General features: G+C 41.0%; 2 protein-coding genes and 1 pseudogene across 2 annotated transcripts; all 3 read right to left on the bottom strand.

Annotated features, from left to right (window-relative positions):
- Nucleotides 1-3,196: 3,196 nt before the first annotated feature.
- Nucleotides 3,197-9,280, bottom strand: LOC144251133 (uncharacterized). The gene is made up of 5 exons (XM_077794228.1): nucleotides 9,263-9,280; nucleotides 5,595-5,714; nucleotides 5,352-5,407; nucleotides 4,717-4,778; nucleotides 3,197-4,620 (listed from the first exon to the last, which is right to left on the bottom strand). The coding sequence occupies exons 1-5, from the start codon at nucleotides 9,278-9,280 to the stop codon at nucleotides 3,197-3,199; spliced, it is 1,680 nt and encodes a 559-aa protein (XP_077650354.1).
- Nucleotides 9,281-23,268: 13,988 nt separating this feature from the next.
- Nucleotides 23,269-26,935, bottom strand: LOC144251132 (uncharacterized; annotated as a pseudogene).
- On the bottom strand, nucleotides 25,797-66,867 carry LOC144251032 (uncharacterized). The gene is made up of 7 exons (XM_077794158.1): nucleotides 66,755-66,867; nucleotides 55,649-55,775; nucleotides 55,408-55,468; nucleotides 52,501-54,136; nucleotides 41,515-41,594; nucleotides 39,228-39,404; nucleotides 25,797-25,837 (listed from the first exon to the last, which is right to left on the bottom strand). The coding sequence occupies exons 1-4, from the start codon at nucleotides 66,755-66,757 to the stop codon at nucleotides 52,594-52,596; spliced, it is 1,734 nt and encodes a 577-aa protein (XP_077650284.1). The 5' UTR covers nucleotides 66,758-66,867; the 3' UTR covers nucleotides 25,797-25,837; nucleotides 39,228-39,404; nucleotides 41,515-41,594; nucleotides 52,501-52,593.
- Between the last annotated feature and the right edge of the window lie 5,222 nt (nucleotides 66,868-72,089).

Below are 72,089 nucleotides of genomic sequence, written 5' to 3'. Positions count from 1 at the left end.
GGAATGCAGGAGGGGTTGTTTGTACAGAGCAACCAGATGGTCAGGAGACTTTTCTCAACATCCATTTAAAGGTTTTTCCTTTCCACCTACATAAATTTCAGGTTTCAGGGAAACAGAACATAAACTCAACCAAGAAAACAAACTTAACCTTTACATTCTTAACCTTTCATCCTGGCCTGCAGGTCAAAGCCCTGTCAGTGGAAGAAGCTCCTCACACAAGGTCAGGTGCACCCTCTTCCTCAGCAGCAGGTGAAGCTGGGGCCTAATAAGCACCTATGAGTCCCTCCAGCTCTGATGAGATGGGAAACCTGGCAGCCTCTTCTTGGGATCAAAGGAAGGTTATGAAAAGAGCACATGTCCCCATCCCTCAACCCTCACAGCCCTTTCCCAGATCCTCTCATTCTCATGAGCCAGGGAAACCTTTAATCTTCATATCTAGTTGATGCTGCACTTGGACATGATAGAAAATGTGTCTCCAGAGCTTTGAGTTGTTCACTTTAATCCTTTAGCCTGCATAGAAACAGCCCTCTCCACAGCATGTACTGAAGAATGTCACCTGATGGGAGGCTGTAGCTGCATCAATGATGTAGGGCACATGGGGCTAGACACCCAAGGATGTTCCAGGATTAGATTTATTTGCTGCAGGGTTCTGAGGTGTATCACCTCAAATTTTTTGGTTCTCTGCTTGGAATTTCATTGATCTTCATTTACACCCAGTGGGACAGGGATAGAGGTTTATATTTTCTGTAGGTGTATACGTGAAGAATTTTTTTCTTTTAGTTCACAGAAAGTGCTTTGTGCACCAATTGTAAGATTAGTCAGAGGTCTTCCAAGCTTTACCACTAAAGCAGAAGTCTGTATTATAACCCACATTGAGATCTTTGCAAAATCTGCTCCTGCCATTTTGTTGAATGAAAATTAAGGTGAAGGTCTCTCAAGAAGCTAATTTAAGATTCTTTGGTGCAGAAAGGAGTGCCACTATATTAGCACATCAGACTGGGACACTCCTTACTAAGCCTTTCATCATGTAGAGTGCATTAAGTAGGTTTTCTTAACCTTAAACCTTAAACCATCACACAATTTTCCCAGGGCTACTGAGCTACTCCAAACACAGAGAGAAATCAAGCCTGAGTTTTCCAGAATATTCCACCTAAGTATTATTCATGGGGAGAAAAGCTAAGTTGGATGTAGTTTAAAAAATTCACTGGTATAAAAGACATTTAAAAAGGAAGAGACCATCTGCAATTGTGGAGGAAAAACCTGCAGAGCTGCATCTGCTGATGTGATCATCCGTGGAGTCCACACACACAGCACCAGAAAACTCAACACCTGAGCTATGGGAGTGCTCAGTGCAAGAATGCCTGCCTAGCATGCACAAGGCAGGATTGAGTCTCCAGAACTGGGGAAGAAAAGGAAAGCAACTCAAGCATAGGACAAATCATATTTTGAGAAGGTGCCTCTCCAAGTATTATACACAAATGACATTATGTTATGATGCTCTTTAATGTGCTTACATACAGCACAATACATGAGACTTAGAACAAGCACAAGTGACAAGAGTGGGGTCCCAGAGTCATCAACAGCTCAATAAGCAATCAAGGAAAAGAAAGAGGCCAGCTTCAGGTTACACAGACACATCCCCATGTTCCCAGCTGCCAGTCTCACTCCACCTCAAAAAACAACAATTAAAAGGACTGTGGGGAAACTCAGTGGTGGAGCACTCCTGGGTGAAATGTGAACAAAGACAGAGAGGAAAGAAGTTCAGAAAAGACATTTCACCAATCTGTATTTTGGAGTGGAGAGGTGAAAACTAACATACAGAATATGTAATGAAACAATGGACACAAAATATTTAAAATACAGGAAAATGGAAAAAGAGAGATTTAACTGAGAAGAAAAACATGTTGTTTTAAAATCTTCATGCTGATGCAATGCACCTCTCCAACGCAGGGTGCATTTTTGGTACCTCTGAATAGATAAACAAAGAAATGAAGACACAAACCTTTTCACACACCTACAGTTTTTTTCTCAAAATAAATAAATAAAATAAAATATCCTCAATTCTGAACAAGTTCAAATGGATCTGAAAAAAGCAAAGGTCCTACCACATTTCTACATACAGGGCTTTTCTCCAGTGTGGTTTCTTAAATGCTGTTTAAAGGGACCTGGAAAGTTGAAAGTCTTACTACAATTTTGAAAGAGAAAAAGGATCTTCTCAGATGTGAATTCTTTGTCTTTGAAGAAAACTCTGAAAGCTGAATACTGCCTCACATGGCTTATCCTCAGCATTTTCTACAGTATGACTCCTTTCATACAACTGAACAAAACTAGAACAGCTCAACAACTCATATTTCTTTTTTGCATAGGATTTATTCTTTTTATTCCAAAAGAATCTTCTGAGGCCTTAGTAAAAGACGGAGAAAACTAGATTTCCCACACTTCTCACACTCGCAGGGCTTCTCTGTGTGTTTTCATATATGAGAAGAAAAACAGGGCTGGAGGGGAAGCTGACAGGATGTAGCTTTTCTCTGGTATGTATTCTGGTATGTATTCCAGGGCTTTTCTCTGGTATGTATTCTTCCATGTTTATGAAGCTGACGGGATGTAGCAAAGGAGTTGCCACACTGCTTACATTCAGAGGGTTTGTTTATGAATGTGAATGAAATGGCTTTGAGGGCAAGAGGGAAAAATGGAATGATTTGTGATAATTTTATACATTTAAAGAGTTAATCAGTTGGAAGTGGTGGTGTATGCCTTTAATTCCTGAGACTTGAGAGGGTAATTCTGAAGGATCAGTGTTGGAGGCTACCCTCAGCACCTTAGGAAGACCCTAAAAAATGCAGCAAGTCCCTGTCTCAAAATAAAAAGTAACTGGAATGTAGCTAACTGGTAGAGCACAACTGGACTAAATCCCCAGTCTCTCTCTCTCTCTGTCTCTCTAACACACACACACACACACACACACATTTTCAGCAGTGTGAGTACTTTCTTGTCTTTGAGACTGACATGAAATATTGATTTACCAGGATTTACATTCAAAGGATTTTTCTCCAGTAACTTCCTACATGTATATGAGTGAAACAGTAATAACAGAAAAGTTTACCAATTGTTTTCATGCATATGATTTCTCTGCAGTATCTGTTCTTTCACGTGTGTGAAGCAGACAGGATGTGCCAAAAGCTTTTCCACATTGTTGTTATTCATAGCGCTTTTCTCTGGTATGGATTCTTTCATGTCTGTGAAGCGTAGGGGATGCAGCAAAGGCTTTGCCACACTGCTTACATTCATAGGGCTTCTCTCCAGTGTGCATTCTTCCATGAATCTGAAGGTTACTGGATCTAGAAAAGGCTTTGCCACACTGCTTACATTCATAAGGCTTCTCTCCAGTATGAGTTTTTTCATGTGAGTGAAGGTGACTGGATGTAGCAAAGGCTTTGCCACACTGCTTACACTCATAGGGCTTCTCTCCAGTGTGCATTCTTCCATGAATCTGAAGGTAACTGGATGTAGCAAAGGCTTTGCCACACTGCTTACAATCATAGGGCTTCACTCCAGTATGAATTTTCTCATGTAGGTGAAGGGTAGATGACTGAGTGAAGGCTTTCCCACACTGCTTACATTCATAGGGCTTCTCTCCAGTATGAGTTCGTTCATGTATCTGAAGGCCAGAGGCAGTAGTGAAGACTTTTCCACATTGTTGACATTCAGAGCATTTCTCTCTAGTATGTGTTCTTCCATGAATTTGAAGGTTACTCGATGTAGAAAAGGCTTTTCCACACTGCTCACATTTATACGGCTTCTCCCCAGCATGAGTTTTTTCATGTGACTGAAGGTAACTGAATGTAGTAAAGGCTTTGCCACACTGCTTACATTCATAGGGCTTTTCTCCAGTATGTAGTCTTCCATGAATCTGAAGAGATCTGGCTATAGAAAAGGCTTTACCACACTGCTTACATGCATAGGGCTTCTCTCCAGTATGAGTTTTTTCATGTGTGTGAAGGTTACTGGACTGAGTGAAGGCTTTGCCACACTGCTTACATTCATAGGGCTTCTCTCCAGTATGAGTTTTTTCATGTGAGTGAAGGTTACTGAATGTAGCAAAGGCTTTCCCACACTGCTTACATTCATAGGGCTTCTCTCCAGTATGAGTTCGTTCATGTATCTGAAGGCCAGAAGCAATAGCAAAGGCTTTTCCACATTGTTGACATTCATAGGGCTTTTCTCTGGTATGTATTCTTCCATGAATCTGAAGAGAACTGGACGTAGAAAAGGCTTTGCCACACTGCTTACATTCATAGGGCTTCTCTCCAGTATGAATTTTTTCATGTGAGTGAAGGTTACTGAATGTAGCAAAGGCTTTCCCACACTGCTTACATTCATAGGGCTTCTCTCCAGTATGCATTCTCTGATGTATTCTAAGTAAACTGGGAAAAGCAAAGTCTTTCCCACATACCTCACATTGAAAACGTTTACGTTCACTGTGTGTTCTCATGTGTCTTGGAACACCTGTGGGAGAAGACGAGGCTTCACCACATTGCTGATATTCATAGGGTTGCCACCCAGTATGAGTATCTTTATGCCTTTGAATGTCACTGGAATGACGGATGACTTTCCCACGTACTGTACATTTAAAAGGTCCATCTCCAGTTTGTATTAACATTTGTGTGTGAACATTTTTGGGAGAAACCAGAGATTTCTTATATTGTTTAAATTCACATGGCTTCTCTTCACATTCCTCATGCTTGTAGTATTTGTGTTCACAGTAAGATGTGATCTGCCTATGAAGGAATGAAGGTCACATGAAGTTTTTTGCACACATAATGAAGTGACATGGATTTACTCTATTCAAATTTTTCTTTGTTCAATTAAGAATTGGAATCGATTTGAAGGTTTTCCCACACTATTTTGTGCCTTTGAATTTACCATATGACTTCTTTAAGGAAGAAGAAGTGAACAGCACATAATCAATGCTTGATTCATTCACAATTTTCTATGTATTTATAGATCTTTACATTACTACCAACATCAGGTAAAGGCTAGGTTTTCTGACTTGTTCAACTTGCTTAAAAATAAGGAGATTGAAAGCAAACAATCCTTTTCAACACAGCTTCTCTATGGCTATAATCCAAACAGTGGTATTCACATATGCAATTTCATAGTACTTTTTGCATGTCAAATACTTTGAAAAGACAGAATATCTGTTACAGCTAAGTACATACTTCAGGTGAAAAGCACTATAAGAATAAATACTTCTCAAATTATGCATACTTCTTTCGTTGATTTCCTTTAAATATTACATGACAGTTCTCAGACCCAGTCATGGACTCCTCTTATGAGGACAGTTACCTTACATTGCTCCCAGAGTTTTCAATCTCAACTTCAGTAGTCTTGTCTTCCCACTTGTTTCCTAAAATGAGAGAACAGAACAATCTTTATGAATATTTAGGAACTAACAATGCTTTGCCAAATGATACATGCTATTTATGCTGCAATAATTCACCAACTGATTCCCTTTTCACCTTCTACATAAATGACCAAAATAAACATGAGTTCTCTATTTGATTAACTCTAAAAACATCATTATTACCTATAGAAGACAGGTTTCTGAGGACTTCCACCATCACATCTCTGTAAAGGTTCTTCTGGGAAGGATCCAGCAAAGCCCACTCCTCCTGGGTGAAGTTCACAGCCACATCCTTAAAGGTCACTGAGATCTAAAATATCCCACCAAATGTATAGTGGAGGCCAGGAGAGATTGACAGCATGAGAAATCTACACTCAACATGCATGATGTTCACATGATTCCAGGAGGAACCCTAAGGTAAAGGATGAACTTTGGCTTATCATAACATGTTGCTTCATCCATTCTCTTCGTCAAATGTTCAACACTGGTTTAGTAACTAACAAACACCCTACACCAATACAATATTTTGAAAACAGTGGAGAGGATCGGCTGGAGAGAAGGGGTATTCCATACTATGAGTCATGACACATTTAATTGTCACCCTGATTGGATTAAAAGATACAGATGATTAATGAGATTCTGTGTGTGTCCATGAGGGTGTGTCTACAAATGATTGGCATGTGGGATAGTGAGCCAAACTGGCTAACCTTTTTAAGGTAGGCAGCACCATCCAATAGGACTGTGTCTTAGGTGGAACAAAAGTTGAAAGAAGAAGGAAGCAGCAGCAGAGCAAGCTCCTTTCTTCTCCAATAGGTTCTTGATTGCTACTGCAATGGCCTGAGGGTATCAGACTCTGCCTTGTTCACTCTCCCAAAGTGGACTCTGCCAGTGATTTTCCAGGGAGTTTCCAGAACCTTTGGTCTGGACTAGGGCAGCACCATTGATCCCTCTTGTTCTGACGCTTCAGCCTCTTGGACTCTGCAGCAACTACTCCGAAAACTTTCCAGCTGCAGATGGCCACTGTGGACATCCAGCTTTGGGTCAAGTAGGCCAATCTAATAAGTCCCCTTTTATAATCAAACTTCCTCTTGATGCTGTTCCTCTAGAGAACACTGACTAATAAAATGTAAGTCAAAAATTGCTCTGAAAAACAAAGTCTAACTAATAAAGAAGTAAATAAACTACCAAGCCATGAAGTTTTACAAATATATACATAAGAAATAATAGTATATGCCAAATACCATTTTTATAATAATGCAAGAATAAAGCAACGAGTCATACATACAAATTTCAAAACTATGGACAAAAGCAAAGAAACTGATTTTCAATACTATTTCCATCTGGAAATAAATTGGATGATAAATCTTCAAAAGTCATTCCAGGGACTGGGGTTGTGGCTCAGTGGTAGAGCACTCTACTTGCACGTGCAAGACCCTGGGTTCAATCCTCAGCACCACATAAAAAAGAATAACTAAAATAAAGGTATTGTGTCCAACTACAAATAAAAAATAAATATTTTTTTAAAAAGACATTCCAACTGCTGGTGTGGTAGTTTGCACCTGTAAGTTCAGCCACTAGGGAGGTTAAGGCAGAGAAATGGCAAGTTGGAGGCCAGTCTCAGCAACTTAGCAAGACACTCAGAAATTTAGTGGGACTGGTCTTCATCAGATATAAAGGGGGGACTGGGACTGTAACTGAGTGGCAGAGCACGTGGTAGCATGTGTGAGGCACTGGGTATAATCCTCAGCACCACAAAAAAATAAACAAAATAAAGGTATTCTGTCCATCCATAACTATACATATATATATATAAATACATAAGAAGAAGGGCTGAGTACGTGCTCAGTGGTGAATGGGGCTGGGGATGTGGCTCAAGTAGTAGCACACGCGCCTCGCATGCACAGGGCGCTGGGTTCGAGCCTCAGGACCACATAAAAATAAAATAAAGATGTTATAAAAACCGAAAACTAAAACATCAATTTAAAAAAATTACATTGAAGATGGGAGTGATGGTGCACACCTGAATCTCAGAGGTTCAGGAGTCTGAGGCACTAGGCGATGTAGCAAGACTCTGTACCAAAACAAAGAATCTAAATGGGTTGGTTAAGCACCTCTGGGCTCCATTCCTGATACCAAAAAAACCATGAACCTGCCAAGGCCAGACAACGACAGTGAAAAACTGTCATCCTTTGTCCAATTCATCACCTTGTGAAGCACAGATACTAGTTTTCATGAAACCACATTCATAAACTTATCCACCACTATTTTTGTAGAATTGGACTCAAACTCTGCAGCAACAATGCAAGAGAGACTTTCTCTGTATCTTATCTGGGATTTTGGAATCTAGGACTGCAGTTCAATTTGAAATCACTGAAAAGACAAGATTGAATCTTACAAACATTCTATATAAACTCAGGGGTAGCAAATGGTAAATTAGGTAATTAGGTGTGTTCTTTTTTTTTTTTTTTGTACCCCCGAAATAAAACCCAGAGACATTTTACTACAGATCCACATCCCCAGTCATTTTTATATTTTGAGATGTAGTCTCACCAGGTTGCAGAAGGCCCAGCTAAGTTGCTAAGGCTGTCCTCAAATTTGCAACACTCCTGTCCCTGGAACAGGAAGGATCACAGTTGTGCCCCAGTGTACCTGGCTGTAAGTCGGGAATTTTGACAATGAAAATATAACTAGAGGGCTGGGGATGTGGCTCAAGCGGTAGAATGCTCGCCTGGCATGCGTGCAGCCCGGGTTCGATCCTCAGCACCACATACCAACAAAGATGTTGTGTCCGCCAATAACTAAAAAATAAAATATTAAAATTCTCTCTATCTCTCTTGCTCTCTCTTTAAAAAAAAAAAGAAAATATAACTAGACTTTAAAATCCAATTCTTTCTTTCCTCTTAATAATAGTCCACACCATATGGCTCTGAATAAATAAACCTGGGCCTCAGATAAGTGAGCACATCATTTCAAAGTGATACACAGAAAGCTTTGGTGCTGAGGGAGCACACATGTGTCAGGCTCAAGGGGCAGGGAAGGTCCCTGACAGCTGGGACATGCTCCGTCCAGGTCTTGCTCACTGAAAGCCTCCAGGACCACTCTCCCATGAACCTGGACCATGACTCCAGTCTATGAGGCTTTTCAGGTTTGCACAGCTCTGCACTGGGGTGGGTGGTCCTTATGCTCTGGGAGAGGTTTTGCTCCTTCACACTGTGAGAGACTGAAAGGGCAGGAGTCACTGCTGACCTGGCCCCTCAGCACCAGCATCCACAGGCTGACTGTCCAACTTTCTCCAAGTAATGGGAACAGGGCTTGGGGAAAACAAGGTTCCAAGAAGTCAGTGGTCTAGATGAGGCTTGTTCCAGGACATTCCTTAGCCCCAAGACCTCAGTTGAGCCCCCAAGAGGCTGTACCTCACAACTTAGGCTCTCCTCTAAGAGGAGCTGACCCAGGGCCTGAAATTCCTTTTACCATGCAGGGCACAGGACAGCTGTGGGCACATGGTGGCAGCCCCAGGAATGGATAGTGACTGAGAACATAGGACCCTCTGAGGTGTCCAAAGAAAACCTGGCTGAGAAAATCAGATTTGGTGTCTACATCTTAGGAAGATAAAAAAAAAACAGAATTTAGGCAGGTGTGAACTGAAGTTCTCTATGAACTTGCTCTATTTCAATGAACCTTCAGACCACCGGACTTTGGGGAACTAGACCACCATGAGGTATAAGACAGGGTTCTGCATCATGGGCAACAATTATCTTGGCCTCTCTAAAGCTCTTTCAAAGCCAATTACCTTAATTTCTGTATTAGTCCTAAATTCTCCAAACAAATGAACTTCTCAGAACATATTACCAACCTTACCCAACATATAACCACCATCTTCCAAAGCTAACAATGTAATAACGGATCTACAGAAGAAATTTCCCCTTTTTTACTGTAGCCACCCATCTGATGATCCTACCAATGCACTTGGTTAATGTATTCATGCATAACTTCCTTTTCAAATGTTCTTGTCAGGCATGCACAGTGGGGCACAACTATAATCCCAGCAGCTTGAGAGATTGGGTCAGGAGGACTGCTAAATTCAAAGCCAGCCTCAGCAACTTAGTGAAGCCCTAAGGAATGTACTGAGATCATGTCTCAAAATAAAATATAAAAATGGTTGCTGATGTGGTTCAGTGATTAAGTTTCTCTGGGTTCAATCCCTGTTATTAGAAAAGATGTAATTTCTTCCAGAATGGGACACATACATCAATCAGGATAAGGTGAATCCATGTTCCTGAGGATGGTCATTAATATTTGGGTCAAAGTAAACTATTTTCCTCAGGTATGGTGGCCAGTGCCTTTAATTCCAACAGCTCCAGAAGCTGAGACAGGAGGATCCTGTCTGAAAATAAATTTTAAAAGGGCTGGAGATGAATGACAAGAGAATAAATCAGACATTATTATCCTATTTGACTACATGACCCATGTGAATGGACATTAGGTACAACCAGAAAAAGGAGAAGTTACACTCTATTTACATATGATGTGTCAAAATGCATTTTACTGTCATGTAAAAGTAATAAAAGTCAAGAAAAAAATACCTTCTACCAAAAACAAACAAACAAACATACAAAAAAGAGCTGAGGATGTAGCTAAAGATTCAATATCCCTAGTATGAATAATGCACTGCCTTATTTCATTGAAAGCAGCTATTTTACCAGAACACAAGATGTGTCAAGTTACTATTATTTCCCCTAAAGGATGATATTCAGAAACAGAAAAAAAAGGTTATGGGCTAGGGATGTGGCTCAAGAGGTAGCATGCTCGCCTGGCATGCGTGCGGCCAGGGTTCAATCCTCAGCACCACATACAAACAAAGATGTTGTGTCTGCCAAAATAAAAAAAAAAAAAAGCTTATGCTTGCCAGAGATAGTGGCACATGCCTGTAATCCCAGGGACTCAGGAAGCTGAGGCAGGATGATCATAAACTGGAGGACTGTGGCCAAAACAAGTGGTATATGATCTCTTTTTAAAAAACTGGGGGGGGGGTGTCCTGAGGATTTAACTGATAAACCTTCTCTAGTTTTGATCCCCAATATAAAAAGAAAATATTCCTTGCAATACTTCACTAAAGGAAAAGTGAAAGTGAATAGAGTCTGTTCATTTGAAACACAGGAAAAAAATATATTTGAGAGTGATGGGAAGTGGAGAGGAAGATGGCATTTTAGAACGCAGCAGGCAACTGCAAATGAAGGACCTACAGCAGCCTTCAGAGACTCTGAACAGGGAAAAGGAAAGTGGATTTGGGATCCGGCTTCCTACACATTTGGAAGAGTGGGTGCAGGCCAGCAGCAGGGAGGGGAGGGGAGGGGAGGGGAGGGGAGGGGAGGGGAAGCTGGAGACCTGAGCAGCCCATTCAACAATGGAAACCACAGCATGGAGCCCAGGGCCACCTGCCAGCGAGAATTGGGCCTCCTGCTCTGAGCTGACCTCAGGGACCAACCCACCTCTCAGGCCCAGGGAGCAGAAGCCCAGAGACAAACACCATGGAGGACTAGGCCGCACCCTCTGCACCAATTTCAGGCACAAAACACCCAGCTCACCCGGTGGGACCAGGGGATAGAGGCTTTGGGTCAGTCGCCAGGGAGGTGACTTCAAGTTTCTACCATCCAGCCCAACCCCCAGGACCAGGGGACAAAGACCCAGGGCAACCTCCAGAGGGGACTCCGCCAGGCTCTGGAGCTCATTTGGTTTGCGGGGCCCCAAGGCAGGTGCTGACCATGTACCTTCAGCCCTCCTCACATACTCACCATTTTTGTCTTCCTTGGGGACCTGGTGTTCTCTTGAGGAACCCCTGAGCACCAGAGATCTCCGGGACACGGATGCTCAGAATCACCTAGGCCTTCAGGGCAGAGCACATGGGGCCCAGGAAGGAAGAGCGGAGTTGGTGACGAAGAAAAGCCCTCGAGATTTCCAAAGCCCGCCCTTCCCCTCTGTTCACGAATCTGATTGGACAGTTCCACCCCAGAAACACTAATGGGCCTCCTCCAGGAACACCTCTGCCTTATAACTGACAGCTAATGTTATCCAATCACTTCCTAAGATTCCCTAGAGTGACAGATCCTTGGTCCCAGTCCTTTTCAGGTGGAGTGTCTTTGCTGGGTTGGAAAAATATCCCAAATTAGAAGCCTTTGCTTGGAACTTGGTAAGGATGGGATTGAGCTATGGCTCTGGAAGACTGCTTTCCCAGCATGGGGGATGCCCTGGGTGTGAACTCCACCACAGAAACAAAGAACAATTTTTAAAAAGTTACTTAAGGAGGCTGAGGCAGGAGGAGCCCAAGGTTCAGGTCAGGATCTACACTGTTAACTGTGTTTACTGTGACGGGTCCTTGCTTCCCCAAATGCTGAAGTATAACACAGAGAAGCACGTGGAGAGTGGAAAGTGGAAGGCTTAATTAAGGGAGAGCAGAAAAGATTCGCCCCCACCCCCAGGAAGAAGGGGACTGGAAAGGAGAAATCCTTGGAAAACAGAAGTCTTCTCTCTTTTACATCTAATGTCACCTTTTGTCCTCCCACATTCCTGTCCTTTATTTCTGTTTATTGTGCATGTGATGGGGGCTGCAAGTGAAAGAACAAAGGGTGGGAAACTGGTGGACTGGTGGGGCAGGGAGGAGAAACCAGGGCAGGAACAGCCTAGGTGGGGTTGATTAGCATCTCCCTGTTTTACTGGGAGCTACTTCATTAACCCTTATTTAGCACCTGCCCAGGGTCATGGTGAAGTGGCACCCCCTTTCTCCACAGAAAAGCCCTCTTCCCCATGGCTGATTTTAGGACTGTCACCAAAAGAGTCCATTGTAGATAAACTTCCTATTTTCATGTCACCCGTTTTACTTGACCACTGACCGAGAAGATACCAGCACTCCAGGTGCTGGACACCCCCTTACTAGTCATCACAAAGCCATCCAGTACAGTACTTTGAAGAAATGTGCAAAGGAGGTCTCTGGCCTTGAGCTGGGCTTCACAGAGATGCCTACTTTTTAAGATAAGTTACAATTGGGCTCCATGGTAACAGCTGGCAGGGGGAGGAAAGAAAGGGGAGAAGAAGCTCTCCCCTTCTCAGGTGTTGTCCTTGAAGAGTTAACTTGCCCAGAACAGTGAAAGAAAAAGCTGCTTTTATGTGAACTTCTGAGCTCCTCCCCTTACATGCTGGGTATAAAACTCTGAAACTCCCTGAACTTGGGGTTCAGGGAATTGATTGATTACAGCAAAGGCTGCACCCTCTGAACCTGGCTGCAGGCAAGTAAAAGTGTTTCCTGCTATGTTTGGTGCCTTGCCTCATTTGTCCCTACAACAATGGGACATTAATATTTCAATTTCTCAGGTGTTGTTCTGGTTTTCCCAGGCTCAGATTAGACTCCATTTTCTTTATGGTTCCTAATGGACCACATTAACCTAGCTACATAGACTCTTCTCTTTAAACCTGGCTTCACAAACAGGAAAATCCTATCTGAAAATAAAATAAAAGGGTTGGAGTTCAAGCTCAGAGGTCGAGTCCCACAGGGAATATACCACAGAACCTCAAAGAAAAAGATACCTATATACATACAGAGAATCACTTGGTGTGACCTCAGACAACTTAGCAAGACAGTCACAAAATTTTTGAAACAATATTTAAAGATGTCACATATATCACACTTGTGTGATATCTAAAAATAAAAAAAAAAGTTTGACAATTATTTCTGTAATTCTCCTCACCTTCTGCCCCCTGATCATTTGGGGAGATAGCCTGAGCTAAGAAAGTAAGCAATTGGTGTTGGTGATTTGGCCCAGTGTTCTGTCCCCAGCAGAACAGGGGAAAATAAGGAAGTGGAGTCAATCCTCTAAGGCAGCAATGTGCACTGGAAATAAAATGGCTGCTTTGTGCTTAATGTCCATGTTCTACATTCCACTATTAGGGGAGTTGTAGGAAGCAACCTCACTCTGGTGATTCCACACATCAGGTCATCTGTTTACCCCAAAACCAAACAGAAAATGTCATGATGAAAAGCAGGAAAGGAACTTTGATCAGTGGAGCTACACCAGGAAGACCAGGGCACCATGTCCTTAGCCCTCTCTTCAGGGCTGTCTAGGACTCTCAGGTTTTATAGAAAGGGCAGTCAGTCATAGGCATGTGTGTAGAGAGCAAACTGTATGTAGGTTTGGTGTCATCTGTGGCTTCAGGCATCTGTGGGTCTCATAAAATGTCTGTGAGCTCATGGTCACATGCCCCCTTGACACACTTCACCCCATTGCATGTTATGCTCAAATTCAGAACCCCCAAAAAACCACAAGAGGCCAAGATCCATGTAAGCAGCAAAGAGGTATTTATTGTAAGCTAGCTCAGTCCTCCTTGTGCACACAGCAACTGTTGAAGCTGAGAGGCCCAAACCCAGGGTTTGCAGCAGTTTTATGCACTCTTTGGGAAGGCAGGGACTTCACATGCATTATAGCATCTCTTAGCAAATCATCACACACCGCAGGGAAATTATAAAACAACTGGAAAACATGATTAGCACATTCACTGGTGGGAACAATTGGGTAGGGGTGATTGGCTGGAACAAGAGGGGGATTCCTTTGAACTGATTGGTTTAAGCCAAGAGGGTGTTCCTGCTGAGCTCTGGGGTTTCCCAACATGTTATCAACCTCCATAAACTACTGGGAGGGTCATCCAGCATCCCAGGTATTTTCCCTGTCTCATGCTAATAGGTGGCTGCTAGGAGGTTGCTATGGGTCTTCACCTAGCCTGACTAAGTAAGGGACACCTAGCACAGCACATCTCTCCTGTTATTTTCAGATAAACAACTCAGCAGGGTGGGAGGGTCAGTATATGCCTAGGAGTGCTCTGTGGGTCTTTGTAAGGACAAGGGTCACACCACCCCCCTCCTTGTACAGACTTTGCTCTGAGGTAGAGGCTGGTTTTTCATGCACAGGCTGACCTGAATTGATGTCTCAGGTAGGATCCCTTCCTTTGTGTTCTTTCCATGTCAGTGGTTCAGAGGCACCAACATTTTCACGAAAAGCCACAAGCCCACCTGCTCCTGCCTGGAAAGCACCATATCCCTAGCTGCTGACCCAGGACTCTCAGCTTCCTGGGTTTCAACTGATAGTTAAACCAGAAAGAAACAATAAGCCTGCTCAGCTCGGCCCATAAAGCCTGCATATGAAACCCCACTTGGGGCCCATATGGCCTGTGGCGTTGATACAGCTAGTTACTGGGGAGGAGTTCTGCTCCCTCACATGTTGAAGTTTGAACATTAGAGAAGCAAGCCCAGGCAAGCACACAAAGCAGGGTTTATTCAAAAATGAGGAACATGGACTTCTCCCCAGAAGGAAGAAGGGAGCCATCCTGGTATTCCCAGAAGGGAGGTGTTCAATCTTTATTTTGTGAGTCCTGGTCTTCCTTTGTTCTCCATTCCTTTCCCCCTCATCTTTCTCCTTCCTGCCTTGGTGACTAGGCCCAGACATGCTTGGTGAGATGGCAGAAAGGTGACAAACAGGGGGGCTGAAGGGGGAAGGGCAGGATGGAGCAGCCAAGGACACATTAACAACCTTATAGCTCTCTGTAGGGAGGGGCAATTCCTGAGACAGGATATCTTAGCAACAGAATGGAGCAAGGGCAAATTCTTGATGAGGGTGGAGCAAGGGCTCTGAAGGAATTAATATTTCTATCCCTCAGGGGACAGTCTGCAACTTGCCAGACTCACTCAAAATTGACTCCATTTTCCTGTCTATACTGACTGCCTGTCTCATTCTGGCTCCAGTATCTACCCCTTCCTGGAAAGTAAATACAATTGTATTCTTTACTCTTAACTTGGACTTGGATAAGTCTTTCACATCCTGCACAGTAACCCAAAGTCATTCTGCCTACCAATATTACCCATGGACAATGGGGGGGGGGGCTAACATACGCACAGTCATATTCCCAAAAGTGTGGAATTCTGGCCACATACCAGTTGGGGGATGAGAACTCAACTGCAGGGGCTTTGTTCTCCACTCTGTTCTGGGCATTGAATCCATGGCAGGGCCACATTAGGCCTGAGCTATGTCCCCATACTCCTTTTTATTGTTGTACAAAGAAGGTGGGTGGGAGCATAAATGTAATGGATTTGAGTATAAATCTCTGATGAACCCAGCCTAATTCAATCTTAATATTATGAGCCATCTCATCATAAAATTATGAAAAGTTAATTTTTGTTTTAGTATAAATTACTGCAATTTATACTAAATTTCTTGCCTTGCTGGGAATCCCTGCCCAGGGCTTGTACTCACCTATGCCTGGCTTTCCCTGGCCAGACAACAATCCTCTCTAAAACCTTTGTGGTGCCTCATAAATCCTGGCTCCCCCTGACCAAATAACAACATTGTTGAAAACCTCAGTGGTGCCTCATAAATTTTGATGTAGGGATTTTAATTTATTTACTATCCCACATGCCAATCATTTGTAGACACACACAGAATCTCATTAATCATCAGTATCTCTTAATCCAATCAGGATGACAATTAAATGTATCATTACTCATAGTATGGAATACCCCTTCTCTCCAGCCAATAGTCTCCACTGTTTTGAAAATATTGCATTGGTATAGGGTGTTTGTTAGTTACTAAACCAGTGTTGAATATTATTTGACAAAGAGAATGGATGAAGCAACATGTTATGATAAGCCAAAGTTCATCCTTTACCTTAGGGTTCCTCCTGGAATCATGTGAATATCATGCATGTTGAGTATAGGTTTCTCATGCTGTCAATCTCTCCTGGCCTCCACTACACATTTGGTGGGATATTTTAGATCTCAGTGACCTTTAAGGTAATTAGATCTCAGTGACCTTTAAGGTAATTAGGAGTTTTCTGTTTTCTCTTTCTTTTCTTCTTCTTCTTTTTTTTTTTTTTTTTGGTTTGGTACTCCTGAGATTAAACCCAGAGATATTATATTACTGAGCCACATCCCCAGTCATTTTTATATTTTATTTTGAGATGCAGTCTCACCAGGTTGCATAAGGCCCAGCTAAGTTGCTAAGGCTGTCCTCAAATTTGCAACACTCCTGTCTCAGCCTCTGGAGCAGGAAGGATCACAGGTGTGCCCCACTGTTCCTGGCTGTATGTTGTGGACTTTAACAATGGAAATATAACTAGACTTTAAAATCCACTTCTTTCTTGCCTCCTCAATAATAGTCAATCCCATTTGGCTCTGAATAAATAAACCTGGGCCTCAATTGATATTTAATGTTGGTATGAATTTAGATAATTAGTAAAAGAAAAAAATTGAGAAAAGTAAATTATTTTTAAATATAATTTCAAATAAACCTGAAAAAAGATCAGATTGATAACCTCATGTATTATGATGCTTCAGTAACTTAGTTATTAGCAAGTAAAAACACACTATTTACAACCAAATAATACTACAATAATATCTATCATTTTCTTTTTCTGTAGGACTGTCAATGACTCACCTACCATGAGATGGACATAATTATTCTGATTTAAAATTTTGGAAAAAGAGAGAAGAGAGATAATGAATGACACATAAATCAGATATGTTTTCTTGAGTGTCAAAAAAGCCACCACAGCATCTGCTTTATTACCTGTGTTCCAGTCTTCTAACATTGTAACACCTATCTATAACGTTATATTAATAAAACAGTAAACATAATATAAACAGAGTCTGTTTATATTAATAAAACCTCACATGGAAGCAGCCTTAACCATCATGAATTTGTTTCAATAATGGAAAGATATTTTTTCTTATGTAAAAATACATCAAATTGAGATCAATGGTCCAATTTCATTTTTATCCATTGAATCAGCTGAAAGTACCTTTCCAGAAGCCCATGTCACAATGTTTTCACTTGCTTCGCTTTTCTTATATTCCCTCCAAATCATGAAGTCTTCATTTCAGCAGCACTTACAATATCAAGAAATATGCTCTCCAAGAAAAAAAAAATCTGTTCCAACCCGCTGTCCCATTTGGTCAACTCAATTATGGCTGAATGAAATTTGTGTTTACCTCAGACTACAAGTAAAAACAAATTATAAATCACAGCAAGTAACAGATGACACAAACACAGTTCTAAATGGGGGCATGTTCCAGGGAGCAGAATACATCCAGGGAGCCCTGCAGTCTTCCCCTGGGTGGGCACAGGACAGGTCAATGGAGGTCTTTAAATCACACTATCACAGCAGATCAGAACCCAGGTTCTCTGCTGGAGGCCCTCTCTCCTACTGGCAGGGTACCCAGGGTGTGGGCAGAGTATACCAGGGTTCCATATGACAGGGGGAGTAGTCCACCCTGTGGCACACACCAGGTTGACCCTGGGGCCCAGTGTACCAAGACTCTACAGCAGGAGGAGATGCCAAACATGCACCATACAACATGTTGACCTGTGCAGAGTGGGGTCTGGCAGGAGTCCATGAGGCTAAGAGGGGATGTGTTTCCTGGTGCCCACCAAGGCCATCAAGAAAGAGGAATGTGAGTATGGATAACTGAGGGGACTCTGAGCTCAGGCAGTGCAGGGAAGAAGGTGACAGTGAAGAGCGGATCCAGGCACAACTGGGTGGTCATGGCCCAGGAAGTTCATCAGACCCAGGAGTAACTGGGCATCCATAAAAGGGCCTCCTGCTCCACAGTCATTAATAGACCCCAGGACCAGCAATGTCCAAGCCTCCTGGGCACAATGACCCCAGCAGAGCACAGCAAGAACACCCAGAAGTTTATATCAACATGCAAAACCCCTTGCAGTACAGGGCAAGCACTGGAAAGATGGACCCTGGAAATTTACTGGCTGTAGGGTCAAGAGGGGTATTGCCTTCATGAAGGCTGACCACCTCCAGGGTCCTACACCCACTGTGGACTTCAAATGGGTCATGACTGCTGGTAAGGAAGCTCTAAAGTGTCTGAGAGCCTTGAAACTAGTACTCCTGAATCCCATCAGAGACCCTGCTGTTAATGTCAAAAGAAAAATTCCAGGCTACCATGTGAAATTTTTTGCCAGTTGAGGCTCTCTTAGTGATGTGGGGCATACGAGGCTGGATGCCTGGGGAAGACTCAGGAAGCAGAGTCATTGACAGCAGGGCTCAGAAGGGTATCACCTAAGATTTTCTGTACCTTGATGTTGGAATTTTATTATCTTTACACCCGGGGTGGGGAGGGGGTGGAGGTTTATTCATTTTTATTTATTTATTTTTTGTAGGAGTCTACATAAAAATTTTTTTGGTTGTTCAAGAAAGTGAATTTTTAATCATTTTTGAGATTATTCACGTCTTCCAAGCTTTACTAGAAAAGAAGCAGTCATACAATTACATCTTTTTTTTTTAAGAAAGAGTGAGAGAGAGGGAGAGAGTGGGAGAGAGAGAGAATTTTAAAATTTATTTTTTAGTTCTCGGAGGACACAACATCTTTGTTGGTATGTGGTGCTGAGGATCGAACCCGGGCCGCACGCATGCCAGGCGAGCGCGCTACCGCTTGAGCCACATCCCCAGCCCCATATATAATTACATATTCATTCTAACGCATATTGAGTTCTTTGCAAATCTTTTTTCTGATATTTGTTTTAAAGAACATTATGGTGAGGGTCTCTGGAGAAGCTTACTTAAGATTCTTAGGTGCAGAAGGGGGCATCAATACATTAGGACATTCGACTGGGGCCCTCCTTACCTAGTTTTGATCACAGGCTGTGTATGAAGAAAATCATCACACGATGTTCCCAGGGCTACTGAGGTTCCCTGAACACAGAGAGAAGTCCAGCCTGGGTTTTCCGGCATATTCCACCTAAGTATTAATCATGGTGATAAAAGCTAAATTGGATGTCAGTGGTTAAAATTCCCTGCTGTTAAAGATGTTTAAGAAAGGGACCAGATGAAAACATGGAGGAAAACCTGCAGCGCTGCATCTACTGACGTGGTCATCAGTGGGTCCACACACACAGCAGCAGCAAACTCACCACCTGAGCAAAGGGAAGTGCTCACTGCTAGAGCACCTGTCTAGCAGGCACAAGGCAAGATTGGGTCCCTGGTGCCAGGGAATGAGAAGAAATAGAAAGCAACTCAATTAAGTACACGGCAAAGTATATTTTGAGAAGGTGCCTCTCCTAACAATACATACAAATTACAACTTTTATAATGCCCTTTAATGTGCCTACATACAACACAACACATGAGACTTAGAACAAACACAAGTGACAGAGTGGTGGTCCCACAGTCATCAACAGGACAATAAGGCACCAAGGAAAAGAAAGAGGCCAGTTGCAGGGCACAAAGGGTCACATCTCTATGGTCCCAGCATCTAGGAGGCTGAGGCAGGGTGACCACAAGTTTGAGGCCAGCGTCACCCCATCTCAAAAAATAACAATAAAAGAGCTAGGGGGGAAGTTCAGTAGTGGAGAACTCCTGGGTGAAATCTGAAGGAAAGAAGGGAGCAAAGGAGGAAAAAAGAGATATTTAGCCAATCTGTCCAGAATGCTGGAGTGCACAGGCCTCAACTCACATACACAATGTGTAAGCAAACTTTAGAAAGACACAAAAGAATAAGTTGAGAAGACATGATGTAATAATTAATTTTTGAGAAAAAAATAGTGGGTAGCAATGTTGTGAGAAAAGTCAAAGAAATCAATAGTTGCATTACACAGAGAGGATGAAAGAACTACACTAGGGAGAATATGTAGAGAAAGGGTGACTTGATCCTGTACATGCGTGTGCACGTGGGTATGGGTGTGCATGTGTGGGTGGCACAACTCAGCCCTCTCAGGTGTTTGCTTTTGTAGTTTCACTTGGTGCTTTAGATAACACTCACATGAGCACCAGGGCACGTTCCATAGTCTCTGTGACTCTGCAAAGTTGATTATCTGGTGTCTGGTGCACAGAGGGAACAAAAAAATATTTGTTAAAAAAATTTCTGTAATACTCATATTGATTACTTACATTTCATTTTATCATAAGATCTTAATACAAATGAATAGTTTTTTCCCTTAAATATTAAAACAATTCTCCCACCCTCTTTTCAACAAAAATTATAGAAAATAAAATTTTTCAAAATGGACTTCAGTTTAGTCCAACTGGAAATATAAAAATTTGGGATATAAGCTGTGAATTAATGTCTTTCTGATGCTCAGAATCATTGTAGAATCTTAGAGCTTTAAGGGCATTAGTATACATAAACACAGTAAAAAGGAATTCTCGCCTATGGATCAATTAAGACTTGGAAACTCTACAAAAACCAGGCATATATTGATTTACATCAAAGTCTCAAGAAACATCAAGGAGCCAGGCATGATAGCACATCTGTAAAACCAGTGGCTATAGAATGAGAATCACAAGTTCAAACCCAGCCTCACCAACATACTGAGGCCCTTGGAAAGAATTTTAAAAATACTTCAATCAAAATTTAAAAATAAATAAAAAGGGGTAGGGATGGGATCAGGGCTTATGCACATCAGATATGGTGGTGGTGATGATGACGACTATAATTATAATAGTAATGTTTATTTTCTTTGGCCCTGAATTCTATGACCCTGGTAATTATATTTAAAACTTCTCACATTTTAATCTTTTCACAACATATATAAGAGTCATAAGATATACGAGGAGACAGAAAATATCATATTATTCATAAACCTGGAAAAAGTTATTTTTAATTATGAGACCAGAGTCAGAAAATATCATTTGTTTTTTTCTTTTTAAAGAGAGAGAGAGAGAGAGAGAGAGAGAGAGAGAGAGAGATTGAGAGAGAGAATTTTTAATATTTATTTTTTAGTTCTCGGCGGACACAAAATCTTTGTTGGTATGTGGTGCTGAGGATGGAACCCGAGCTGCACGCATGCCAGGCGCGGGCGCTACCGCTTGAGCCACATCCCCAGCCCATAAAATATCATTTGTTTGCTAAGGTCTTTAGTGGAAAAAAATGGGCAATATGAGAGAAATTGGACTCAAGGGAAGAAGAGAGATGAAAACTCTAAAAAAAAAAATTAAAAATCTGCCAATACAGGTTAATACATTTTAACTAGAAATCTCATGTACTATTCTATAACATACTTCTATGTACAAAATCATACTACACATTAGATTTTGCGCGTGCACACACACACACACACACACACACACATAGTAAATATAAGATTATGTCATCATATGGGAGAGTTGACTACAGATCAACAAATATAGAGAGAAAAATTAAATCTAACAAGAAGAGATATTTAACTGGGAGAAACATGTTGCTTTCACATCTTCATGCTGACGCAATTCCTACATCCACTCCAGGGTGCATTCTCATTACCTCTGAATAGACAAAAAAGAAATGAAAGTCCACACCCTTTTTACAAACCTAGAGTGGTTTTCTAAAAAAAAAAAAAAATTAGGTTTTTTGCTGAAGGAGTTGTATGACTGTAATTCCACTGGAAAAGCAGGCTGAGGCAGGGAATCACAGATTCAAAGTCAACCTCTGCAACATAGTGAGGATATAAGCAATTCAGTGACACCATGTCTAAATATTTGGAATAAAATAAAAAAGATCTGGGATGTGGCTCAATGGTTAAGTGTCTCTGAGCTGAATCCCTGGTACCAAGACAAGTAAAATAAAATAAAGTAAAAAATTCCCTCAAGTTTGATGAGTAAGTTTAAAACAAACTGTAACAACTGAAGGTCTCACCACATTTTTATATACAAGGCTTTTCTTCAGAGCAGGTTCTCCCATGATACTCAAAAAGAAACTGGAAAGATGAAACTGTTACCACATTGTTTAAAGAGCACTTGGGTTTTCCCTGATGTGAATCCTTTTATGTCTTTGGAGGAACCTGTGAAAGCTGAATATTGCCCCACATGGCTTATCCACAGGATTTTCTACAATGTGAGTCCTTTCATACAACGAAACAAAACTAAAACACCTGAGCCCTTTGTATTTCTTAATTACATAAAATTTATTCATTTTGACATGAATCTTTCAAGAAGAATCTTCCCAGTCCTTAGAAAAAAGTGGGAAAATTTGAAGACTTCCCATATTTCTCACATTCTCAGGGCTTCTCTCCATGAGTATTTTCATATATGAGAAGGAAAGCAGGGCTGAGGTGGGAAGCTGACAGGATGTATCCAATCCTCCACATTCCGAGGGTTTTTGTCCCACTGTGAGTGAAATGGCTTTGAAGGCACCAGGGAAAATGGAATGCTTTTCCAAATTGTTTAAATTTAAATCATTATTCATTTATATGTGGTAGTGTAGGCCCTTAATCCCAGGGTCTCGGGGAGCTGAGGCAAAAGGATCACAAATGTGAAACCAGACTCAACAACTTGAAGACACCAAGGAACTCCATAAGTCCCTGTCTCAAAATAAAAAGTAAGGGGCTGGGGATGTGGCTCAAGCGGTAGCGCGCTCGCCTGGCATGCGTGTGGCCCGGGTTCGATCCTCAGCACCATATACCAACAAAGATGTTGTGTCCGCCAAAAAACAAAAAATAAATAAATAAATATTTAAAAAAAAAAAGTAAAATGGATGAGGCTCAGTGATAGAGGACCCTCAGACTAAAACCCCAATACAATTTAGAGATAGATATATAGAGAGATTGATTCATTGATTTGGACATGTGAGAACTTTCTTCTCTTTGAATATGACAAGAAATACTGAATTCCCACATATCACATTCAAATAATTTTTCTACAGAAAACTCACTACACGTTAATAAGTGAAACCAATCTCTCTGCAGGAAGTGATCCTTTATGTAAGCAAAGCTGAGCAGATGTAACAAAGGTTTTCCACATTGCTTACAATTATAGAGCTTCTCTCCAGTATGTATTCTTCCATGTCTTTGAAGGTCACTGGATGTAGCAAAGGCTTTGCCACAAAGCTTATTCTTATAGGGCTTCTATGCAGTATGAAGTTTTTCATGTGAGTGAAGGCCAGAATACTGAGTGAAGACTTTTCCATACTGCATGCACTTATAGGGCTTCTCTCCAGTATGTGTTCTTCCATGAATCTGAAGATAACTGGGTGTAGCAAAGGATTTGCCACACTGCTTACATTCATAGGGCTTCTCTCCAGTATGAATTTTTTAATGTGACTGAAGGTAACTGAATCTAACCAAGGCTTTGCCACACTGCTTACATTCACATTCATAGGGCTTCTCTCCAATATGTATTCTTCCATGTCTGTGAAGGCTATAGGAACTTGCAAAGCTTTTCCACACTGGTTACATTCATAGGGCTTCTCTCCAGTATGTGTGCTTTCATGTCTGTTAAGGTCACAGGATCTAGCAAAGGCTTTTCCACACTACTGACATTCATAGAGTTTTTCTCTAGTGTGATTTTTTTCATGTGACTTAAGGCCAGAGGACTGAGTGAAGCCTTTTCCACACTGCGTACACTCATAAGGCTTCTCTCCAGTATGCATTCTTCCATGACTCTGAAGATTGCTGGAACTAGCAAAGGCTTTGCCACACTGCTTACATTCATAGGGCTTCTCTCCAGTATGAGTTCTTTCATGTTTGTGAAGGTCACCGGATCCAGCAAAGGCTTTTCCACACTGCTTACATTCATAGGGCTTCTCTCCAGTATGCATTCTTCCATGAATCTGAAGGGAACTGGATCTAGCAAAGGCTTTGCCACACTGCTTACATTCATAGGGCTTCTCTCCAGTATGAGTTCTTTTTTTTTTTAAATTAATATTTATATTTTTAGTATTTGGCGGACACAACATCTTTGTTGGTATGTGGTGCTGAGGATCGAACCTGGGCCGCACGCATGCGAGACGAGTGCGCTACCGCTTGAGCCACATCCCCAGGCCCAGTATGAGTTCTTTCATGTGAGTGAAGGTCACCGGATCTAGCAAAGGCTTTGCCACACTGTTTACATTCATAGGGCTTCTCTCCATTATGCATTCTTACATGAATCTGAAGGGAACTGGATGTACAAAAGGCTTTTCCACACTGCCTACATTCATAGGGCTTCTCTCCAGTATGTGTTCTCTGATGTATTCTAAGTAAACTGGGATAAGCAAAGTCTTTCCGACATACCTTACATTTGAAACGTGCATTCCCTGTGTGTGTAATCTTGTGCCTTTGAAGACTTGTGTGTGAAATACAGGTTTTAACACATTGTTTACATTCATAGAGTTTCTCTCCAGAATGATTTCTTTCATGTCTTCTAAATAAAGAGGAGAAATGAAAGGCTTTCCCACATATCTCACATTGAAAAGTTTTACCTCCACTGTGTGTTCTCATGTGTCTTTGTAAACCTGGGAGAGAAGAAATGGCTTCAACACATTGTTGACATTCATCAAGTTTCCAGCCAGAATAAATATCTTCATGTCTTTGAATGTCACTGGAACAACTGAAGACTTTCCCACATACTACACTTTCATATGGTCCATCTCCAGTTTGTATTAACATTTGTGTGTAAACACGTCTGAGAGAAACCAGAGATCTCTTATATTCTTTAAATTCACATGGCTTCTCTTCACATTCCTTATGCTTGTTGTATTTGTGACCAGAGTGAGATGTGATGTGCCTATGAAGGAATGAAGGACATATGAAGTCTTTTACACATACAATGAAGTCACATGGATTTACTCTATTAAAATTTTTCTTTGTTCAATTAAGAATTGGAATTGATTTGAAGGTTTCTCCACAATATATTGTGCCTTTGAAGTTTACCATATGACTTCTTTGAAGAAGAATTGACCAGCACATAATCAATGCTTGATTCATTCACAATTTGCTATTAATTATACATCCTTACATTACTAAACATCCGGTAAAGGCTACTTTTTCTGATTTGTTTAACTTGCCTAAAATAAAGCGGTTGAAAGGAAACAAACCTTTGCAACACTGCTTCTCTATGGCTATTATCCAAATAGTGATATTCACATATGCAATGTCATAGTTCTTTTTGCATGTCAAATACTTTGAAAAGACTGTATATTTGTTACAGCTAAGTATATATTTCTGGTAAAAAATATTATAAGAATAAATACATTTCATATTATGCATACTTTTTCAGTTTGTTTGCTTTAAAAATTATATGACAGTTCTCATATTCCCTCATGAATTTCTCTTGAGAGTACAGTTACCTTAGATTGCTCCCAGAGTTCTCAATATGGTCTTCAGTGATCTTGTCTTCCCACTTGTTTCCTAAGATGAGAGAACAGAACAATCTTTATGAATATTTAGGAGCTAGAAATGTTTTGCCAAATCACAGGTGCCATTTATGCTGCAATAGTTCACCAACTGATTCCCTTTTCACCTTCTACATAAATGACCAAAATAAACATGAATTCTCTATTTGATTAATTTTAAAAACATCATTATTACCTATAGAAGCCAGGTTTCTGAGGACTTCCAGCATCACATCTCTGTAAAGGTTCTTCTGGGAAGGATCCAGCAAAGCCCACTCCTCCTGGGTGAAGTTCACAGCCACATCCTCCAAGGCCACTGAGATCTAAAATATCCCACCAAATGTATAGTGGAGGTCAAGAGAGATTGACAGCATGAGAAATCTATACTCAACATGCATGATGTTCACATGATTCCCTGGTCTCTAAATTAATTCCAGAGATTGGTCCATCAAGTCTTATTGCACTCAATTTCTTACAGCCATTCCATCACTAGAAATTGACTACTCAGAAAGCAAACATCATAGTGATTTATACCCTTCCTTTGGTGAGTTAACACGAAGTAAGCAGGCTCCCAGATCTCTCCTAACTTGTTTATTGATTGCACTTCTATTACATGTCCTACAAACGTCCTGTGTGGTATACAGCTAATATAATCACTTTCTATAGTACTTATCTTTAGAAAAGAAAGGTGATGTGTAGGAAATTGCAGGAATCATGAAACTAACTATTTGACAGACATTCTGCCAACTATAGTGGCTCCCTGTACCTACAAGGTTAATATAGATAAGATGGAATTTACTTATGTCTTGTTTCCTCTGAAAGTCTATTGTTCCATACATAAAGAAATGCCTAGAACCAGCCCCAAACCACATCCTCTGGGCATGGGGTCACTAAGGAGATTCCTTCATAGACAACATTTAGACAACCTTTCACACAGGTTGTCCCAATGAGTTAACTGGAGATTTAGCTCATCCTTTGTGATTACACTGAGAACAACTAGAAGTTTGCAGGTGCTTTACTCCAGAACAAATTTAGTCAACTAGCTTACTATTAAGTGACCAAAACACACGTTCTCTATTTGATTAATTTAATTTATTTATTAATACACAATTTTATAATTTCCTCTGGTTACCGTCAAACCAGAATGGGGTAAGTGAAAGATGGCACATGTCTTAGAAATAACTCAATGACCCAAAAATATCACCTTGTCCAAACAACAGCCTTGAAAAGTTTTATAACTCTCAAAACAATCTTCTTAATTACCAGCAGGCACTACTTTTCTAAGTCTCATGAGAACAATGAATGTCCAGTTCACTACCATAATGTATAGTCATGAGACACATACCAATGTTCTGCTCAAGGACATTTTGAACAAGGTTGGGCCACATGGGCAATGGTTGTCTGTTGTGAAAGAGATTCATCTTGCCTGTAGGAATGGTGGTGCAAACAAACCTAAGGCAGGAGCTCTTCCAGAGTGTGCTAAAGCAACAAGTTTGGAGCCCAGATTTCTGAACTATCCCACACAGTCTGGGTGTGAAACAGGCCACTATGGACATCTGTAAGCATGCTATGATGTCAGCACAGTGATGGAGCAGGCAAAAAGAAAATATTCTTGCCACTGACACAGAACCATACTCAATTACACTCAGAGACATCAGCCCAACTCTGTCAGGACAATGATGCAGGCAGGAGGGCTTCATGGGCTTTCTAGCAAATAGGAAGCACACTGACGTCTCAGGGTCACAGCAACTCTCCACAAGACAAAAACCACACCCTACAAGTGTACCACCACTAAAATCAAATGTATGCTCAAAGAACATGAGAGCTAAAACAAAAATAAATGAGAAGAAGCTAAAAAGCCTCCAGGGAAAAGGACATGAAACAAAAGACTCTAAACAGACACAGGACAAAGAGGTGACTCAAGAGAAAAGGTGACCATTTTGAAGAAAAAAAAATGTAAAAGTCAATCATAGGAAATTCGTAGAGAATACCAGAGGTGGTGCTGTATTGATATCTAAGTCATCCAATGAACATTTCAGAAAAGAAGAGCTAAGAGCAATCATTGAAATTACCACTTCAAAAAACAAGAGAAAGACGAGTAATGTAAACCTAAATTAACCACAGGAAGGTAACAGAAGGTGTTGATGAAACCACAATCAGGAAATTCACAGTCTACAAAATCAACTTCTTCATAAACATGAGCAACACTGATAAACTGACATAAGGCTAAGAATACAGAGGATAGGGACTGGGGTTGTGGCTCAATGGAAGAGTGCTTGCCTAGTGCTTGGGAGAAAGTGGGTTCAATCCTCATTCTATATATAAGAAAAAAAGAAAAGTGTACAACATACAATAACATTAAATAAAAAAGCAAAGAGGACTGAAAACCTACTAAAACATTTAAAAGTGTCATCTTCAACAATGTATTGAGATTTCAACATTATCATAAATGTGCCTGACACAAATTAGACAACTTGCAGAAACTGGGCCATTTCTTTGAGAAAGACAATCTCCTACAACTTACACACAAGGGAAAATACACAAAACAGATGAGCCCATGGCTGCTGAAAAAAAGCAGACTCAATAACTAATTACTACCCAAAAAACCAAGGCAAGGCTCTGACAATTCAAACAGGCTTTCATGAGACACTTAAGAACTGACATGATGCAGGCACATACCAATGTGCCTGCATCATGACAGTTTTTCAATTTTCTAATTTTTTTCCAGAACATAGAAGCTGAGTTAACACCTCCTATTTCTTTCTGAGGCATAAGTTATCATATTATCCAAATTAAGTAGATAAAGGAAAGTATTAAATAGAAAAGAAAACTATGAGTGATGCTCATGATCATAAATGCAAAATTTAAACATAAATGCTAAAAATTGTACAAATAAAGTCATCACACCATAAAAATGTCTATAAAAATGGTGGGAAAATTATGGGCACAGGAACCCTCACTGCAGTGACTACAGCAGCCATATCCAGACCTGCCCAAAGCTAGATGCAAGGAAGATGCACCTTTCAATAATGAATGGACAAGCTGCAGTTAAACCACATCAAAGAACATCATCCAGAAAATGAGCTCTGCAGCCTGGAAAGATACACAACCATTAAAGGCAGACTGGTAAGTGAGAGAAGCCAGTTTGAAATGTCCATGTGCAGTAAGATTCCAAGTCAAGAACATTCTGGAAAAGACAACAGTATAGATGCACTAGCAGAACTGATGGTTGCCAGGGACTTAGGGGGCAGATATTGAGGGAGAAAATATAAAAAGTGATGAACAGGTGGAACACAGCATTACCAGAGCAGTGAAACTCTTCTGTATGACATTATCTTGTAAACAATGTGGCACACACAATCACATCACACAGAGGATAAACCCTAAGGTAAAGGATGAACTTTGGCTTATCATAAAGTGTTGCTTCATCCATTCTCTTTATCAAATGTTCAACACTCGTTTAGTAATTAACAAACACCCTACACCAATGAAATATGTTGGAAACAGTGGAGACTATCAGCTGGAGAGAAGGGGTATTCCATACTATGAGTAATGGCACATTTAATTGTCACCTTGATTGGATTAAAAGATGTCAATGATTAATAACCTTCTGGGTGTTTCTATAAATGATTGGCATGTGGTAAAGTGTGTCTACAAATGATTGGCATGTGGAACAGTGAACCAAACTGGAGAATCTCCTTAAGCTAGGCAGCACCATCCAATAGGACGGTGTCTTGGGTGGAACAAAAGTTGGAAGAAGAAGGAAGCAGCAGCAGAGCAAGCTCCTTTCTTCTCAATGGGTTCTTGATGGCTGCTGCAATGGTCTGAGGATATCAGACTCTGCCTTCTTCACTCTCCCAAAGTGGACTCTGCCAATGATTCTCCAGGGAGTTTCCAGAACATTTGTTCTGGACTAGGGCAGCACCACTGATCCCACTTGTTCTGAGGCTTCAGCCTCTTAGACTCTGCAGCTACTACTTCTCAAGCTCTCCACCCTACAGATGGCCACTGTGGACTATCCAGCTTCAGGTCAAGTAGACCAATCTGATAAGTCTCCTTTTATACTCATACTTCCTCTTGATCCTGTTCCTCTAGAGAACAGTGACTAATAAACTATATAAGCCAAAAATTCCTCTGAAAAACCAAAGTTTATCTAATAAAGAAGTGAATAAACTACCAAGCCATGAAGTTTTATGAATATAATCAAAAGAAACAATATTATATAGTAAATACCTTTTTCATTATAATGCAAAAAATAAAGCAAAGAGGAAAAGGCATAGTTACAAATTTCAAAACTATTAACAAAAGCAAGGAAACTGATTTTTCAATACTATTTCCATCTGGAAAGGAATTGGATGATAAGTCTTCAAAAGTCATTCCAACTGCTGGTGTGGTGGTAATTTCAGGCACTAGGGAGGTCAAGGCAAGGAAATGGCAAGTTGGAGGCCAGTCTCAGCAACTTAGCAAGACACTCAGAAATTTAGCGAGACTGGTCTTCATCAAAAATTAAAAGGGGGTCTGGGATTGTAGCTGAGTGGCATAGCACTTGCTAGCATGTTTGAGGTACTGGATATAATCCTCAGAGCCACAAAAAAATAAACAAACAAAATAAATGTATTCTGTTCATCTACAATTTTTATTATAAAAAAAGAAAAAATATATAAATAATAAGAAGGGCTGAGAATGTGCTCAGTGGTCAAGTGCCTGTAGGTTTATTCCCCAGTAAAACACCTGCCCACCTCCAGAATGCTGCTCACAAATCAAAATTCATTTCTGGAGGATAACTAAGCAAGTCCATGGCATCAATCTCCAGCACTCAATAAGTAAGCAAATAAATAAACACCAATCTACAATACTAATACTCTTGGGCTGGAGAGTAGCTCTGTAGTAGAAAATTTGCCAAGCATGTATGTGGCCCTCAGATCAATCTCCAGCAGGCCACACACAAAAAAAATGACTAAAATATATGTAATGAGAGATAAAAATGATTATAATACAAAAGGTACACAATTAGAGGCATAAAATACAACAAAATCAATGAAAAGGCAACACACTTTCTCACAAAGAGACTGAATGTTCCCATGATCCACACTCTCTGAAAAAACACTGAGCATTTCAGTAAATTCTGTGAAATTTAGGGCATGGTTTATTGTATTTTGGGGGTAAGCTTAAGAAAAACTACATCGAAAAATGGAAATAGTAGGGTTGGGATTTTGGCTCAGCAGTAAAGTGCTTGCCTAGCACATAAGAGGCCATAGGTTTGATCCTCAGCACCACATAAAAATAAATAGGTATTGTGTCCAACTACAGCAACAACAAAAAATACTTTTCAAAAAATTGGAAATACTGGACTGTATCTAAGACCAGCCAAAATGTTGTATGGAACAGAGAGAGTAGAGAGAGAAATTATGTTGCTCCCAAATTTCATAAAAGGCCAGCCCTCAAAGGGGTAGCCAAAGGAGGAGTCACTTAGGAGAAAACAGGAATCAGGTGACAGGTTAGGAGTGCTCTTGAGGGGATCGGCCCCCTTATTTAGGCACATGTATCTCTCCTTTCCAGAAAACAAATGTCGTTTACTATTTCACTGATATTCAGTGATTAAATGATCATAATTGGGTATTTCAGATATTACCAAAATTGTCCTTAAAATTTACAAAGAAGAAAGGCATGATGGTACACACCTGTAACCCCACCAGTTCAGGAGTCTGAGGCAATCTGCTATGTAGCAAGACTCTGTCTCAAAACAAACAATCTAAAGGGGCAGATGGTTAAGCAGCTCTCTGCTCCATTCCTGATACCAAAAATACCACACAGTTAACATGAACCTGTCAAGTCCAGACAACAACAGTGAAAAACTGTCATCCTTTGTCAAATTCATCACCTTGTGAAGTATACATACTAGTTTTCATGAAATCTCATTCATAAATTTATCCACCACTATTTTTATAGAATTGGACTCAAATTCTGCAGCAATAATGCCAGACAGAGTTTCTCTGCATCTTAAGTGGCATTTTGGAATCTAGGATTGGGTTTCAATTTGAAATCACTGAAAAGACAAGATTGAAACTAACAAACATTCTATATATACTCAGCGGTAGCAAAAGATAAATTAGGTAATTAGGAGTTTTCTGTTTTTCTTTTTCTTTTTTTTGGTTTGGTACTCCTGAGATTAAACCCAGAGATATTATACTACTGAGCCACATCCCCAGTCATTTTTATATTTTATTTTGAGATGCAGTCTCACCAGGTTGCATAAGGCCCAGCTAAGTTGCTAAGGCTGTCCTCAAATTCGCAACACTCCTGTCTCAGCCCCTGAAGCAGGAAGGATCACAGTTGTGCCCCAGGGTACCTGGCTGTAAGTTGGGAATTTTACCAATGGAAATATAACTAGACTTTAAAATCCAATTTTTCTTGCCTCTTTAATAATAGTCTATCCAATTTGGCTCTGAATAAATAAACCTGGGCCTCAGATATGTGAGCAGATTATTTCAAAGTGATACATAGAAAGCTTTGGTGCTGAGGGAACACCCATGTGCCAGGCTCAAGAAGCAGGGAAGGTCCCTGACAGCTAAGACATGCTTCCTCCAGGTCTTGCTCACTGAAAGCCTCCAGGATCACCCTCCCAGGGACCTGGACCATGATTCCACTCTATGAGGCTTTTCAGGTTTGCACAGCTCTGCACGGGGATCGGTGGTCCTTATGCTCTGGGAAAGGTTTCGCTCCTTCACACTGTAAGAGACTGAAAGGGCAGGAGTAATTGCAGACCTGACCCCTCAGCACCAGCATCCACAGGCTGGCTGTCCAACTTTCTCCAAGGAATGGGAACAGGGCTTGGGGAAAACAAGTCCCCAAGAAGTTAGTTGTCTAGATGAGGCTTATTCCAGGACATTCCTTGGCCCCAAGACCTCAGCTGAGCCCCCAAGAGGCTGTACCTCACAACTTAGGCTCTCCTCTAAGAGGAGCTGACCTAGGGCCTGAAATTCCTTTTACCATGCAGCGCACAGGACAGCTGTGGGCACATGGTGGCAGCCCCAGGAATGGACAGTGGCTGAGAACATAACACTCTCTGAGGTGTCCAAAGAAAACCTGGCTGAGAAAATCAGATTTGGTGTCTAGCCCTTAGGGAAAAAAAAAAAAAAAAAAAAAAACAGAATTTAGGAAGGTGTGAACTGAATTTCTCTATGAACTTCCTCTATATCAGTGAACCTTCAGACCACCTGACTTTGGGGAACTAGACCACCATGAGGTATGAGACAGGGTTCTGTATGGTTGGCAACAATTATCTTGGGCTCTCTTAAGCTCTTTTAAAGCCAATTACCTTAATTTCTGTATTAGTCCAAAATTCTCCAAACAAATGAAGTTCTCAGAATATATTACCAACCTTACCTGACATATAACTACCATCTTCCAAAGCTAACAATGTAATAATGGACCTATAAAAGAAATTTCCCCTTTCTACTGTAGCCACCCATCTGATGATCCTACCAATGCCCTTGGTTAACGTATTCATGCATAACTTTCTTTTCAAATGTTCTTGTCAGGCATGCACAGTGGGGCACAACTATAATCCAGCAGCTTGAGAGATTGGGTCAGGAGGACTGCTAAATTCAAAGCCAGCCTCAGCAACTTAGTGAAGCCCTAAGGAATATAGTGAGATTGTAAGGGTCTGGCGAAGCATCAGAGGAAGAGACCACCAAAAAACCACTCATGCAATTGGCAGAAGGGGTTTTATTGAACCAGCATGCTGGGGCTCCTTGCCCACTCAAGAAAGGAGAGCAGCCCAGAGCCCAGAGCAGGGGTTGAACAATGCTTAAGTACACTTTTTGGGGATGGCGGGGGGCTTTGCATACATCAGAACAAATCATCATGAGGCGCAGGAAAATTGAACAACAACTCTCAGACATGACTAGTACATTTATTGGCGGGAACAGGCTGGGCAGGGTGATTGGTCACTTCTAAGCAGGGTACACATTTAAACTGATTGGTTTTGGGTCCTGGAAACCTACCTACCGGGCTACTCAGAGCCCTTAGTTATTAAACAGCCAGAGGATCAGGAGAAACATTTACTGGGAGTTCGGGTATTGTCCTAACAGAGGAATTTAACAATACCTGGTCCTTCACTTTTTAACTCAGGTCTTGCAGCTTGGAAACCTTACAATGCCCTGTCATTTACACTTTAACTTCAATTTCTTTTACTCTTACAAGATCATGTCTCAAAATAAAATATAAAAAGGGTTGCTGATACGGTTCAGTGATTAAGTTTCTCTGGGTTCAATCCCTGTTATTAGAAAAGATGTAATTTCTTCCAGAATGGGACACACACATCAATCGGGATAAGTTGAATCCATGTTCCTAAGGATGATCATTAATATTTGGGTCAAAATAAACTATTTTCCTCAGGTATGGTGGCCAGTGCCTTTAATTCCAACAGCTTGAGAAGCTGAGACAGGAGGATCAGAAGTTCCAGGTGAGGCTAGACAACATAGCCAGATCCTGTCTGAAAATAAATTTTAAAAGGGCTGGAGTTGAACGACAAGAGAATAAATCAGACATTATTATCCTATTTGACTACATGACCCATGTGAATGGACATTAGGTACAACCAGAAAAAGGAGAAGTTACACTCTATTTACATATGATGTGTCAAAATGCATTTTACTGTCATGTATAAGTAATAAAAGTCAATAAAAAAATAACTTCTGCCAAAAACAAACAAACAAACACAAAAAAGAGCTGAGGATGTAGCTAAAGATTCAATATCCCTAGTATGAATAATCCACTGCCTTATTTCATTTAAAGCAGCTATTTTACCAGAACACAAGATGTGTCAAGTTACCCTTCTTTCCCCTAAAGGATGATATTCAGAAAAAGAAAAGAAGGTTATGGGCAGGATGTAGCAGCCAAGGACACATTAACAACCTAATAGCTCTCTATAAGGAGGGGCAATTCTTGGGAGAGGCTACCTTAGCAACAGGAAGGAGCCAGGGCAGTTCTTGATTAGGGTGGAGTGAGGGCTCTGAAGGAATTAACATTTCTATCAGTCAGAGGACAGTCTCCAACTTGCCAGACTCACTCAAAATTGGCCTCCTTGATCAGACCTGACTCCATTTACCTGTCTGTACTGACTGCCTGTCTATTTCTGGCTTCAGTATCTACCCCTTCCCAGAAAGTAAATACAATTGTATTTTTACTGTTAACTTGAATTGGTGAAGTCTTTCACATCTTGCACACTGGCCCAAATACAGTCTCCTACCAATATTACCAATGACAACGGGGAGGCGGGCTTACATATAAACAGTCATATTCCCCCAAGTGTGGAATAGTGGCCACATACCCCTCTAGAACTGAGAACTCAACTCTAGGTGCTCCTCCACTCCTTTACTGGGCATTGAATCCATGACAGAGGTATAGAACCCCTGAGCTCCATCCACAGCACTTTTGCTATTGTGGTACAAAGAAAGTGGGTGGAAGCATAAATGTAATGGTTTTGAGAATATAACTCTGAAACCCAGCCTAATTCCTTCTTAAGATTGGGAGCCATTTTGTCCAAAACTCATGAAAACTAATTTTTGTTTTACTATAAATTACTGCAATTTTTAAACTTGCTTGGAATGCTTTCCCATGCCTTGAAGTCACCCATACTTGGCTCCCAGTGACCAGATATCTACCTCTCTGAAACCTCAGTGGTACCTCATACATTCTAAAGTTGGGATCTGAATTTATTCCCTACCTTGAAATGTTAAGCCATGTAGTTCATTAACCTACTACCAGCCTTTGTATTATGCTTGTCCAAATCCTGGTATCTGTAAGTTCTCAAGACACCCATCTTTGCAAACATTTGTACTGTAAAAATTTGTTCCTAGAGAGCTGGGGTATCTCTAGCCCAGGGTATAGGGAGAGACAGACATGGCCAGCTCTTGGATATGTAAATGTGACTTTGATTTAGTTTGATTCAAAATTGGAGTCTGTGTTCTTTTTCTTGTGTTGTGGTTTAAGAGTGCCAGGTCTCTAACAAGGCCATCTGTAGGTTTGGCCAAGTGAGCACATTTTTCACACATGGTGACACATAACTAGGCCAATACATTTAAAAAATGAAATACTTGGGAATCAACCTAACAAAAGAGGTGAAAGATTTATACAATAAAAACTACAGAACCCTAAAGAGAGAGATAGAAGATCTTAGAAGATGGAAAATGTACCCTGTTCATGGAGAGGCAGAACTAACATCATCAAAATAGCGATATTACCCAAAGTTCTCTACAGGTTTAATGCGATGCCAATCAAAATCCCAACAGCATTTCTTGTAGAAATTGATAAAGCAATCATGAAATTCATATGGAAAAACAAAAGACCCAGAATAGCAAAGCAATTCTAAGCAGGAAGTGTGAATCTGGAGGAATAGGGATACCAGATTTCAAACTGTACTACAGAGCAATAGTAACAAAAACAGCATGGTACTGGTACCAAAACAGGCAGGTGGACCAATGGTACAGAATAGAGGACACAGAGACCAATCCACAAAATTACAACTACCTTATATTTGATAAAGGGGCTAAAAGCATGCAATGGAGGAAGGATAGCATCTTCAACAAATGGTGCTGGGAAAACTGGAAATCCATATGCAACAAAATGAAGCTGAAACCCTTTCTCTCGCCATGCACAAAAGTTAACTCAAAATGGATCAAAGAGCTTGATATCAAATCAGAGACTTTGTGCCTGATAGAAGAAAAATTTGGCTCCGATCTACATATTGTGGGGTCGGGCTCCAAATTCCTTAATAGGAATAGGGCGCCCATAGCCCAAGAGTTAATAACAAGAATAAACAAATGGGACTTACTTAAACTAAAAAGTTTTTTCTCAGCAAGAGAAACAATAAGAGAAGTAAATAGGGAGCCAACATTCTGGGAACAAACCTTTACTCCTCACACACCAGATAGAGCCCTAATTTCCAGAATATACAAAGAACTCAAAAAATTAAACAATAAGATAACAAATAACCCAATCAACAAATGGGCCAAGGACCTGAACAGACACTTCTCAGAGGAGGACATACAATCAATCAATAAGTACATGAAAAAATGCTCACCATCTCTAGCATTCAGAGAAATGCAAATCAAAATCACCCTAAGATACCATCTCACTCCAGTAAGATTGGCAGACATTGTGAAGTCAAACAACAATAAGTGCTGGCAAGGATGTGGGGAAAAGGGTGCACTTGTACATTGCTGGTGGGACTGCAAATTGGTGCGGCCAATATGGAAAGCAGTATGGAGATTCCTGGGAAAGCTGGGAATGGAACCACCATTTGACCCAGCTATCGCCCTTCTCGGACTATTCCCGGAGGACCTTAAAAGAGCGTACTATAGGGATACTGCCACATCAATGATCATAGCAGCACAATTCACAATAGCTAGACTGTGGAACCAACCTAGATGCCTTTCAATAGATGAATGGATAAAAAAGAATGTGGGATTTATACACAATGGAGTATTATGCAGCACTAAAAAATGACAAAATCATGGAATTTGCAGGGAAATGGATGGCATTAGAGCAGATTATGCTAAGTGAAGCTAGCCAATCCTTAAAAAATAAATGCCAAATGTCTTCTTTGATTTAAGGAGAGCAACTAAGAACTGACCAGGGAGGAAGAGCATGAGGAAAAGATTAACATTAAACAGAGGCGAGTGGTGGGAGGGAAAGGGAGAGAGAAGGGAAATTGCATGGAAACGGAAGGAAACCCTCAACGTTATACGAAATCACATATAAGAGGTTGTGAGGGGAAAGGGGGGAAAAACAAGGGAGAGAACTGAACAACAACAGATTAGGTAGAGAGGGAAGATGGGAGGGGAGATAGTAGGGGATAGGAAAGGCAGCAGAATACAACAGTCACTAATATGGCATTATGTAAAAATGTGAATGTGTAACTGATGTGATTCTGCAATTTGTATTTGGGGTAAAAATGGGAGTTCAATTTCCCTTTTCTCTCCCTTTCCCTCCCACCTCATGTCTCTGTTTAATGTTAATCTTTTCTTCCTGCTCTTCCTCCCTGCTCTGTTCTTAATTGCTCTCATTATATCAAAGAAGACATTTGGTATTTGTTTTTTAGGGATTGGCTAGCTTCATGGAAATGGAGGGAGACCCTCATTGTTATACAAAATTACATATAAGAGGTTGTGAGGGGAATGGGATAACAAACATGGAGGGAAATGAATTACAGTAGATGGGGTAGAGAGAGAAGATGGGAGGGGAGGGGAGGGGGATAGTAGAGGATAGGAAAGGTAGCAGAATACAACAGTCACTAATATGGCAGTATGTAAAAATGTGGATGTGTAATCAAGGTGATTCTGCAATCTGTATTTGGGGAAAAAATGGGAGTTCATAACCCACTTGATTCTAATGTATGAAATATGATATGCCAAGAGCTTTGTAATGTTGTGAACAACCAATAAAAAAAATGGGAGTTCATAACTCACTTGAATAAAATGTATGAAAGATGATACATCATGAGCTTTGAAATGTTTTGAACAACCAATAAAAAAATTAAAAAAATAAAAATGAAAAAAATCATTGAATAAATCATTTATTAGAAAACAACAACAAAAATAGAACCGTACCCTGGGATGGTGGTGAAAATCATGCCAGGAGGGTCAAAAATTCGAGGCCAGCCTCTGCAACTTACCTTCACCCTCTCTCAAAATACAATTTAAAAAGGGGCAGGGAATGTAGTTCAGTGTCACAGTACCCCTAAGCTCAATGACCAGTTTAAAAAAACAACACCTTGAAGAAGAATAGAGGGGGAAAAGACATAAGAAAATAGAAGAGTGTAAAAGGGCAGACACAAATGGAACTACATCAACAGTGACATTATATGGCAATTGACTGAACAATCCTATCCTAAGGTAGAGATCAGCAGACAGAATGAAAACAAGGTCCAATTCCGTGCTATGTGCAGGGGTCACTGCTGGGACACAAATGTATAAAAGAGTTTGAAAATAAGAGAATGTGAGTCCTACACTATGAAAACAATTCTACTATACTACCTCCCCAACAACAGGCAAAATATTTTAAAACCAAAATTTATTGAAAGATAGCAGCCACGAGACATATACACATGAGCTTAAGGTGTTCCTGAAGTCTCCATCCTCTTTCCCAATGCCAATCCAATAATGAGGACAAGCAGTGAGATTACAAGAAAAAAAAAGTTGTTTGCTAGCAAAGGAGCATCAAAATAACTACTGTCCCAGAGGCTGGGATTCTGCCAATCGGAAAAAAGTGTAGGCTTTTCTTTTTGGAGGGACCCAGAGGTGCCAGGAATGAACTCAGGGGCATTAATCTGTGAGCCACATCCCCAGCCTCATTTATATTTTATTTAGGGCCTGGGTCTCACTGAGTTGCTTAGCACCTAGCCTTTGCTGAGGCTGCCTGTGCACTCTTGATCCTCCTTCCTCAGCCTCCCTAGTGGCTGGGATTAAGGCATCACCACCACACCTGGCGCAAAGCAAAACATTTCATTAACGAAATGGTATGCCCTGAGTTTGATGTCAAATAGAGTTAAGAATTTGGTTCTGTGTTTGTTTGGGTTTGCTATTGCAGAAACCCAAAACACACTCCAGGACACACAAAGGCCTGTAGAGTCCACATAATGTTAGATGATCCGCCCTCGTGGCCTCCCCGGGATATGAAAGCAACATGTTCCTCCTTTCACGTTCTTACCAATATGAACCATTCAGGGTCAGCTGAAAATGCAAGCTGACTTTGGCACCTGAAAGAGGACCTCATGTCTAACAGAAGAGTCGGGTGTCACAAGGACAAGGAGTGGGGAAGCAATGACAGAATGACCCACGTGCCACATCTTCCTCCCATGTGAAGGTTGAGATCTGGAGGGCGCTCCTGCCAAGAGAAAAGTGACACTCAGGTCTTGGGCTGGGGATCAGGGACCAGGCCACCTGGGTTGCCGATATGATCTGGGACCCATTTGTCAACCCTCTGCAACACCCATTTCCATGACAGTGACCCTCTGCAACACCCATTTCAATGACAGTGACAATCCCAGGCCTGCCTAAGTCCCTCATCCCCATATTTCATCAGGCCATGTGGCCCAGAACAAGAAATATAGTGAGAATTAGACCCAACTCTGCCCCAGTTCTTCTTCCTGGCTGTTTGGGTGCATACAGCCTTGGGCTCTGGCCTGTTCAAACAATCGAGTAGGAAGGTGAGACCCAGATGGGTGTCAGGGAGTCCTGCTGGATGACCAGCTTTCCCATGTCAGGAGAGCCACAAAGGGCTTGGGGTTGAGGTGGGGCTGTCCTCTGGCAGCAAGGGCAGCACAACAGCCTAGACACGGGAATTTCCTTGGAGGGGGATTTGGAGTGGGAAGAGAGGATTGAGACTCTGCTGCCCACCCCAGTGCCAGCCCATCCATACTAGATGCCTGGCCAGAAAAGCACCCCGACGAATCCTCTCAGCCCCATTTTTCTAGTTTTAAAGTGAAAGGTAGAGGGACTGAGTGCAGGAGGATTGCCTTGATCTGGAGGAAGCTCAGACGACACATGGGCTTAAGAAGTCAGACAGCTGGACAGGGATCCTGGCTCCATCCCTGGTCCCTGTGATGGGTGTGTCTCAAGAGGCTTGGTGTCCTTCTGTGTGAAGGGGGGTCAGAGAATGAGGTGATGCTGTGCTGCTCTGGCTGAAGAGACCAGAATTGTGCTAATGACCATGCTCTGCTCAAGGTTGTCTCCTACCTTGGGCTTGGTCAGAGAGACTTGGATGGCTTCAGTCTCAGGCCTCCTGGTTTCCTAAAGCTAAATGATTGTGGCCTCTTCTACTTGTTGGCAGGTGATGCTTGAGGCCCTTTTCCACAAGACAGAGTCATGTGGTCACTGTTGAATGATGACAACTGGAGCACAATGAGTTGTGGGGGTGAGAAGACCGGCCCACGGTTCTGAGGATGGCCTTGTGAACTCCCAACCTCACTCACAGTCTCCTGGACTGCAGGTCAAATCCCTGTCAGTGGAAGCTCCTCACACAAGGTCAGGTTCACCCTCTTCCTCAGCAGCAGGTGAAGCTGGGGCTTAAGGAGCTCCAATGAGTCCTTCCAGCTCTGATGAGATGGGAAAACTAATATCCTCTTCCTGGGATCCCAGGAAGGTTATGAAAAGAGCACATGTCCCCATTCCTCATCCCTGACAGCCCTTTTCCAGATCCTCTCATTCTCATGAGCCAGGGAAACCTTTAATTTTCATAACTAGTTGATGCTGTAGTTGGACATGATACTAAAATGTGTCCTCTAGAGCTCTGGAGTTGTTCTGTAACCTCACTTGCAGTGGAAGCAGAAATGAGAGTCAGGCTCCATCATTCCTCCTGCATTAAGAAATCCTGTGGGGCTGGGGATATGGCTCAGGCTGTAGCGCGCTCGCCTGGCATGCGTGCGGCCCGGGTTCAATCCTCAGCACCACATACAAACAAAGATGTTGTGTCAGCTGAAAAATAAATATTGAAATTCTCTCCTCTCCTCTCTCTCTAAAAAGAAAGAAAGAAAGAAAGAAAGAAAGAAAGAAAGAAAGAAAGAAAGAAAGAAAGAAATCCTGCAAGAGGAGTGTGGGAAGGGCACCCCCTGCCAGGCTCCTGCGGGATCACACAGCTGCCCTGCTCTCAGCATTCATGTTATCCTTGGACTGTGTCACTTGAGCAGGGAGTAGAGAAGGGACCTCAGATTCCTCAGGCTTCAGAGGTGCTGGGTGTTTGCACAGAGCATGTGGATAACTTCGGGAAAACAGGGGAGATAAAATAACACAGCCGGACTCAGTGAGACCCATTCGGTGGGAGGCCAAACTAGCATGTGACTGTCTCCCTTTCTGATTGGTGTGGCATCATCAGTATTCACTCTGTCATCTGGTTGCCTAAGTAACCTAGATGATAGCCCCAATCTTTGGGGTCCTGTGACTGTGTCCTCTTGCATAGGCGAGCCTTCCTACATCCCTGTGGGTCCAGCTATGCTCACCTGTCCCTTTGTGATATGACTTTTGTGTGCCCCTTCTCTTGCTCTGCCCTTGGGTGTGGCCTTCCTAGATGTCAGTCAACCTGCAAAAATTAACAATCAGCATTTTTAAAACCATTCTTAGGAAACACCATAAAGAGTAGCAGAAATATCTGAGGGATTCACAATTCGGAATTCAATTTGAATTTGTCAATCATTTTATTACAGATACACTAGAGTTTCTTTTATACTGGATACTAGGAAATAATTAAATATGTAATGTGAAATGTTTTCTCCTGCTCAGCAACTTGCTGTTGTTTTTTTATTAATATTTTCACATGTATAATCTTTTTGACAGCCACAACAATGTTTATACCAGATCAATAAACTAGACTATGGACCAACCTAGGGGTCCCTCCAAAGATGAATGGATAAAGAAAATGTGGTATATATAATTAATGGAATATCAGTCAGGTTGAAAGTAGACTAAAATTATGGCATTTGCTAGTAAACGGTTGGAGTTGGAGAATATCATGGTAAGTGAAATAAGACAATCCCACAAAAAAGAGGAATGTTTTCTCTAATATGCAGATGCTAATTCAGGAGTGATGGGGCACTAGGGCAGAATAGCTTTACCTTAGATGAGGTTGAGGGAAGTGATGGGAGGAAGGGGACACGGATAAGGGGACAGAAAAGATAGTAGTAGAATGAAACAGACATCATTATTGTATTATATATTTGATTACGTGACCAATATGATTCTGCAACATGTACACGCAGAATAAAGAGAAACGATATCCCATCCACGTATGATATATCAAACTTCATATATGTGCTCTAATGTCATGTACAACTAATTAAACAAATAAAAAATTATAATTTTTTTCACAAAAAGTTGTATGTATAATTATAATAACTATAATTATGTATTAATTATATTTTGATATACACATACATTTTGGGATGGTTAAATATAGAAACTGTTCTCATGTTCTTTTAAAAATAGGAGGAGATATTCTTTATGTCAAATTTCCTGTTCTTACTGGTGAGGTGGTACATGCCCATAATTTCAGTGGCTCAGGAGGCTGGACCAGGAAGACTGTGAGTTCAAAGCCAGTCTCTGTAAGTTAGCGAGGCCCTGAGCAACACCATGAGACCCTGTCTCTGAATAAAATATAAAGAATAGTGGGAGATATGGATTAGTGCTTTAATGTCCATGGGTTTAATCTTCATTAAGAAAGAGAGAAGAAAGAAAGAAAGATGGAAAGAAAGAAAGAAAGAAGTATTCATAATTTGTTTTCTTTATTTGGTTTAATGCAATTTCTAATGTATGTTATTCTCTTTCAAGAGCATCAAAATTTCCTCTCATTTTTGCCCTGAGAATTCTAGTATATTCAGTATTTTGATTTCTGAATGCTCCATGAGTGTCTTTTTTCACTTTTTAAATTTGTTCTCTTTTGATACACATGATCCTAGAGTGTATTTTGACCCTTTATGCATAAATAGGCTATAACTTATTCTAAGTAGGATCCCTGTCTTGTGGATGAACATGATGTGGAGTTATCTTGGTTGTGTATTCATAAAGAAACTGATGACCCATTAAGTCTGCTTTGTTCACTCTTCCCCTTCTGCCTTCCCTTCTTTCTCTTTAGTCTAAAGCAATAGACTTCTATTTTGTGTCCCCAGCTTCCCTGGTTGTGTGTAACCATCCACATATATGCAGAAACATTCAGCCTTTGGTTTTTGAGGGTTGGCTTCTTTCACTTAGCATGATAGACTCCACTTTCATCCATTTACCAGTCAAGGGCATATTTCATTCTTATTTGGAGTTGAGTAATATTCTAATGTGTGTGTGTGAGTGTGTGTGTGTGTGTGTGTTTTCTCCATTATTCTGTTCAAGGGCATCTAGGCTTGCCGCAGTCTGGCTGGGTACAAGATCAGGAGCCACTCACAGCTTTGTAGATTCAAACAACAATTCTTTATTTCCGAACTCACACCAGCCCTGCAGAAACACGTTCCGGGGAAATCCAAGTTCTGCCACCCAATTCACGTCCCAAATACTTTCTGAATTCCATGATAACTCAAGGGGAACTCAGGCATCAGGATACGCCCTATTCCCAGCAGGAATAATCTTAAACCTGGAACTGCCCTAAACCCAGATTGTCTTAAACCTGGAATGCCCTAAATTTGTCTTAAGCCAGGAACGCCTTAAACCCAAGGAGGGAGAGAGATACTTCCTAAAACCTGCAGGATACACCATAAACCTGGATCCACCCTGGTCCTTGAGCAGGGTCACCTTTCTCAAACACACATGCAATGTCACAGCGAATTTCCAAGGCAAGTCCATTTAACATGGGGTACGCTGGCAAGGAAATTTCAATACATCATTCCTACTTGGCAATGGCCCTCAGCATCATTCCATACTTTAGGTATTGTGAATTCAGTTGCTAAAAACATTGATGTGCCTGCATCACTGAACTATGCTGATTTTCATTTTGGGGGGGTATAAGCTGAGGAGTGGGATAACTGGGTCAAATGGTAGTTCCATTCCAAGTTTTCTAAGGAATCTCCCTACTGCTTTGCAGAGTCCTTGCACCAATTTTCAGTCTGACCAACAATTTATGAGTTTGCCTTTTCCTCAACATTCTTATTTATATTTACTTGTGTTCCTGATAATTGTCATCCTGACTGGAGTGAGATAGAATCTCAGTGTAGTTTTCACTTGTATTTCTCTAATTCCTAGAGATGGCAAACTTCTATTCACATATTTGTTGATCATAGATGACTGTGTGTTTAATGTGTGACTGATGCTGAGGCTCCAGGTTCATCCTACTGCAGATGAACATTTAACTTTCCTAGAAACCTTTTAGAAAACACTTCTTTCCTCATTGATGGTTGCAATCCGATTGCTAAAATGAATTACTCACAAATGTGTTCATCATCCAATCTTCAAATATTTCCATTCGTTTATAGGAATCTGTTCTCATGCTACAGCTTCATGGCTTGATCACTGTAGTTTTTCAGTGAACATTGATGTCACTGTGTTAATGTTGAACCAGGATGAAATGAAAAGATCACCAACTCCAATTTTAAATCAAACTAAAGCAAGCTTGTATTGTGTACACAAAAGCAGTCCACAAGCGGCTGTCTCTCCCAAAGCTAGGATACAGAGCAGCACCCCAGCTCTTCAGGTGAAAGGTTTTATAGCTCCAAATGTTACAATGGTGGAGGAGTGCCTTGGGAATTTACAGCTAATAGAATTCTGGCAAGCATAATACAAAGGCAGATAGCAGGTTAATAATCTACATGGCTTAATGTTTCATGGTAGGGAGTAAATTGAGATTCCAACATCAGAATTTATGAGGTGCTCCTGGGGTTTTAGGGAGGGTTGTTACCTTGTCAAAAACAGACAGGCATGGGTGAGTTCAAAGCCCAGGCAGGAATTTCAAACAAGTTTAAACAGGTTGACAGGCCAAATAGAAATCTTAGTATTTTTTAGCAAAACAGAAATGAACTTTTCTTAACTTTTTCACGAGATGACTCCCAATCCTAAAAAGAATGGAATTTCATTTGGTTCATCATTAAACCACAGAATTTTCTCATACATTTTAAGAGTGGTTCACAGTTTTGGTTTTTATCACAAATGTATGTGGAATTTGGGAGCTTCTCAATCTCTACCCAAGTGAGGAGACTATACAGAACTTTTAGATCAATTTGTGGCATACAGTTTTCTTTTTTCAAATTTAAAAATCTATTCATAAATCTTATTTTGCTTTCACAAAACAATTATTAAAGTCATGAAGATTTAACAACATGTGAGACTTATTGAGTATTATTAAAATAATCTATCAGTGAATTAATGGCATTTTAAAAGAACAAATCTAGATGCCATTAACAGACAAATAAATAAAGAAAATGGATACACACACACACAATGGAATATTCTCAGTTAATAAAAAATAAAATGATAGTCTTTGCTAGTAAATAGATAGAAATGGAGAATATCATGCTGCACAAAATAAGCCAGTCCCAAAAATCAAAGGCCAAATGTTTTCTCTGATGTGCAGATGCTAATTCAGAGGAAGGCACAGAGGGTGGGCTGGGGAAGAATAGAGGCACTGTGTATTAGACAGAGGGGACTGGGAGGAGGGGAGGGTGATCAGGGGTAGGACTGAGAGTATCATAAATCAGACACTATTACCCTCTGTACATATATGATAACAGGATTGGTGTAACTCTACACCATGTGCAACAACAAGAATGAGAAGTTATACTACATCTATATATGATGTGTCAAAATGCAAGTTCAAAGCAAGGCTCAGCAACTTGTAGAGATCCCAAGCAACTCAAGAGACATTGTCTCTAAATAAAATATAAAAAAATGCTCAGTGGCTAAGTGATAACACATTCATACCCTGGGTAACAAGATATGTTTTCTCTTCTTAGAAAACAAGAGGAGGAACACCTTATGACAACTGTGAATTTACCTCAAAATGATCACACTGAGTGTTTTATTGAGCCTGCACTGAACAAGGAGGCCTTCCTATGCTTGGGCCCAACTGATAATGATAGTCCCCTTCAGTCTTTTCGGGGTACATCTAACACTGAAACACCTGATTCTGGTTGGCTGAATCACTCAGTAGTGATCGCCTCATGCTCACTGCCTGGGATACATGTATCCATATTTAACCATATTATGTTAATTCACTGCTGAGGGTAATTCAAGTTGAAGACACAGAAAAGGAAAATCTGCTGCCACATCTCATCTGGATTCCTCTAAAATGATAGTGTCCCCAATTATCATCTGGGACATGTATCATTACATAAACATATGTGTTTTATAATATACATGAGCACATACAAAGTTTTATATATATACAATATATGAATACAGTTTTGTGGTACAAAATGTCAAAAGCTTTTAAATATTGAAATATTTTTAAGTATCTTGAAACTCAACACTCACACACACACACACACAAACTAAATTGTACTTAATTAGCAGACATTCTGCATGTCACACCACCCCAGGCTGAGGTCACACCCAGTGTGTCACACATGCTGGGAAAGCACTCTACCATTCAGTCCCATGTACTGATCTTGACATAGAACCTTGCTCACTTCTCCAGTCTGACCTTTGACTCATGATCCTCCTGCCTCAGCCTCTTGAGCAGCTAGAATTAGAGTGTGTGCCCCAGTGCCACTAAAATTTTGTGTGCCTTATCAGAAGTGTCATTTTCATTGAGAAAATGTTTGAAATGAGAAAATCTAAAAGAATTTCAATTTAAATGCATCAGGAATTTTTTAAGTCTTTTACAAACAAGTTCATAGCTTTTACAATTAATTCAATTGATGATTTCTCATCCCAAAACATCCCTTATAGGGCTGGGGATGTGGCTCAAGCAGTAGCATGCTCGCCTGGCAAGCGTGAGGCCCGAGTTGGATCCTCAGCACCACATACAAACAAAGATGTTGTGTCCACCAAGAACTAAAAAATAAATGTTAAAAATTTCAAAAAATAAATCCATTATATACAATAAGATTTAAAAAAAAAAGCCTGAGTAGTAATGCTTTTACCATTTCACTGGAAAAATATTGCTTCATCCTAACTCTCCCTAGACTTGAGCACTGATAATTCAGTGAGAAATAAACATTCATCAAGCTCAGGATTGAATGTGAGTCCACATGAAGTGAGGCCTACAAGAAGTGAAAAAAAAGGGGGCACCCTCAGTTCATGTCTGTCTACAATCTGATGTGGATTCAGTCCTTTGTCAACAAAAGTAAAAATAATAATGCTTACCTTGAAACAGGTAGCAAGGCTGAGAGAGGATGCAACTCAGTGGTAATGAACCCAATCCCCAGTACTGCAACAAATAAACAGATGCATGAAAAAGGCACTTGTTGTGGCTCACATCTATAATGCTAGAGACTCAGGAGCCTGAGTCAGAAAGACCTTTAGTTTGAGGTCAGCCCCAGAAATTTAGTGAAACCCTGTATCAAAAAAGAAAAAGCACCAGGTGCAGTGGAATGCATCTGTAATTCCACTGGCCCAAGAGGCTTAGACAGGAGGACTATAGGTTCAAATACAATCTCACGAATTTAGCGATGGCCTAAACAACTCACCAAGACATTGTCTCTAAATGAAAAATAAGGTGCATCTGGGGATGTGGTCTAGTGATTAAGAACCCTTTGTCTGGGCTGCAGATGTGTCTCAAGCAGAACGCTCACCTGGCATGTGCGGGGTGCTGGGTTCGATCCTCAGCAACACATAAAAAAATTTAAAAATAAAGATGTTGTGTCCGCTGAAAACTAAAATTAAATATTAAAAATTCTCTGTATATATATATATTTCTTTTTTAAGAAAGATCCCATTGTACTAAAAAGAGAGTGATAGAGAGAAAAATAGAAAGACAAATCAGAAAGTAGATTGTATTCACATAATTCCAACAAGTTCCTCATGGGCCCCACACTCATTACCAAGTACTTAGTGTCTGTTTCATATTGGTACTTCTGTGAAAATTTGAAAAAAAAATTTTTTTCTTATGATCTAGAGACATAAAAAAAAGGGACTTGAAAATTTCTACCAGGCTCGGTAGAATGGGTTTGGAAACAGTAGTCACAACTTATATAACTAAGTTAAACTGTCATTACTTTAACTTAATTACTTCAACTGAGTTTCCTGCAAATGTGACTGCCATTGGGGTAAAGATTCAGGGACCACATTGCTCCCATTGTAGATTAGTGTGAGGTCAGCTTGGGCAACAGAGGCCAACACTGTATCTAGGAAAACAAATGAGGGTGTAGCTCAGTGGTAAAGCAGAAGTGGGTTCAATCCCCTGTGGAGACCAGTGACAGTGATTGGGAGACAAGTGTCTGACATTGGGGTCTCTGATGACTTCATGGCAGTTCCATGCTCAGTGACTGGGAAGGTTTCTATACAAAAGTATAGGATGTCTGGTTGCTATGGCAATGCTCTCCATGGGGGTAACTCTGTTGTGAGAGCTTTCTCAGCTTTGAACTTATTCTCAGGCACACAGCTCCTGGGAATAAAGGAACTTCCTGGCTAAGACAACCACAATGTTTCACCAGTTCTACTGCTCCTGGATCTGCCCAGAAATTAGTAACCTTAAATGATGGACTTTCTTGAGACCTGCAGAATGCTCATAACATTGTGCATTGCAACTGTGGAATGTAACTGAGGAAATAGCTGCATACTGTTGCTAACTGTGTAACTTTCATGAATACAAAGAATAATGCTTGCATAGTCGTTAATCTGATTAATGAGATATATATAATAAAGATTGCTGGTGTAATACTTTAGACCTGCTGCTCCATTAGAGAGGAGTGCTCCACCTGATCCCAACTGTTCTATCTTCAAGTTCTGCGTGTTACTCTTTATTTCTTCCAATCTCCCATCAGACTTGCCAGAACCTGCTACTTTGGCCACACTGGTCGCAGCAATACCAAGTAACAAAAATAAATAAATAAAGTAAACACCATCAATTTACAATTAAATTACTTCATATGTTTTTTGATATGTTAAAACAAGGTATATGGAAAATAAAATTTCCAATAAAATGTGATGTGCTTCTCAGAATATTTAATACTCTAATATTTTCCAATTTGTTAAATATTGAAAAATCAGAATTATATCAAGGCATCCTGAAATCTTTAAACACAGTCACCGATAATCACAGAGAATCAATGAAATTCCAACTACAGAAACACAGATATTCTCTATCTCAACTTTTGCCTGGGGTACATTACTGCTAATTTGATGTGGCTCCATGTCTAAGTATTCATGCTCAATACCAAATATAATGAAAATTACTAATCCTATCTAATTAACAACTGGTATATATTTTGGCCTCAGATTTGGCTAATATTTTCTGTTTTCTCTATTTCAATAGCATTCTAATGCAAATTGTCCTTATCACTACCAGCACTAAATAAATTTCCAGACTACTCATCAGCTTTTCACAAGTGACCCGAGCAGAGACTCACAGCATCATGTTTTTGTAAAAGCACATCCTAAATTGCTGACTTCCACCTCCAAGGGTCCTTGACACACTTCTTAAAGACAAGAATATCTGACACCTCTTAGACTGCACTGGACCATGTGGCAACATGTTCTTCACTTATCAGTTTCACTTGAGCTCCCCAATGACATCATCTATAAATCAGAGACCTCCATATGGAATTCCTCCACCAACTCTCTGAAAACACAGGCACTTTTAGCACATTCAGAAACTCCTGCACAACAAAAGCTTCCACAAACTCTTTATGATAAGGACATTATGGCCACTTGTGATGACTACCAATTACTGAAGGTTCCCAGAGCAGGAAGCTGCCCCTTATGGACCTTGCTATATATTTTTTAAAACCATAGACTTGCTTTTTATTGAACTGGTAAATTTTACAGAGTTCCAAAATTAGTAAACCATGCCTGAGATTCCAAAAAAGAAAAGAGTATAATGGACAAGCCCATCCACCCATCATACAGTTTATTAAATCTTGGTTCCTAATGTATTTTTCTTGGAGGTACTGGGAACTGAACTCGGGGACACAACCACTGAGCCACCTCCCAGCCTTCTTTTGAATTTATTATTTGAGTTACTTTTTTAGAGACAGGGTCTCACTGAATTCTTTACTCTTTGTAAGCCAGGTAAGTCACCTTACAAATCGCAGCATTTGGGCTCAGGCTGTGGTTCAGTAATTGACAACATGCCTAGCATGTGTGAGGCGCTGGGTTTGATTCTTAGGACAACAAAAGAATTAAAATACAGGAAAATGGAATCTAACACTAAGAGAGATTTAACCCAGAAAAACATGTTGCTTTCAAATCTTCATGCTGATGCAATGTTCCTCTCCAACCCAGGGTGCATTTTTGTTACCTCTGAATAGATAAAAAAAAATAAAATGAAATAAAATAAAAATTTCCTCAAGTCTGAACAAGTTCAAATGGATCTGAAAAAAGTAAGGTCCTACCACATTTCTATATACAGGGCTTTTCTCTAGTGTGATTTTATTTGATTTTTTCATTGGTTGTTCAAAACATTACAAAACTCTTTGACATATCATATTTCATACATTTGATTCAAGTGGGTTATGAACTCTCATTTGTACCCCAAATACAGATTGCATAATCACATCGATTACACGTCCAATTTTTACATAATGCCATACTAGTAACTGTTGTATTCTGCTACCTTTCCTATCTCTACTATCCCCCCTCCCCTCCCCTCCCATCTTCTCTCTCTACCCCATCTGCTGTAATTTAATTTTTTCCTTCCCCCTCACAACCTCTTATATATAATTTTGTATAACAATGACGGTCTCCTTCCATTTACATGCAATTTCCCTTTTCTCTCCCTTTCCCTCCCACCTCATTTCTCTGTTTAATGTTGATCTTTTCCTCCTGCTCTTCCTCCCTGCTCTGTTCTTAGTTGCTCTCCTTATATCAAAAAAGACATTGGCATTTGTTTTTTAGAGATTGGCTAGATTCACTTACCATAATCTGCTCTAATGCCATCCATTTCCCTGCAAATTCCATGATTTTGTCATTTTTTAGTGCTGCATAATACTCCATTGTGTATAAATGCCACATTTTTTTATCCATTCATCTATTGAAGGGCATCTGGGTTGGTTTCATAGTCTAGCTATTGTGAATTGTGCTGCTATGAACATTGATGTGGCAGTATCCCTGTAGTACGCTCTTTTAAGGTCTTCAGGGAATAGTCTAAGAAGGGCAATAGCTGGGTCAAATGGTGGTTCCATTCCTAGGTTTCCCAGGAATCTCCATACTGCTTTCCAAATTGGCCGCACCAATTTGCAGTCCCACCAGCAATGTACAAGAGTACCCTTTTCCCCACATCCTCTCCAGCACTTGTTGTTGTTTGACTTCATAATGGCTGCTAATCTTACTGGAGTGAGATGGTATCTTAGAGTGGTTTTGATTTGCATTTCTGGGGAGAAGATGGCAGTGAATAGAGTGCATCATCCCCGTGTATAGTGTCACTGCACAGGTGAATAACGAGGTACAATGACCAAAAGCTATCTTGTTAGGAATTTCCATCAAAATTGGGGTGCACCAAAACCTAGAGGAAGGATTTCCATCACCGAGGATCGGTTACTGGGTCACAAACGCAAGTGAACTGTGCGACTGGAGATCTAGTGTGGTTTCTTAAATGCTGTTCAAAGGGACCTGGAAACTTGAAAGTCTTACTACAATTTTTAAAGAGAGTAAAAGGATCTTCCCAGATATGAAGTCGCTACATCTTTGAGGACAACTCTGAAAGCTGAATACTGAACCACATGGCTTATCCTCGGTATTTTCTACAGTATGTGTCCTTTCATACAACTGAACAAAACTAGAACAGCTGAACCCTTTTTATTTCTTACTTGCATAGGATTTATACTTTTTATTCCAAGTCCTTAGTAAAATACTGAGAAAACTAGAAGATTTCCCACATTCTCACACTCACAGGGCTTCTCTCCGTGAGGGTTTTCATATATGAAAATGAAAACAGGGCTGGATGGGAAGCTGACAGGATGTAGAAAATCCCCCACAGACTTTTTTTTTTCAATATGATTAAAATGGCTTTGAAGACAACAGGGGAAATGGAATGATTTGTGATATTTTTTACATTTAAAGAGTTATTCAGTTGAATGTGGTGGTGTTTGCCTTTAATTACTGAGACTTGAGAGGCTAATTCTGAAGGCTAGCCTCAGCACCTAAGGAAGACCCTAAGAAACTCAGCAAGTCCCCATCTCAAAATAAAAAGTAACTAGAATGTAGCTCAGTGTAGAGCACAATCAGACATAATCCCCAGTCTCTCTCTCTCTCTCTCTCTCTCTCACACACACACACACATTTTCAGCAGTGTGAGCCCTTTCTTGTCTTTGAGGATGACATGAAATATTGATTTAGCAGGTTTTACATTCAAAGGATTTTTCTCCAGTAACTTCCTACATGTACATGAGTGAAACAGTAATAACAGAAAAGTTTACCAATTGTTTTCATGCATACGATTTCTCTGCAGTATCTGTTCTTTCACGTGTGTGAAGCAGACAGGATGTGGCAAAAGCTTTTCCACATTGTTGTTATTCATAGCGCTTTTCTCTGGTATGGATTCTTTCATGTTTGCGAAGCATAGGGGATGTAGCAAAGGCTTTGCCACACTGCTTACATTCATAGAGCTTCTCTCTAGTATGTATTATTTCATGTTGGTGAAGGTGAGAGGACTGAGTGAAGGCTTTGCCACACTGCTTACACTCATAGGGCTTCTCTCCAGTGTGCATTCTTCCATGAATCTGAAGGGAACTGCCTGTAGCAAAGGCTTTGCCACACTGCTTACATTCATAGGGCTTCTCTCCAGTGTGCATTCTTCCATGAATCTGAAGGGAACCGCATGTAGCAAAGGCTTTGCCACACTGCTTACATTCATAGGGCTTCTCTCCAGTGTGCATTCTTCCATGAATCTGAAGGGAACCAGATGTAGAAAAGGCTTTCCCACACTGCTTACAATCATAGGGCTTGTCTCCAGTATGAGTTTTTTCATGTGAGTCAAGGTGACTGGATTTAGAAAAGGCTTTGCCACACTGCTTACACTCATAGGGCTTCTCTCCAGTGTGCATTCTTCCATGAGTCTGAAGGGAACCAGATGTAGAAAAGGCTTTCCCACACTGCTTACACTCATAGGGCTTCTCTCCAGTATGAGTTCGTTCATGTATGTGAAGGAAAGAGGCAGTAGTGAAGGCTTTGCCACACTGCTTACATTCATACGGCTTCCCTCCAGTATGCATTCTTCCATGAATCTGAAGGGAACCGCATGTAGCAAAGGCTTTGCCACACTGCTTACACTCATAGGGCTTCTCTCCAGTGTGCATTCTTCCATGAATCTGAAGGGAACCAGATGTAGAAAAGGCTTTCCCACACTGCTTACAATCATAGGGCTTCTCTCCAGTATGAATTTTTTCATGTGAGTCAAGGTGACTGGATTTAGAAAAGGCTTTGCCACACTGCTTACACTCATAGGGCTTCTCTCCAGTGTGCATTCTTCCATGAATCTGAAGGTATCTGGATGTAGAAAAGGCTTTCCCACACTGCTTACAATCATAGGGCTTCTCTCCAGTATGAGTTTTTTCATGTGAGTGAAGGTGAGTTGATGTAGAAAAGGCTTTGCCACACTGCTTACATTCATAGGGCTTCTCTCCAGTATGAATTTTTTCATGTGAGTGAAGGTGAGAGGACTGAGTGAAGGCTTTTCCACACTGCTTACATTCATAGGGCTTCTCTCCAGTATGCATTCTTCCATGAATTTTAAGGGAACTAGATGTAGAAAAGGCTTTCCCACACTGCTTACATTCATAGGGCTTCTCTCCAGTGTGCATTCTTCCATGAATCTGAAGGTGACCAGATGTAGCAAAGGCTTTTCCACACTGCTTACAATCATAAGGCTTTTCTCCAGTATGAATTTTTTCATGTGAGTAAAGGCCAGATAACTGAGTGAAGGCTTTTCCACACTGCTTACATTCATAGGGCTTCTCTCCAGTATGCATTCTTCCATGAATCTTAAGGGAACTAGATGTAGAAAAGGCTTTCCCACACTGCTTACATTCATAGGGCTTCTCTCCAGTGTGCATTCTTCCATGAATCTGAAGGTGACCAGATGTAGCAAAGGCTTTTCCACACTGCTTACAATCATAAGGCTTCTCTCCAGTATGAGTTTTTTCATGTGTGTGAAGGTTACTGGATGAAGAAAAGGCTTTGCCACACTGCTTACATGCATAGGGCTTCTCTCCAGTATGCATTCTCTGATGTCTTTGAAGTAAACTGGGATAATCAAAGTTTTTCCCACATATCTTAGATTTGAAATGTGCATCCCCTGTGTGTGTGATCCTGTGCCTTTGAAGACTTGTGTGTGATATACAGGTCCGAACATCTTGTTGACATTCATAGAGTTTCTCTCCAGAATGAGTTCTTTCATGTCTTCTAAATAAAGAGGAGAAATGAATGGCTTTCCGACATGTGTCCCATTGAAAATGTTTACCTCCACTGTGTGTTATCATGTGTCTTTGAACACTGGTGGGATAAGAAGAGGCTTCACCACATGGTTGCCATTCATTGGGTTGCCCCCCCTTATGAGTTTCTTCATGTCTTTCAATTTCATTGAAACAATTGATGACTTTTCCACATACTGTACTTTCATAAGATCCATCTACCCTTTGTATTAACATTTGTGTGTGAACACTTTTGAGAGAAACCAGAGATTTCCTATATTGATTCAATTCACATAGCTTCTCTTCACATTCCTCATGCTTGTAGTGTTGGTGTCCAGAGTGAGATGTGATCTGCCTGAAGGAATGAAGGTCATATGAAGTCTTTTGCACACATAATGAAGTCACATGGATTTACCCTACTAAAATTTTTCTTTGTTCAGTTAAGAGGTGGAATTGATTTGAAGGTTTCCCCACACTATTCTGTGCCTTTAAAGTTTACCATGACTTCTTTGTAGAAGTGACCAACACATAATCAATGCTTAATTCATTCACAATTTTGTATGTATGTATAGATCCTTACATTACTACCAACATCAGGTAAAGGCTAGGTTTTCTCACTTGTTCAACTTGCCTGAAAATAAAGAGATTGAAAGAAAACAATCCTTTGCAACACAGCTTCTCTGTGGCTATTATCCAAATAGTGATATTCACATATGCAATTTTATAGTACTTTTTGCATGTCAAATACTTTGAAAAGACTGAATATCTGTTACAGCTAAGTATATATTTCTGGTAAAAAAATATTAGAAGAATTAATACATTTCATATTATGCATACTTTTTCAGTTGGTTTGCTTTAAAAATTATATGACAGTTCTCAGATTCCCTCACGAATTCCTCTTGTGAGTACAGTTACCTTACATTGCTCCCAGAGTTTTCAATCTGATATTCAGTGGTCTTATCTTCCCACCTGTTTCCTAAAATGAGAGAACAGAACAATCTTTATGAATATTTTGGAGCTAGAAATGTTTTGCCAAATCACAGGTGCCATTTATGCTGCAATAGTTCACCAACTGATTCCCTTTTCACCTTCTACATAAATGACCAAAATAAACATGAGTTCTCTATTTGATTAATTTTAAAAACATCATTATTACCTATAGAAGCAAGGTTTCTGAGGACTTCCAGCATCACATCTCTGTAAAGGTTCTTCTGGGAAGGATCCAGCAAAGCCCACTCCTCCTGGGTGAAGTTCACTGCCACATCCTCCAAGGTCACTGAGATCTGAAATATCCCACAAATGTAGAGTGGAGGTCAGGAGAGATTGACAGCATGAGAAATCTATACTCAACATGCATGATGTTCACATGATTCCCTGGCCTCTTGATTAATTCCATGATTTAATCCAACAAATCTTTACTGTACTCAATTTTTTACACCCATTCCAACACTAGAAATTGGCTACTCAGAAGGCTAACATCCTTTTTTAGTGCTTTATACCCTTCCTTTGGTGAGTTCACAGGAAGTGAGACGGGCTCCCAGATCACTCCTAACTTCTTTATTTGTTACACCTCTATTACATGTCCTAGAAACATCCGGTGTGGTACAGAGCTAATATAAGCAATTCGGATAGTACTTATCTTTAGAAAAGAAAGGTGATGAGTAGGAAATTGCAGGAATCATGAAACTAAGCATTTGAGAGAGATTCTGCAAACTACACTGGCTCCCTGTACCTAGAAGGTTAATATAAACAACATGGTATTTACTAATGTCTTGTTTCCTCTGAAAGTCTATCATTCCATACTTAAAGAAATGCCTAGAACCAGCCCACACCCACACCCTCTGGTAAAAGGGTCAATAAGGAGATTCCTTCATAGACAACATTTAGACAACCTTTCACACAGGTTGACACAATGTGGTAACTGGAGATTGAGTTCATCCTGTGTGATTATACAGAGAACACTTAGAACTTTGCAGGTGCTTTACTCCAGAACAAATTAAGTCAACTAGCTTACTATTAAGTGACAAAAACAAACATAAGTTCTCTATTTGATTAACTTATTTATTAATGAACACAACAATTTGATAATTTCCTGTGGTTACTGTCAAAGCAAAATGGGGTAAGTGCAAAGATGGCAGGTGTCTTAGAAATAACTCAATGACCCAAAAATGTCACCTTATCCACATAAGAATCTTACAAAGTTTTATATCTCTCAAAAAATCTTCTTAATAAACAGCAGGCACTACATTTCTAAGTCTCATAGTGAAAATAAATGTCCAATGATTGTCAAACTGTTTTAACAGCAGCTAGTTCACTACCATAATGTAGTCATGAGACACATACCAATGCTCCACTCAAGGACATTTTGATCAACGTTGGGCCACATGTGCAATGGTTGTCTGTTGTGAAAGAGATTCATGGTGCCTGTAGCAAAGGTGGTGCAAACAAACATAAAGCAAAAGCTCTTCCAGAGTGTGGTAAAGTAACAAGTTTGTAGCCCAGAATCCTAAACTATCCTACACAATCAGGGTGTAAAAAAGGCCACCATTCACATCTGTAAGCATGTTATTCTTTTAACTTTTTTTTTAGAGAGGAGAGAGGAGAGAGGAGAGAGGAGAGAGGAGAGAGGAGAGAGGAGAGAGAGAGAGAGAGAGAGAGAGAGAGAGAGAGAGAGATTTTTTTAATATTTATTTTTTAGTTCTTGGCAGATACAACATCTTTGTTGGTATGTGGTGCTGAGGCTCGAACCTGGGCCGCACGCATGCCAGGCGAGCGCGCTACCGCTTGAGCCACATCCCCAGCCCTGTAAGCATGTTATGATGTCTGCACAGTGATGGAACTGACAAAAAGAAAATGTCCCTGCAAGTGACACAGAACCATACTCAAGTACTGAAAACATACAGAACCGCCCAAAACAAGGAAGAATCCACAATTACACTCAGAGACATCAGCCCAACTCTGTCAGGACAATGATGCAGGCAGGAGGGCTTCATGGGCCTTGAAGCAAATGGGAAGCACACTGAGGTCTCAGGGTCACAGCAACACTCCACAGGACATAACCCACACCCCTACAAGTGCACCACCAGTGAAATCCCATGTGTGCTCAAAGAACATGAGAGCTAGAGCAGAAAATAGATCAGAAGCAGCTGAAAAGCCTCCAGGGAAGGGGACGTTAAACACAAGACTCTAAACAGACACAGGACAAAGAGGGGACTCAAGAGAAAAGGTGACCATTTTGAAGGAAAAAATGTAAAAGTCCATCACAGGAAATACTTGGAGAACACCACAGGTGGTCCTGTATTGCTTTCTAAGTCATCCAATGCACATTTCAGAAAAGAAGAGCTAAAAGCAATCATTGAAACTGTCACTTCAGAAAAACAGAGAAAGAAGGGCAAGGTAAACCTAAATTAACCACAGGAAGGTAACAGAAGGTGTTGATGAAACCACAACCAGGAAATCCGCAGTCTACAATATCAAGTTCTTCATGAGCATCAGCATCACTGATACACTGACATAAGGCTAAGAATACAGAAGACAGGGACTGGGGTTATGGCTCAGTGGAAGAGTGCTTGTGTACTGCTGGGGAGAAAGTGGGTTCAAACCTCACTGACACATAAAAAGAAAAAAAGTATAAAATATACAATAACATTAAAGAAAAAAGCAAAGACGACTGAAAACCTAGTAACACATTTAAAAGTATCATCATCAACAATGAATTGGGACTTCAAGATTATCATAAACATGCTTGGTACAAATTCGACAACTTGCAAAAACTGGACCATTTATTTGAGAGAGACAATTTCCTATAACTTACACACAAGGGGAAATACACAAAACAGATGAGCCCATGGCTACTGACAAAAACAGACTCAATAACTAATTACTACCCAAAAGCAAGACAAGGCTCTGACATCTCAAACAGGCTTCCATGAGACACTTAAGAACTGCCACCAATTTTCTACTTTTTTTCCAGAACATAGAAGCTGAGTTAACACCTCCTAATTCTTTCTGAGGCATAAGTTACCATATTATCCAAATTAAATAGATAAAGAAAAGTATTTTTTTTTTTTGAGAGAGAGAGAGAGAGAGAGAGAGAGAATGTACAATCATAAATGTAAAAAACTGTACACTCCAGGTGTCTATGCAAATGATGGGGAAATTATGGACACAGGAACCCTCACTGCAGTGACTACAGCAGCCATATCCAGAAGGGCCCAAAGCTACATGCAAGGAAGATACACCTTGCAATACTGAATGGACAAGCTGCAGTTTACCCACACCAAAGAACATCACCCAGAAAATGAGCTCTGCAGCCTGGAATGATACAGCACCCTTAAAGGCAGACTGGTAAGAGAGAGAAGCCAGTTTGAAATGGCAGAGTGCAGTAAGATTCCAAGTCAAAAACATTCTGGAAAAGACAACATTATAGATGCACTAGCAGAACTGATGGGTACCAGGGACTCAGGGAGCAGAGAGGGAGGGAGCAATGAGGAGGAGTGATGAACAGGGGGAACACAAAATTCCCAGAGCAGTGAAACTCTTCTGTATGATATTATCTTGTAAACTACGTAACACACACAATCACATCACACAGAGGAGGAACACTAAGGTAAAGAATGAACTTTGGCTTATCATAACATGTTGCTTCATCCATTCTCCTTATCAAATGTTCAACAATGGTTTAGTAACCAACAAACACCCTACACCAATGCAATATGTTGAAAACAGTGGAGACTATCAGCTGGAGAGAAGGGGTATTCGATACTATGAGTAATGTCACATTTAATTGTCACCTTGATTGGATTAAAAGATGCCAATGATTAATGACCTTATGGGTGTGTCTATAAATGATTGGCATGTGGAACAGTGTGTCTACAAATGATTGGCATGTGGAACAGTGAACCACACTGGAGAACCTCCTCAAGCTAGGCAGCACCATCCAATAGGACGGTGTCTTGGGTGAACAAAAGTTGGAAGAAGAAGGAAGCAGCAGCAGAGCAAGCTCCTTTCTTCTCAATGGGTTCTTGATGGCTGCTGCAGTGGCCTGAGGATATCAGACTCTGCCTCCTTCAGTCTCCCTAAGTGGACTCTGCCAGTGATTCTCCAGGGAGTATCCAGAACCTTAGGTCTGGACCAGGGAAGCATCATTGATCCCTCTTGTTCTGCGGCTTCAGCCTCTTGGACTCAGCAGCCAGTACTCCTAAAACTCTCCAGCTGCAGATGGCCACTGTGGACATCCAGCTTTGGGTCAAGTAGGCCAATCTAAAAGTCCCCTTTCATAATCATACTTCCTCTTGATGCTGTTCCTCTAGAGAACACTGACTAATATACTATGTAAGTCAAAAATTGCTCTGAAAAAAAATAAAGTTTATATCATAAAGAAGTGAATAAACTACCAAGCCATGAAGTTTTACAAACATATACATGAGAAACAATTTTATATGCTAAATACCATTTTCATAATAATGCAAAAATAAAGCAAAGAGGAAGAGTCAGAGTAACAAATTTCAAAACTATGGACAAAAGCAAGGAAACTGATTTTCAATACTATTATCATCTTGAAAGAAATTGAATGATAAGCCTTCAAAAGTCATTGTGTGGTCACATACACAAAGTGTTAAGTTTTGCTGTGCTTAGCAAAACAAAGGGGCACTGTGAGAAACTATGAACTCTTTGAACTGTGTCCTTGTTGCCATCGTAAGAAGATAAAAGAATGTTCTGCCAAGTTTAAAATATATAGATTTTTGCGCTTGCCAGGAAATAACTAACTACAAGTAGTATAATAAGAAGTATAGAGCACTGTGACCAGTAATAAAGTTATGCTGAGAATGTTTATCCATGCTGGAAAAGATTAAACTGCCAAGAGGATGTGTTTCTTTTTTGCTATATAAAAGAAGAAGGGAAAAAATAAAGAGGTGCTCATTCCTACTGTGTGTGTGTATGTGTGTGTGTGTGTGTGTGTGTGTATGTGTGTGTGTGTGTGTGTGTGTGTGTGTGTGTGTGTGTGTCTTTCAGCATCTCTGCTGTTACCGCCTGATCAGGAACTACAGATTGTCAGCAGGGTCTGACAAGTCATTCCAACTGCTGGTGTGGTGGTGTGCACCTGTAACTTCAGCCAATAGGGAGGTCAAGGCAGGGAAATGGAAAGTTGGAGGCCAGTCTAAGCAACTTAGCAAGACACTCAGAAATTTAGTGAGACTGGTCTTCATTCAAAATTAAAAGAGGGTACCAGGATTGGAGTTGAGTGGCAGAGCACTTGCTAGCATGTGTGAGGAAAGGGGTATGATCCTCAGCACCACAGAAAATTAAAAAAAAAAAAAAAGGTATTCTGTCCATCTATATCTATACAAAATATAAAAAAAAATATAATAAATACAAGGCTGAGGATGTGCTTAGTGGAAGTGACTGTAGGTTTATTACCAAGTAAAACAGCTGCCCACGGCCAGAACGCTGCTCACCAATTGAAATTCATTTCTGGAGGATAACTAAGCATGAGCAAGTCCATGGCATCAATCCCCAGCACTCAATAAGTAAGCAAATAAATAAAAAAAACAGTCTACAATACTAATTCTCTTGGGCTGGAGAGTAGCTCGGTAGTAGAAAACTTGCCAAGCATGTCTGTGGCCCTCAGATCAATCTCCAGCAGACCTCACACACACACACACACACACACACACACACAAAAAAAAAAAAAAAAAAACTAAAATACATGTAATGAGAGATAAAAATGATTATAATACAAAAGGTACACAATTAGAGGCATAAAATACAACAAAATCAATGGAAAGACAACACACTTTCTCACAGGGGAGATTGAATGTTTCCATAATCTACACTCTCTAAAAAAACACTGAGCATTTCTATAAATTCTGTGAAATTTAGGGCATGGTTTACTGTATTTTGGAGGTAAACATAAGAAAAACTACATCTAAAAATAAAAATAGTATTGTTGGGGGCTGGGGATGTGGCTCAAGTGGTAGTCCGCTTGCCTGGCATGTGTGCGGCCTGGGTTCAATCCTCAGAACCACGTACAAACAAAGATGTTGTGTCCACCGAAAACTGAAATATTAAAAAACATTCTCTCTCTCTTTCTCTCTCTCTCTCATTAAAAAAAAAAACAACAGTAGGGTTGGGATTTTGGATCAGCAGTAGAGTGCTTACCTAGCACATGAGAGGCCCTAGGTTTGATCTGTTAAGGTCGGGTGAGCGTCAGAGGAAGAGACCACTAAGAGACTGTCTCATGCAACAGCAGAGGGTATATTGGGGGTCCAGCATGCTGGGGCTCAGAGCTCACTTGAGAGGAGCTGAGAGCCCCAAGAACAACTTAAGCAGAGGTTATATACATTGTTTGAACTGGGGAGTTCATGTGGAGGTCAGGGAATGCGGGAGGGGTTGTTTGTACAGAGCAACCAGATGGTCAGGAGACATTTCTCAACATACATTTAATGGTTTTTCTGGGAATTGTTTTGACACCCACATAAATTTCAGGTTTTAGGAAAACAGAACTTCAACCAACAAAACAAAACCTTTACATTCTTAACCTTTCAGATCCTCAGCACCACATAAAAATAAATAAATAGGCATTTTGTCAGACTACAGCAACAACAAAAAATAGTTTTCAAAAAATTGAAAATAATAGACTGTATCTAAGACCAGCCAAAATGTTGTACAGGACAGAGAGAATAGAGAGGGCATTTATGCTGATCCCAAATTTCATAAGATAAAAAAAAGGCCAGCTCCCAAAGGGGTGGCCCTAGGAGGAGGCACTTAGGAGGGAACAGGAATCAGGTGACATAGGGGGAGTGCTCTTGAGGGGATCAGCACCCTTATTTAGACAGACGTATTGCTCCTTTCCAGAAAAAGAGTGTCATTTACTATTTCAGCAATTAAATGATCATAATTGGGTATTTCAGGTATTGCCAAAATTGTCCTTCAATTTTACAATGACGAGGGAGTGATGGTGCATACCTATAACCCAGCGGTTCACGAGTCTGAGGCACTAGGCGATGTAGCAAGACTCTGTACCAAAACAAAGAATCTAAAAGGGGCTGGTGGATAAGCAACTCTGGGTTCCATTCCTGATACCAAAAAACCAGAGTTAACATGAACCTGCCAAGTCCAGATAACAACAGTGAAAAAAATGTCATCCTTTGTCAAATTCATCACCTTGTGAAGGACAGTTACTAGTTTTCATGAAGTCACATTCATAAATTTATCCACCACTATTTTTATAGTATTGGACACAAATTCTGCAGCAATAATGCAAAACAGAGTTTCTCTGTACCTTACGTGGCATTTTGGAATCTAGGGTTGGATTTCAATTTGAAATCACTGAAAAGACAAGACTGAATCTTACAAACTTTCTATACATACTCAGGGGTAGCAAAAGGTAAATTAGGTAATTAGGTGTTTTCTTTTTCTTTTCTTTCTTTCTTTTTTGATAGCCCCAAGATGAAAACCAGGGACATTTTACTACAGATCCACATCCCCAGTCATTTTTATACTTTATTTTGAGACACAGTCTCACCAGATTGCATAAGGCCTGGATAAGTTCCTAAGGCTGTCCTCAAATTTGCAACACTCCTGTCTGAACCTCTGGAGAAGAAACGATCAAAGGTGTGCACCACTGTACCTGGCTGTAAGTTGGGATTATTAACAATGGAAATGCAACCAGACTTTTAAAAAATCCACTTCTTTCTTGCCTCTTTAATATTAGTCCATCCCATGTGGCTCTGAATAAATAAACCTGGGCCTCAGATAAGTGAGCACATCATTTCAAAGTGATACACAGAAAGCTTTGGTGCTGAGGGAGCACACATGTGTCAGGCTCAAGGGGCAGGGAAGGTTCCTGACAGCTGGGACATGCTCCCTCCTGGTCTTGCTCCCTGAAAGCCTCCAGGATCACCCTCCAAGAGACCTGGACCATAACTCCACTCTAAGAGGCTTTTCAGGTTTGCACAGCTCTGCACTGGGGTGGGTGGTCCTTATGCTCTGGGACAGGTTTCGCTCCTTCACACTGTGAGACTGAAAGGGCAGGAATCACTGGTGACCTGGTCCCTCAGCACCAGCATCCACAGGCTGACTGGCCACCTGTCTCAAAGGAATGGGGAAAGAGCTTGGGGAAAACAAGTTCCCAAGGAAGTAGCTGTCTAGATGAGGGTTGTTCCAGGAGATTCCTCAGCCCAGAGCCCCCAGCAGCTTCCCTGAGAGGCTGCACCCCACAACTCAGGCTGTCCTCTAGGAGGAGCTGACCCAGGGCCTGAAGTTCTGTTCACCTTGAAGGGACCAGGGCAGCTGTGGGCACCTTGTGGCAGCTCCAGGAGAGGACAGTGGCTGAGGACATGGGACCCTGTGAGGCATCCAAAGGGAACCTCTGCCCAAGAAATCTGACATGGTGTCTACACCTAAGGAAGATAAAGGGAGAAGCACAAGATTTTTACAGCTGTGAACTCAAGTTCTCTATACAGTTGCATCTACATCAAAGAACCTTCAGAGTACTTGACTTTGGCCAACCAGACCACCATGATGGTGCAAAGGCAGGGTTCTGTATGGAGAATAAAAATTATCTTGGGCTATCTTAAGTCCTTTCATAGCCAATTATCTTAATTTCTGTATCAGAACACAATTCTCAAAACTTCTCAGAATATACCACTAACCTTACCAGATGCCTAGTCTCCAAAATCTACCAAAGCTCAGAATGCAATAACAGACATACAGAAAAAATTTTATTTATTTTTTTTCTGTACCCCATTAATCTGATGTTCCTACCAATGCAATTGGTTAATGTAGTGATACACAAGTTTCTTTTATAAAAGTTCATGTAGACCAGACACAGTGGCGCACAACTGTAATCCAAGCAGCTTGAGAGGCTAAGATAGGAGGATTGCTAAATTCAAAGGCAGCCTCAGTAACGTAGTGAGACCATAAGACACTTGGTGAGATCACATCTGAAAATACAATGTAAAAAGTACTGGGGATATGGGCTGGGAATGTGGTTCAAGCGGTAGCGTGCCCGCCTGGCATGCGTGTGGCCCAGGTTCGATCCTCAGAACCACATACAAACAAAGATGTTGTGTCTGCTGAGAACTAAAAAAAAAAAGGGCTGGGGATGTGGCTCAGTGTTTAATTGTCCCTGCGTTCAATCTCTGGTATATTAAAAAAAAGAAGGAAGGAAGGAAGGAAGGAAGGAAGGAAAGAAAGGGAAAGGAAAGGAAAGGAAAGGAAAGGAAAGGAAAGGAAAGAAAAGAAGGAAAGAAAAGAGGGACACATACATCATTCAGGGTAACTTGAATCCATGTTCCTTAGTATGGTCATTAATATTTGGGTTAAAATGAAGTATGTTTTGTAGCTGGGGTTGTCAATGCCTTTAATCCCAACAGCTTGGGAAGCTGAGGCAGAAGGATCACAACTTTCAGGCCAGGCTGGGCAACGTAGCCAGATCCTTTCTGAAAATCATATTGAAAAGAGCTGGGGATGAAGGACAGTAAATGAATCAGACATTATTGTAGTGGCATCCCCTTCCTTCACAGAAAATTTTAACTGGGTTTCTCCAGAAATCTTCACCATGGCTAATTTTAGGACTGTCAACAAGAGAGTGTCCACAAAAAAGTTCAGTGTAGATAAACTTCCTATTTTCATGTTGCCCTATTTTACCGGGTGGCTAGTATGGGAGAAATTAGCACTCCAAGTGCTGGACTCAAACTCCCCTTACTAGTTTTTTACACACTTGTATCCAGTATAGTAGTTTGTAGAAATGTGCAAACAAGGCCTCTGGCCTTGAGCTGGGATTCACAGAGAAGTCACCAACTGGGCACCATGGAAACAGCTGGTGAGGGAGGAAAGAAAGGGGAGAAGAAGCTCTCCCCTTCTCAGGTGCAGTCCTTGAAGGGTTAACGTGGCTAGAACAGTGAAAGAAAAAGCTGCTTTTATGTGTGTGATGTGACAACTTGACTATGGTGACTCCATTTTGTGAACTCAGCCATGACACTCAAAAAGGTCATGACTGGGGCAGTTTGCATTCTTTTGTTCATGAAAATCCCCTAAGAACACAGAATGATCTATGTGCCAACCAGAGACTAACTGACCACAACTTTCCAGCCTGCTGGCATTGCCTGAACCTCCAAACGTCCCTTTTGTGGTTTTTGTGCTTAAATATGGAGCCAAGTTAAGGCAGGGGCCCCACCCTGACAACCTCATTCTTTCGAGAGCAGAGTGTCTGCCACTGGCCAGCAATAAAGGCTTAACTGGAATGAGACTGTGTGGTCTGAGAGTTATTTGCGGGTCTCAGTATTACAATGTGAACTTCTGAGTCCCTCCCCTTACATGCTGGGTATAAGATTCTGAAACCACCTGAACTCGGGGTTCAGGGGATGAATTGATTGATTACAGCAAAAGCAGTGCCCTCTGAGACTGGCTGCAGCCAGATAAAACTGTTTCCAGCTATCTTCAGTGCCTTGCCTCCTTTGTCCCTACATCATCATTTCCCTGTGTGCTTACGGGACTACACGACTGGGGTGACTCTACATCATGGACTATCAGAAAAGGGAGCAGTTATCCTCTATTGGTGCAGCCCAGGATTCCATATCCCTGGGATCTATAAACAACTTCTTAATTCCCTTTAAAGCAGTTATTTTGACCAAACACAAGGAAATGTTAAGTGATTATTCTTTCCCCTCAAGTATAACATTCACAAAGAGAAAACAAATGCTTTCAAAAGTGTTGTTCTTGCCAAGGACAGTGGCACAGGCCTGTCATTCCAGATACGTGGGAGGCTGAAGCAGGAGGATCACAAGTTATGGCTGAGGGAGGGAGGGAGCAAAGGAGGGAAGGAGAGAGGGAGGAAAAAAGGGAGGGAGGAAGATTTTTTCCAATATTTCACTAGAAAAGTGACAATTAGCGGAGGGTGTCCATTTGGACCAAGTGGGAAGAACCAAAGTCTGGCCGAGCTGTGAGGTGGAGGGAAGGTGGGTTTAGAAGGCAGGAGGCGCCTGCAATTTGGGGGACCTACAGCAGCCTCCGGAGGAGCTCCCCTGGGAGGAGGAAGGTGCATTTGTGGCCCTGCTTCCTCCACGTTGGGAAGAGTGGGTCGGGCCTCCAGTAGGGAGCAAAGGGGACACCAGGGCCCTGAACCGCGCTTCCAAACCCCCAGGGAACCAGGGGACAGGGCCCAGGGCCACCTGCCAGCGTGGAATCCCCCGCCCTCCGCAGCTCACCCCCGCGCCAGGCCCCAACGCCGCACCTTCAGCCCTGGTCACAAACTCACCATTTTTGGCTTCCGTGGTGACCCGGCGTTCTCTGGAGGAACTTCCCGGCCCCCGAAATCCCCGGGGACACAGGCAGCGGCAGAGTCAATGGGTCACTGGAACAGAAACTCTGCCAGAGAAGCAGTAGCCCGGTGGGTGAGGAAGAAAGCCCGCAATGTTGCGGAAGCCCGCCCTTCCCCTTCCTCTGCGCACTGATTGGACAGTTGCTCCAGCTTCCCGGATGGCTGGCCTCCAGGCCCGCCTCTGCATCGTGACTGACAGCTAACATCATCCAATCACTGGCTGAAATTGGGTAGAGTGACGGATTCTTGGCCCCAGCCCTTTTCAGGAGGAGCTTCCGGGCTGTGCTGGGACCTAATCCAGGTGGGAAGCCTTGGCTTTGCCTGTGGTACAGAGGTGACACCTGGCGCTGTTTTCGGAGCTTGGCAAGGCCCTGGGTTTAACCTCAACACAAAAACAAAGCGCAGCTTCTCGGGGAGGCTGAGGCTGGAGGAGCCCAAGGTCAGAGAGACCCTCTCTTAAAATAAAAGGAAAAGGGTGGGATGTAGCTCAGAGGTCCAGGTCAAGCCCCATTGGGTTTATTCCCCAGGACCTTTAAAAAGAACGATATTGCATCTATACATATATTTTTCCACTCAGCTGATGCGACCTCAAGCGACTTAGAAAGACCCAGTCTCCAAATTTTTGAAACACTATTTAAAGATATCATATATATGACTCATATATAATATCTAAAAATCAAAACAATTTGAAAACTATTTTAGTAATTCTCATCACCTTCTGGCCTCTGTGGCTTTGAGGAGGCAGCCTGAGCTATGAAAGGAAGCAATTGGGGTTGGCTCTGATCCTCAGGGTTCCATCCCCAGCACAGAGGGTGGGGGAAGAAGGAAGGCAATCCTCTAGGGCAGCAATGTGCGGTGGAAATAAAATGGGTGCCTTGTGCTTAGTGAGCATGTTCTACTTTGACTGTTAGGAAGTGTTGTGCAGAGACCTGACTCTGGGGATCCCACAGGTCTGGTCAGGTGTTTGCCTCAACATCAAACAGAAAAGGTCATGATGCAAAGCAGAAAAGGAACTTTGACCAGTGCAGCTACAGCAGGAAGACAAGACATCCTTACCCTGTCTTCAGATGCTGACAAGGACTTTGAGGTTTTAGAGAAAGAGTAATCATAGGCATGTATGTATAGGGGAAATTTTATCTAGGATTTAGTATTATCTGTAGGATTTAAGCTTCAGGTATCTGTGTTCTTATAACATGTCTGTGAGCTCACTCTCACTTCCCCCCTTGACACATGTCACTCTATTGCACAGACTGACCTCACTTTGTCAGGAACAAGTCCCCCTCCGTGTATTCTTTCCATGTCAAGGTTTTCAAGAAAAGCCATAAGCCCTAGGAAGCAACATACCCTGAGAACCTGGCCCAGCACTCTCAGCTTCCTGGGTTTCAGCGGATAGTCAAACCAGAAAGAAACAAAAACTCTGCTCAGCTTGGCCCATTAACCCTGCATATAAAACAAAAAATTGCCAAGTAGGGTCAATACTGCCTGTCATGTCTACCCCCCTCCTGGAAATTAAGTACAACTTTATTCTCTGCTCTTAAGTGGGGCTTTGTGAAGTCTTTCACATCCTGCTCACTTGCCCAAGTTCATTCTACCTAACAATATTGCCCATGGCCAAGGGGGGCTATTGTGTAAGAAGTCATATTCCCACGGGTGTGGAAAAGTGGGCACATAGCTGCCCAGGGCTGAGAATTGAATTCCAGGTGCTTTTATTGTCCCCATGGTAGAGACTGAATTGAGGGCAGGAGCACTTTGCCTCTGAGCATCCCTTTTATTGTGGTTCAAAAGGTGGGTGTGAGCATAACTGTAATGGGCCTGAGAGAATGCATGGACCATGTGGCAATGTGTTCTTCACTTATCAGTTTCATTTGAGCGCCCCAATGACATCATCTATAAATCAGAGACCTCCATATGGAATTCCTCCACCAACTCTCTGAAAACACAGGCACTTTTAGCACCTTCAGAAACTCCTGCACAACAGAAGCTTCCACAAACTCTTTATGATAAGGACATTATGGCCACTTGTGATGACTACCAATTACTGAGGGTTCCTAGAGCAGGAAGCTGCCCCTTATGGACCTTGCTATATTATTATTTTTTAAAACCATAGACTTGCTTTTTATTGAATTGGTAAATTTTACAGAGTTCCTAAACTAGTAAACCATGCCTGAGAATCCAAAGAAGAAAACAGTATAATGGACAAGCCCATCCATCCATAAAACAGTTTATTAAATCTTGGTTCCTAATGTATTTTTCTTGGAGGTACTGGGAATTGAACTCGGGGGACACAACCACTGAGACACCTCCCAGCCTTCTTTTTAATTTATTATTTGAGTTAGTGTTTTAGAGACAGCGTTGCACTGAGTTCTTTACTCTTTGTAATCCAGGTAAGTCACCTTACAAATCACAACACTTGGGCTAAGGTTGTGGTTCAGTAGTTGACAACATGCCTAGCATATGTGAGGCACTGGGTTTGATTCTTAGGACAACATATAATTAAATAAGTAAATGTCCACTGACAAGTAAGAAATAATTTTCTTAAAAAGTGAATAAATGGGCTAGGGCCATGGCCTCAAATTGTAGTGTGCTCACCTGGCATGCGTGGGGCACTGGATTTGATCCTCAGCACAACATAAAAATAAATTAAAGATGTTGTGTCCACCGAAAACTAAAAAATAAGTAATAAAAATCCTCTCTCTAAAAAATATGAAAAGAAAGCAAAATCCTCCTGCCTAAGAATCTTGAGCAACTGGAATTTCAGGTGTATACCACAGAGCCAGGGGATTCACAAGAATTTTGAGGATTTCACAGTCTTTCATAAAATTTTAACAAGAGTGGAATTTAAGTCTGCTGCAAATCTTTAAAACTTCTAGTACACTGTACCATTAAATAAACCTCTCCATATTCATCTCAGTTTGTTTCACATAAGCATCACACTACAAAAGTTTGTGACAAAGTGCATATATGAAAGGAAAATATGTGATTAAAGGTCCAAGAGGTGACTTGTTATTGGGTTTTGGCCTCCAAATCATGTATTCAGTATGACACAGAATATTTTAATTGTCATTTAATCATTATATATTCTCACTACTTACTCTCCTAAAAACCCAAACCCATCATAAGGTGGCCATCCACATGTCAGTCCACATGCCAACACTATTAACCAAAAGGGGTAGGCAGATCCTGTCAGAAGATTCTGTAGCCCTCTTAGGAGTCTGAGTCCTGCACTCACGTACTCACCAAGACTTAATTCCTACAAAGAATGCTGGCACCCTAGGACGGTTGCATTCACTCCAGTTCCTCACACTGCCCAGGAGCAAGCCTGCAACTTCTGCTTTGGCAAATGAATTCCTTACAAAGATGTCCAGATTGCATCAAGTACTCATACACCAGTATGCAATATTTCTACTAAATCAAAGATGTAAAACTAGGAAATTGCCACACTGTCTCAGTAGGTGGAAAGACAGTTTACAGTAATCCTGAATGGCTTAAGCTGTATTTATTAAAAACAGAAGTGCCACAGCACACTCTTTTGGCTTTCCTTTCCAAATGAACACTGACACTCAGCAAAAGGCCAGCAACAGATATAGCAGTGACAATAATCCCATCGTTGGCATGTTGGTTACCTTAAAAATTTGAACACAAGTATGTAAGGAACTCTTAGCAATGATCACACAAGATCCATGATTCCTGAATAGGTTGTGGGTGAGGTTTTGCTCAGGATGCTTTGAGTCCATAGGACAGGTCATTGAATTCTTTAGCCTGAGCAGAAACAGCCCTCTCCACATCATGTATTGCACAACATCACCTGGTTGGAAGCTGTAGCTCCATCAGTGATGTAGGGCACATGAGGCTAGACACCCAAGGAATGTTCCAGGAGCAGACTATTAGATGCAGAGTTCTAAGGGGTATCACCTAAAAATTTAGATCACTGCTTGGAATTTCCTTGATCTGCATTTACACCCAGTGTGACAGGGATGGAGGTTCATACTTTTTGTAGGGGTATACATAAAGGTGTCTTTTGTTTTGTTAACAGAAAGTGTTTGTGTATAAATTGTAAGATTTTTCAGAGGTCTTCTAAGCTTTAACACAAAAACAGAAGTCTGTGTTATAACCCACATTGAGATTTTTGCAAATTTTTTTCCTGATATTCTGTTGAAAGATTATGGTGAAGGTCTCTCGAGAAGCTTATTTAAGATTCTTTGGTGGAGAAGGGAGGGCGACTATATTAGGACATCAGACTGTGGTGCTTCTTACCAAGCCTTTGGTCATGTGGTATGTATTAAGAAAATCAGCACACAATTTTCCCAGGGCTAGTGAGCTACTCTAAACACAGAGAGAAATCAAGCCTGGGTTTTTCTGGAATATTCCACCTAAGTATTATTGATGGGGAGAAAAGTTAAGTTGGATGAATTTTTTTTTAAAAAAATTCACTGGTATAAAAGACCTTTAAGAAGGAAGAGACCATCTAAAATTGTAAAGGAGACACCTGCAGAGCTGCATCTGCTGATGTGGTCATCAGTGGGGCCCACAGGCACAGCAATAGCAAACTCACCACCAGAGCTACAGGAGTGCTCAGTGCTAGAATGCCTGCCAGCATGCACAAGGCAGGATTGGGACCCCAGACCTGGGACAAAAAGAGAAAGCAACTCAAGCATAGGGCAAAACATATTTTGAGAAAGTGCCTCTCCAAGTAATATACACAAATGACATTATGTTATAATGCTCTTTAATGTGCCTACATACAGCACAATGTATGACACTTAGAAAAAGTACAAGTGACAAGAGTGTGGTCCCAGAGTCATCAACAGCTCAATAAGGGATCAGGGAAAAGAAAGAGGCCAGCTGCAGGGTAAACAGACACATCCCTATGGTCCCAGCTCCCAGCCTCACCCAATTAAAAAGACTGCGGAGAAATTCAGTAGTAGAGCACTCCTGGGTGGAATCTGAACAAAGAAAGAGAGGAAAGAAGTTCAGAAGAAACATTTCACCAATCTGTACCAAAGGCTGGAGTGGAGAGGCCTAAACTAAAATACACAATATGTAATGAAATATGAGACACAAAAGACTTAAAATACAGGAAAATGGAATCTAACAATAAGAGAGATTTAACCCATAAAACATGTTGCTTTCAAATCCTCATGTTGATGCAATGTTCCTCTCCAATGCAGGGTGCACTTTTGTTACCTCTGAAGAGATAAAAAAGAAATGAAGGCACACACATTTTCACACACCTACAGTGGTTTTCTCAAAAGAAATAAATAAAATGAAATAA

Source organism: Urocitellus parryii, chromosome Y (genome assembly GCF_045843805.1).
Source record: "Urocitellus parryii isolate mUroPar1 chromosome Y, mUroPar1.hap1, whole genome shotgun sequence".
NCBI lineage: Eukaryota > Metazoa > Chordata > Mammalia > Rodentia > Sciuridae > Urocitellus > Urocitellus parryii.
This window is presented reverse-complemented; position numbering and strand designations above follow the sequence as displayed.

Coding starts and splice junctions, on each gene's coding strand:
- LOC144251133 (XM_077794228.1), bottom strand. Junction 5,408..5,594: donor AAGTCCTCAGAAACCTGTCT/TCTATAGGTAAT, acceptor CTCTCATTTTAG/GAAACAAGTGGGAAGACAAG. Junction 4,779..5,351: donor TTGAAAACTCTGGGAGCAAT/GTAAGGTAACTG, acceptor ATTCCTTCATAG/GCAGATCACATCTTACTGTG.
- LOC144251032 (XM_077794158.1), bottom strand. Junction 55,469..55,648: donor CAGAAACCTTGCTTCTATAG/GTAATAATGATG, acceptor CTCTCATTTTAG/GAAACAGGTGGGAAGATAAG. Junction 54,137..55,407: donor AACTCTGGGAGCAATGTAAG/GTAACTGTACTC, acceptor GATTCATGGAAG/AATGCACACTGGAGAGAAGC.